This window comes from Lissotriton vulgaris, chromosome 1_2 (genome assembly GCF_964263255.1).
Source record: "Lissotriton vulgaris chromosome 1_2, aLisVul1.2, whole genome shotgun sequence".
Taxonomy (NCBI): Eukaryota; Metazoa; Chordata; class Amphibia; order Caudata; family Salamandridae; genus Lissotriton; species Lissotriton vulgaris.
This window is the reverse complement of record NC_141686.1, coordinates 211902670-211974758: the sequence shown is the minus strand read 5'-3', so window position 1 is coordinate 211974758 and position 72089 is coordinate 211902670. Positions and strand designations below refer to the sequence as shown.

The window sequence follows — 72089 nt, the reverse complement described above, 5'->3', positions numbered from 1 at the left end:
CCCCGGCAGTCGGTGCTCGTGCCGGGAGTATGGGGTCGAAGGAATCCCGGGGGCAAGGATAGTATCCTGAACCTTACTAAGGGGAGCCCCGGTAACCCAGGTCCCCGGCAGTCTATGCTCATGCAGGGGGTTTTGGGCCGTAGGTATCCCTGACTCAGGACCAGTATAAAGTGACCTAAAGTGCGTCTTCCAAACTATGGGAGCAATATTCGAGACCCCATCATCTCGCTTGCCGCCCGCTGGTGAGGTAGCAATAGCCCAGAAGGTCTTAGAGTTTTTTAGGAGCAGTGACTGTCTCATTTCAGCCCATCTAGCTTCCTCCCACTCACTTTTGGCCCTATTTAGTTCCTTCTTATAAAGCAATCTAGTGGCTTTGATTTTAGGGGAGTCCTTAGATTTAATTGCCGTGAGGAGGTCTTTCTTGGATTTCTTACAGGCATGGTCATACCAAGGATGTATTTTAGTCCTGCGCGGTTTCATCCTACTAAGAGGATAGAATACATCACCTAGGCTCAGTACTAACTTTCCATGTGACTCAATAATTTGCCCATGGGAAGTAGCACTCCCCATTTCGCTTATGAGTGGGGTAGCAATCTGATAGATTTCTGCAAGACGACTAGCTGAGTCCATACACGAAGGCCACTTGACCCTTCTCCTATTGTTAGATATAATATAGGAAGGTACTGCCATGTTATTACTAGGGGCGGGGTTGGTTAGTCCAAAAGATCCAGGTTTGAGCATCAGGACCAACGCATTGTGGTCACTGTCGTGCCTTGGGATGACCTCAAAATCTTTAATCCTGTCCCAATGTTTGGCTTCCAACATAAGGTAGTCAATGGTGGAAGTACGATTGGTCCGGTTGTATGTGAACAAACCCGAACTATCGTTATTAACCCTCCCATTACATGCCCGCAGGGACATTGCAAGGGTCAGGGATTTAATTTGCAATACTAACGGGGTCCAGGCCCTAACCGGAGCAATCCTTGGGGCGGGGATATGCCAAACCGAATCAACCTCGTCCTCAACGCACAACTCAGGTCCACCCAGGGGCTCGAACTGACAATTAAAATCGCCACCAAGAATTATTGAGGTCACCGGGTCAAGTGTTTGGAGAAAATGGGCGAGCACTTTAATAGCGCTTGATTCCTGCCCATTCGCGGTGGGCATCGAATAGATATTTATAATAGCCACACGCGATTTATCAATGGTCTTTAATACGACACATTGTATATCGGGTGATTTTGTGTCCACACGGGTGACCTGCGCACCAAGGTGTGTGCCCACCCATATGGATAGGCCACCAGAAGGACGGCCTTTCCCCCCAGATACTGCATTGGTGTGGTAGGTGGCAAAACCGGGACTAACATTCTCCTCTAAGCACCAGGTTTCTTGCATCAAACAAATGTCACAGGAAGCCATGAAAGAAAGCCACCCTGGGTCGAGTATCTTGCTCTTTAACCCGGCCACGTTCCAAGAAAGAATTCTTATGCTTTCTTCCATGTCCTCTCCTGTGCATTGTGCGCCCCCATGCTCCAAAAAGGACTCCGTGCCTGATCTCTGCTCTGCACCAGGCCCCTCCCCTATCACTACAATGTGGGAGGAATTCTCACCAGTAATCGTTGGTAAGGTCTTCTCCTTGGATCCTATCCCCTCCTCTAGATTTGTATTGATAGATTGCACTGGACGGGTGCCTTTAGAGGACAGTCAATCAACCTCCTCGAGGACACTAAACCTATTCCAGTGAGGTAGCAGTGGGTAAGTGGGAAATAGGGAAGGGATACCCTCCCCAAATGACTGCCAGTGGTTAGCCCTATTAGGAGGCGAGTAGCAATTTCTAATCAGTTGGGGTCTCCTGTGGGAAGTCGATTTGTAGTTAGGGGTGGGATAGAAGTAGGATAAGTGTAGGGGGGAAATTTGGGATTCTCTGTAGGAATGGGTTTTACAGATGTAATCCACAGCGGAAGGGTCCCTAAAATTAATGGTAACAACATCCCCTGCCACTGTTTTGGGACCTCTTCCAATCCAATCAATTCTTCTTACTGCTAGTATTTCCCCCGAGACATTTGGGGGCAGCGGTCTATTTAGGTCCAACTACTGTACACACTTGTTATATAAGTCTGCCTTGTGTTCTCTTTTCCGCCACTAAGAGCCGGGACACCTACAAGAGCAACTACATATGGTTGAGCTTCCGGGGGTAGATTTATTGATGGCAATTGCCTAGGTGCTGGTTTTGCCACAGGAGGTCTTGATAGATTTGCTGTGTTATTGATTCCCACATGTTTACCCTCTTTATGGTGGTGACTAGATTTCCCAACAGGTTCCCCTGCAGGGGGAATGGTGTGCCCTGATTTGTTAGTGATTGGCGGTGAGGGAGGTGCAGGGTTTGCAATGGTTACTGCGGACCCTGGGTTTTGGTTCAGTATAGCTGGAACAGTAGTGATAGATATAACTGGGTAGGATAGTTTTGTAGTAGCTACAGCAGATGCTGGAGGTGTCAGTTTGGCTTCGGGATTAACTAGCTTCATTGGCGCTGGCATTTTATTATTTAAAATAGAAGTTAGTCTATCCAGCTTAGAAACAAGGGGTTTAAAGTGTGAGGCGATCGTTTGCTCAAGGCTTGCCTGGAGGTCGGCCACCATATTGGTGACCCAACACGGTATCCCCGCAGGTGAGTGGAAAGTGTTTGCAGATGGGGTCACCAAATTATGATTGGCTAGCTTTTTTTCCCGTGTTTTTAGGGAAAGTATCCTTTTTTGGCTTAGTACCGGTTCTGCCAGATTTAGAAGTTATTACAGGGGAAGGGGAGGTCAGGGTACAGGGTTGGACGTCGTCGTTGTTAGTTGGGGGCCCAGTTAGGACCTGTACCAATTCGACATCAACTGAAGTCTCAGCAGGCACCTGCGCACAAGGCAGCTCAGCATAAGTAGATGTTAGATAGGAATCCAAGACCGTTGGATCGTTCATTATGACAGAGAGGTCCTCAGCGTGGTCTTTGGTACATGCTGAGGCTGGGAAGGATAATCTTCTTTCAGTGTGTTCTATTGCATTGGCCACCACCCCTATAGTTTGTTGCAGCATTTTATCAATAGCCGTCAATGTAGGCAAGGGCTGCGGTAGTGTGGCCTGGAGTCTGGTATTTGGGCGAGATGCAGGCAATTGAGACTTCTTCTTTGCTTTGCTCATTTTACTAGGGAAGTTATACTGTACTGACGACTATGGAATGTAACGGGTCCCAGAATGATTACAGTATACACTCTAGGTCTGACAATAGGCCAGTGTAACAAATGAGCAGTGGCTAGAGAAGAAGTGTTAAGAGTAACAGTACCTTAGATCAAGGGAGGTGGCCCGACCCGACCCTGGTCGGCCCCGGACGGCCACAGACGGCCCGCCCTCTGCCCGGGCTCAACCCGGCATTGCCCGCGCGCGTCCCGCGATGCGGGAGGAGCACCTCTCTCTTATGCGCCTCTGGGCGCGGCAGAGTGATGCTGCGTTCAGCGTCCAGGAAGCAGGGGACGCCCGGAGTTGTAGTTTAAGTTGGCCCCCAAGGCTCTCCTCACTCGGCGGCCGCGGTGTTCCCGGCGGCGGCTGGCGGGACCGGGAAACTGCCTCAGAAGATGAGGATGAGTGGCAGTTACTGTTGCTGAAGTTCCCCCGGTCAGCGTTTGTTCCCCGCTCTGCCGCAGGAGTGCCTCTCTCTTATGCGCCTCCGGGCGCGGCAGAGTGATGCGGCGTTCAGCATCCAGGAAGCAAGGGACGCCGGGAGTTGCAGTTCAAGTTGGCCCCCAAGGCTCTCCTCACTCGGCGGCCGCGGTGTTCCCTGCGGTGGCGGAGGATTGTACGGGTGCTGGCGGGACCGGGAAACTGCCTCAGAAGATGAGAATGAGTGGCAGTTACTGTTGCTGAAGTTCCCCTGGTCAGCGTTTTTATCTTTCCTTTCCAGCTTTAATATTCAATGCTGTAATGCTCCAATCCTTGAACCCAAAATCTGGCAGGTAGTAAAAAAAAAAAAAGAGAGAAGGTCGGGGCGGTTTGAAGGAGAGGTCACCACAGCAGAAATACAGCTTTCTATAGATAATTGTAAATTTCCCTACATTAACATGCAGAAACAATATCTTAAAAGAACTGCAAATACTGCGAAATTCCTAGGAATACCTAGGTTCAAGTCTGTTGCAGTCAAAATTCTGAAGCTGCACTGGCTTCTGATTAGATATTGCATTGCCTTTAAATTACTTTGTACTGCCTTTTAAATCCTCCACAATGCTTGCCCTCACCATATTAGTCAGAGCCTTAATCAATATTTACCAAAGAGAACACTTCACTCCACAAATGCAAAAACCTTTATGGTTCCAAAGTTCAAGAAAGTTAACTAGGATGGAAAAAGTTTCATTTTCTGCACAGTGTTCTCACCTTCATATAGGAACTGAGAACCTGGCTATTGAACAACTAGGGCCACTCAGGGATCATGCTGTTATGTCGAAGTGTCAGCACTGAGACACCTCTGGGTAGATAAATTCATTTAACATAACATAACAAGAGAGAGAATAATACTTGTGTAGTCCATAGTGCATAATATCTGAAACTCTAATCCCATTAAATTCGTATGGCCCAAGGATACCAGCAAATGCACTGCTACTGCGCCACTACATTATGTGTTTTGTTGAGAGCATTGTTTACAATTTGTCTTGATATCACTAATTCTGCTCATCCTAACAGTAGTAGCATGCTACTGCACTAAAAGTGAAGACATCAGAAAAGAAATCCCACTCCCTCCTAGGTGAACTCAAACTGTAGAATAAGGGCTATTCCTCGCAGGGAACTAACTAAATTGAAATTAGAGGGCTGTAGTTTTGCCGAGCAGCAAGATGGCCACTCAGTGAGAGCTCTCCGCTGGATGAAAAATTAATCCTTCTCAATCTGTTCATTACAAGGACTCCCATATTCTATTGCACATCAGCACCACACCAACAAGACCTGCTGGCACCTACCTGTGTAATTTGGGACCAGAGGCCCGCACCCTTTTGCTCCCAGACACAGTGGGCTTGAGGTCCACACCTGAGGCATTCCACAGCAGGAAGTTGGGGCCATGATGGCCACTGTGATGTGCAGGCACACCGTGGCATTAACTCACTGCCAGCAGATGTGACACAGGGAAAGGGTTGACTGAACCGGAGGTGCTGCTGAACCCCTGAATTGGACCCAGAGACTGGGAGCGGGTCGAGACCAAGTGCAGCCAATCGGGTGCTGCAGAGGGCTAGCAAGAAGGAGACAAGGTGAGCAGGGGGAGTGGTATATTTTAGCACCCATGGCTGTGCCCACTTCAATGCAGGCTCAGCCGCCTGATGGGCGGTGGTGCTCTGCCCCCTCTTTCTGATGGAAACACTGCTTGGGAACAGCTGACTCCTCTTAAAACATGGGCAGGCTGGATCCGTTCAGCCAAGTGGTGAGTGCCGGAACTGAACCACCAGTTCTGGCTAGGATGTCCCGGTGGGTGTGAGGCCCAATAAAGACCCTCACCCATCCCGAACTGCCTGAGGACTGGGCACTGAGTACTAAAGAGCAGCACTGGGGCTGGGGTTCAGAGGCCCAATTTATGCATGGGCCTGTCCATGCTTGGGTTCTCCTCTCTGGCACTGATGATGCCTGCTTCCTGGAAGTGGAAGTGAGCCCAACAGGTAAAGGTACCAGTGGCATCTGAGGTTCTGGGATTGGGCCACCCCCAGCACGCTAGACGCTACTTCTCCACAACCAGCCCATAGGGCACTCTGCAATGTGGAGCTCCGGCCCCACTGAACTTGGTTATCCTTGGGGGCTGATCATACTTAATCTAAACTGAAACTTCCAAAACACTATGACCAGCACTTGGTCTGCACATTGTTGTAATTGGGCCTAGCCCTAATGTGACTTACCCTCAGTCTTGATGGACATGAAGTCGAGCTGGAGCCTAGGCATGCTCATACCCCTCCTAAGCTGCTGACACAGGGAGGAGTGGCAGGTCCGGAAGACACACTAGCAGATAACCCCTCCTCTCCCGTGGCCATCCCAAAAGGAGGATTGAGCATCTTCATACTGGTGCCAGACAGTCTAAGGTGATCATACCCATTCAACACATAGCCATTGCCGCCTTGCTTATTAAATATAAAAATGGGCAAAAACGATGCAAAGTAAAAAAAAATATCCTTTGAAAACAGATCCATCCACCAAAATCGAACATATCCTAGACTTTGAGATGGACACGCTCGGTGGGAGGAGACCGGTGCATAGGACTCAGATCTCTGAGTGCTACTTATGAGGCAGCTTAAAATCTATAGACTACAAACTCGACTTGTTCACAAATTGCCTAGACCAGGTTGAACAAAGAGTGGACAAACTTGATGCCTGACTTGACCACTTGGAAAATCGTGTCTTGGATTCACATGTCTTATAAATAGAGTCCAACAAACACCTCCTGAGGATGAGCAAAGTTCCATAGCTACTTAAGGGCAAAACAAAGACCTTGAGGCCACTCCAGGTATAATAACCTCAGTATAGTAGGAATTCCAGATACCACTGCAATTTCTCAAATGGAGGCCTTCGTCAAGACCCTACTCCATGACATCTTTGGTGCAGCACTATCTCCAGTCTTCATAGTGGAGAGAGCCCACAGATTGCCAGATCCCAGGATGCTGTTGCCAATTGTTGCCTACCTGCTAAACTACGGGACCGCAACATGGCCATCAAGCTAGACTATGAACGAGGGGCAATACAACACCAAGGCAATAACATCTCCTTCCATCCTGATTTCACTATGGAGGTCCAGGCAGCCCACCAAGACTTTCTACCAGCCAAGAGGATCCCACAACAAGCTGGAATACCCATGTACTTGTGTACCCTGCCAAGCTGAGGGTCTCTTATGAAGGCAAAACGCATTACTTTATTGAAGCTAAATCTGCGCTAACATTCGCCAAACAAACCACCAAGTCGAATAGATCCCCAGTGACTTTGCCTCATTCTTCAAGAGGAGTGCAGCTAAGCGATTATGACTGACTCTTTCCTCAGCCCATCCTACATGGTCATCTCGTCAACTGACAGGGCCCAGGGTGAACCACACCCCTAATGAACCATCAATTTTGTTAGACTTGGCATCTTTTGGCGTGTTTCCCCTGAGTTTTTGCTTTCTGCCCTCCTGGTTTTTGCTGGTATAACCTTTCTGCGCATGTTTCACACTGCTGATCAGGGGTTAACCGTTGGTGCTCCTGTGGTAAATGGTGTAATGCTTGGATGTGTGAATTACTTAGCAGTCGCCCATAAAGGGCACTGCGGAAGCCGGGGCTTGTGAGTCAACCACCACTCGTGGGCCTTCAACATGGATTATGCCACCCACGTACGTAGCCTGAAAAAGGTATAAGTGAATGAAGTTTGGTATGCCTGAACTCAGCGTCTAAAGACGTAGCCTTTAGCGAGAGCCCCTTTCATTCTGAGTTCATAGAGGCCACTTTTAGAAAGTAGGTATTATTTTGCTCAGTTATCACGTGTGCCTCTTCTAGAAAGTAGATTGCCTGTCTAGTTTTTGGACAACAGATGGCTAGGAAGCAGGGTGGCTCCCGATAGTCTAGGTAGGTCAGGAAAGGGCTAAATAGACCTGGGTTACAATGGGGGAAGAGGGAGGAGATTTCCTTGCACCTCAAAGGGCCTGGTCTACCTCTGACAAAGCCTTCTCCACCTCCTGCCAGGAATTCACGCCAGAGAAAGCCGAACTATTTCTGGCCAGACACCCACACCCTCTGCCTGGAAGATCAAAGGATTTTTATGTACAAATACTGGGTCCCTGACGCCTGAACTTTAAAACTCATCTGTATCAAGAAGACTGCACAGAAGAAGAGCTGGAGAATCTGCTAAAAGGAACGACCACTTTGCTGCATGCTTTGCTGTGCTGACCTGCAGTAGCTGCTTCTGTCTTGGGCAGTGAAAGGCCTGGACTGGACTTTCTGCATCCGAACTGGTGAGACCCTCCCAGGGCTTGAGGTAGAGCTTGCCCCCTGTTCACAAAGTCTCAGGAACAGCAAAGACTTTAGGTTCTTCTACCCGCAGCACTGGGAACTGTGTGTTTTGTGCTGCAACCCAAAGAACGCCACTCAACGACATGTACGACGGCCCTGTCGGACCCACGTCCAGAAGGCACCACAGAGGGCACCGCCACAATTCAGCACCACGACCCTGGTCTCACCGACGATGCCTGCTGACGCAATCACCAGGCCGCTGCTCGTACCGCGACCTGAGGGCACCGCACTCCCCACTGCCTTGCTTCACGCTGAAGCTTTGGCACTGCAGATGGCACCGCTGCTACGCCGCACCACAACCCTGCTCTGACCGACGATGCCTGCTTGAACCATTGCTCTGACCGACGATGCCTGCTTGCACGATCACTGGGCCTCTGCTCGCACCGTAACCTGTGGGCCCGCACTCTGCACCACCTCACTACACGACAACGCCGTGGCCTTCCTGACACTGCCACTTCCTGCCGAAATTGACGCCGCTGCTTGCACCGTGGATCAGGGGCACTGCTCATAAGTTTACAGGACACAACCCCCTCATCCCACACCGCAGCCTTGGCCCACCGACGCCGGTGTCATAGACTCTAATTCATCAGCTGATGACACCGCTTCAGCAAAGACAACGCCGCTGCTTGCACCTTGACTTGCTAGAACCGTGATGAGCACCGCCTCATGCCATCTGACGCCATCACCGAGCTGCTGCTCGCACCGTGACCTGGGGGCACGGCACACCGCACCGCTGAGCTTCACACTGCAGCACCCGACGCCTGTTGGCGCCAGCGCTCCAAATCCCATCAGAAAGGAGCTCAACCTGCAACAAGAGTGACTTCAAGGGCCCCATCACCTTGCATCTCTGAAAGGTACTGTTAGCTAGTCTTTCCAACACCTTAGTTGGCCTGCGACCCCGTGGTCAGCCAGAACTGTTTTTGGATTTGTGTGCTCACCATGCCGTGGAAACCCAGACAGACCTATCCACACAAGGAACTCTTTTTAATCAACGTATTTTGGAACTGTGAACTCTTAAGTATAGTATTGTGGATTTTTATCGTTTTTGGTCTCATTTTAAATATATAAAAATATTGGATGAAGCAGAAAAATGGCCACTTTCTTAAAGTGTTATTTCAAAATCACCATTTAAAAAACAACTTCTCTAAAAGATGTATTTTTATGGAGCCCAATCTGCAAGGGCCAGATATATTAGTCTTGCGAGTAGCAAATTGCTGTGCTTTGCAACTCACAACATGCAATTTACCTTGCCTCATTAATGTTCACAAGGCAGGTGCTATATGCGACCCGATTGGGAATGGCTAACACTCCCAGGGATGGTGTCCTGCTGGGGTCAATAGACCACTCTGTCTGTGACTGCTTTTTTAATAATAAATACATCATTTTTTAAAAAATGCATCCTGTTTTCCTTAAAGGAAAACGAGATGCATTTAAAATAGAAAAATTTAACATTTCTGTTTAATTTTTTAAGGGCAGGTAATGGTCCCTGGGACCACTGCCTTCTCTTAAAAAATACTTTTGCACCCATACACAAAGGGGAAGGGGTCCCCTGTCTTAAGTCTGTCTCAAGTCTGTCTTAAGACAAACTTAAGACAAAATCCTAACTTCTGTGAATATCAAAAGTAGTAAGTTCATTCTGTGAATGCCAAAAGTAGTAAGTGCATTCTGTGACTACCAAAATAGTAGTAAGTTTAGGATTGAGTCTTAAGTTCATTCTGTGAATGAACTTAAAATTCACAGAATCCATAAAACCACCGCCGGCGGTAGATCCTTCTCTTACCTTGCCGCCAAGACCTGGAACACTCTCCCTACCAGCCTACGACATACCCAGGACCTGCTGGCATTCAGAAGACTTCTCAAGACTTGGCTCTTCGATGAGTAGCAGCCTAGAGTCTACTGTGTTCGTTCTGCGGCCTCCCCATCGAGTGTTTAGCACCAGCAGTATGTAGACTCTGATGATCTTAATGGATGCATTTTCCACAGATACCCTCACAGTTAGTCAGCTCAGTTCTTCTAACTTGCCGGGCCATGAAACTGATCCAAGGGATATGTATATCTGCAAAAAGGCAAAATCACTGGACAAAATAGGTCTCTGCTGTCACAGCTTATCTTCCCAGGCTATGCAGGGCAACCAAAAATGTTTTTTCTTTTTTCCAATTCACCCTATCTAGCTTCAGTGTAAATTTAATCGCATTTATGCAGTCTAGGTAGGTCAGTGCGGTGCCCTTAAGCTAGCATTTACAAGTAAGATTAGATATAACGACATCTTATTAACATCTTGGGACAATAAATCATAATTCTGGAAAATGCCCAAAAAAGCTAGGATAATGCTCACCTGAATTTCAAAATAGAACATGGCTTCCATACCTTCACACACCGCACCACAAAAAGTATGTAAAACAGGGCACCTTAAAAACATATGAATATCATCTGCTTTTTCCTGCTGGCACTTCGGACAGCAGGGCATAGAGCCCTTCGAAAATGTTGACAGCCTAGCTGGGGACCCACAGCCTCTGTGGAGAGATAAAAGATGATTTCTTTTTAAATTGGCAGCAGCTACTGTAGAATGTAGTATATCATAAGATACTTGCCATAATTCTTCTGTATTCTCATCTTGCAAGTAATCTCCCCAGAGCTCATTCAGTAAGGTGAAATCTCCATCAGCCATCGTCCAGTAAAGAGTCGCTGTCTCTTTCTTATTCCGCTTTATCTGTAGTGCCTTCTCCAGTTCATTTGTAACGCCTGCCGGTAAACCCGCTGCCTGTTTCCAGCTTGTGATTTGAAGATGTTTTGATTGTTTTTTACAGTAATGTTGTTTTTCTCGACCCATTATATGAACGAGCCCTCTGGCATTAGCTGAAACCAATGTTCTATCCGTGCATCTTTCAATGGCTTTGCGAGTGCATCCTTAGACCATTCTGGAGATACTGGCGAATCCCATATAGGAGCCAGGGCACTATTATAACCAATTTTCAAAGCTTTCCTTATTTTTGCCCAAATAGACACTATATCTTTCAGCAGCTTTAAGTGGACGTTTTTAAAGAAATGCATACCTCCAAACTTATACATAAAGCTTTCCTCCTTTAATGTCCCATAGCATTTTCTTAAACATTGACCCTGAGTCTGAGTCATCAGGCTGATTTAAGAGCATCTTTCCTGCCCTTAGCAAAAATACTCAGGCATACAGCTTCAAATCCGGTACACACAGCCCTCCTTTACTTATTTTCTCTGCAACTTTCTCCACAAAATCCTTATGCCCTTGGAGGCCCATACAAAAGAATTCAATCTGCCTCGTATTTTCATTAGCTTCTCTTCCTTAAATGCTAAAGGGATATTCTAAAATAGAAATATAAGTTTGGGAAAGAGCATCATTTTCAACATGTTAACTCTTACTATTAGTGTCAAAGGAAGAAACACCCAACTTTTTAAAGAAGCTGCAATTTCTTTATCTAGCCTAGCTAAATTTCTGTCAGTAATCTGATCAAAATCCTGTGTGATTCTGATACCCAGGTACCTTATCTCACTTTTCAATATGGGAAATTGAACATTTATATTCCAGACCATACATTCTGATTTTGACTGGTTGATCTTGTAACCAGAAATCTGCCCAAACTGCGAAGCTGTGTTGTATATTAATGGGATCGCCTCAGTTGGGTCAAAAGTATAGATCATCATATCGTCTGTATATAAAGATACTTTTTTTTCCAAGTTTCGGAATTTAAAGGGAGCTATGCTGGCCTCCTGCCTAGGTTTCTCCACCAATGGCTCGATATAGAGATAGAAGAATAGGGGTGACAAGGGACACCCCTGCCTCGTCCCTCTTTTGATTGTTACTGGTGCCGAAAGATTGCCATTTACCAATATTCTAGCTATGGGATTTTGATAGAAAGATAAGATAGTTCTGCAAAAGTTATCACCCAAGTTGCACCTTTTCAGAACTTGTGCTATATAAGCCCAATTCACTCGATCAAACGCCTTAGTGGCGTCTAGTCTCATGATGGCCAATGGCAATTTGTACAAAGTTGCTAAATCTATTGCACCTACCAAGCTGTGCGTCAAATCCTGAATGATCCGCACTTTAACAAACCCCTTCTGATCACTATGAAGCAATTTTACTACTACCCCATTTCATCTCTCTGCTAAAACCTTGGCAAACATCTTGTAGTCAAGATTCAGCAGAGACATTGGCCTATAAGAATCACATTGGGCTGGTGGTTTTGATGGTTTTAGGATCAAGACCACGGTTACCTCATTCCATGACGGGGTGCCTTCCCTATATCTTCTAAAATGTGTGTGAAAAGCCTTTGCAGGACAGGCACAAGGACTGACGCTAAAACTTCATATATTTCGGCTGGCAGCCCGTCTGGGCCCGGAGCTTTGCCTCTCTTACCCGTCTCAATTGCATTGGCTACCTTGTTTAGGCTAATATTTTTATTGAGATTATTAGACTCATCGTCATCAATTTTTGCTATAGCATATTGATCAAGCCGTAATTGAATCAGGTTATCTTGTGGGATTAAATCTTCATTGTAAACCTGTTCAAAATGCTTATAGAAGGCTTTTTCAATATCTTTGGTATTCTCCGATATTTTCCCGGAGGTCTCCCAAAAAAACTCCTTTAATCCTATTTCTACTTTGATCCTTTTTAGCTTTCCAGGCTAGGAGCTTCCCACTCGATTCTCCATATTCAAAATGTGCGAGATTGCTGGCCTTTCCTCACGTCCAGTACCCCCGCTAGTTCTAATTTACAAGCTGACAGCTCCTCCTGGATATGACCCTAAAAACACACACCTCTGGGCTAGGAGATCATGTTCTAAATTGCAAATGTTTGCCTCTATACCAGCTGTCTTAGCCCTGAACTTTCTTTGTCGAGCAATTTGAATGAATGTGATCAAGCCTCTTAAGTATGCCTTGTATGTATCCCAGACCATTTCAATTGAAGAAGTTTCTAAATTAATCTCGAAATACCTCTCAGCCTCTTGTATTAACTTTTGTACAACTTCAACCTCCAACAGAATAGTTCGGTCCAGGGTCTATCTTTTAGTGCCCTGTATAGTGGGCAATTTTAATACTAGCGAGACTGCCGAATGATCTGATAAGTGTCCTCCTAAATGTTTAGAATCTTTCTCCCATCCTAGAAGCTCCACACTGATCAAGAAGAAATCTAACCCGGATTTGTGGCCATATTTTTTATTGTGGAATGTATATCCTTTTTTACTCCCCATCCTTTTTTTCCATACATCTACCCAACCCATTTGAAGGATCGCACTTATTAGGAGTGATCTCATCTTACAATTGTCTGGTGATCTGTTCTTATAGGTTCTGTCCATTAGGGGATCAAGAACCAAATTAAAATCTCCTGCCAGAATTAAAATATCCTGATAAACTAGTAATTCTTCCAACATCTCCGCAGCAGAGCTGGGTCATCCAGGTTAGGTCCGTATGTGGAAAATTGTTACGTTTTGGTGAACATCATCTGCGCCATCTTGCCTTTTTCTGATGCCACACTTTTGTCATGTGTCCCCACCATTTTAGCTGCTCTGATCAGAACCACTCTCTGCGCGCCCCTGCACCCTCACCAACACCCCCACGCACTGATCACTCCCGCTCCCAGATGCCTTGAGCGTAAGCGGCAGCCATTTTAAGCACCATGGCCTCCCTGCCCCTTCCCTGATAGCCAGCGCGTCTCTCGCTCTCCTATCCTCGCAGGTATCCCCCGCACGCTGACAACCCCCTCGCTCTCACATGCCTTGGGCCATAAACCCCTCTTCAGCGCAGCTCTGCCACAGAATCCCATCCTGTTCCCAGCGCGACACCTCCCTTCATTCCTTTCATGGTCTTAGGTCCTTTGATACAAAACCCCTTTTCCTGTGTCCCCGTTTGTCTTCCTTGTTCCCAGGCCGCCACCTGGCCCTGCGGATACTGTTTATTACCCCGTACAGTAGGAAGCTTCCCCTGCCCATCAAAGGGCCCTCGAGTTGATCAAAGCCCCCACCCTATGAGATCCGATCAAACTCCACACATTCCGTGAATCGGCGGAATGTCCAGCTGCGCGATAATCATCACCTGTTGTGACCGGGGTGGGGAATTCAACTGCAAATATATGTGGGAACGGGCCCGAAGGGGAGATTCCGAGGATGTTCTTTCACATGCCAAAATGTTACAAGAATGTGTTACATGTAATAAAGATCCTAATCCTATGTATAAAAGGCCAGGCCTCCGAGATGCGAGCAGAGCACCTCGTGACGATACTTGCTGTCCGAATTGATGTGTTCTCCTCCGGAGAGAATAAAACCCCGTTTCCTGCCTTTCAGTCTCCAGCGCCTGCTTCTTCATTGAGTAATACTGGTGGGTCATAGAGGCGATACCGCCGGGCAACACAGAGAAGGGTCTTTGGTTACTGGTTGTCTTTGCACCCTTCTTACAATTGGCGTCCCAAGCGTGGGGCCCATCAGCGACTCGTGGATCCAGTGGGAGAGGTCCTGACGGCAGAGTGAACGACTGCAACGATCGGAAGGTACCCTGTCCGATAGACCCTCGTCTGACAGCCGATCATCCAAACTTCACTGGTTCCGAACAGACCTCTCTCGAGTGATCTACGGTCCTGACTGGGAACCATCAGGAGTGCCACGAGGAGTACGAAGAGAAGAGGACGATCGGTGGCTGGATTCGGAAGACAAGAAACTGTCCATGCGGTCCGGGTAAGGTCGTGTAAACACGACGAATTGCGAAAGTGATTGATAATTGATGAGAAAATACTAGTATTACTTTTTGTTAATTTATTGGAGATTCACTGTCGGCAAACGGAGAAACAACCGGCTCTCCCTTTGCAAACAGTGAAGGATAGGTAACGCACCCGTCGTGCCTATCTTTCTCCCCCACTGATCAATTGCCCCTCCCCATTGATTAACTGTTACGGATTGTTTTCTGGAGATTCTCTGTCTGCAAACAGGAAATAATAGGTTCCCTCTTTGCAGATAGTGAAAGGGTAGGTAACGCAGATCTTTGCGGGCCTACTTATTCTCCCCATTGACCATTTTATTGACCATTTTATTGACCATTTTATTGACCATTTTTTGATTGATATTGGTTCTTGAGGTATTCACTGCCTGCAAACAACGTAGAATAGAAATATTCTGTCTAGTCTTTGCACACAGTGATAAGATAGGTAGTGCTGACTATTATCCCCATTTGTGATCCGTCATGCCTGTCTTCTCCCCACTGATGGATAGCTGGTTCAGCCCGGACCGTTTATTAGAGGTGGACCATCTAGCCCCGCTGGAAGGCACCCCTAATAAAGACATGTTCACAAAGTATGGATTAATTACCATAGCCTATAGTAAGCTATGGCATAAGTATACCAAAGCAGACCAAGAGAAGCAGTGGCCACTAATAGGATCCTTCGATTTAGACAAAATAGAAACGGTAGAAATAGCCCTTCGTAATAATAAGACAACGCCTATTATGCTCGATAGTCTCGGTATGTGGCGCAAAGAAGCTACGCAACGAAAGGAAAGAGACGAAGTCAAAGTAGTTAAAGAAACGCGACAGGCAACCCTCCAAACGTCTAGTAGGCAAAAGGAAGGGCCAGCGACGACACAGTTCAGAGGATTAGACATAAAAAGGGGACGGTGTAAAGGGATGTGCCGACGGGACAACCCCGAGACACAACGACCCAAAAGTAATCCCCCAACACTATGCACAGGACGAACAGATTTAAGGCAAAACCAATGTGCTTTCTGTAAATGTCTCGGGCACTGGAAAGCCCAATGCCCGACTCTACAGAACATAAGTAAGAGCGGAGGGTCGACAGAAATAACAGGCCGGCAGGAAGGGAAAAGGCGTGAGACAAAAACAAATCAGACTAACACGGACAGGACGGATAGAACCACCACGTTCGATTATGCTCGATGGCACAAATTTCGTCAGACCAATTTTAACGACATGTTAGAGTTCTGGGACTGATTGCCCCCCTGTTGCCCCCCCACTCTGAAAAACAAAAGCAAATACAGGCCTGCGTAGACAACCTCCCGTTAGAAAAAGGACTCAGGCATCTGTTATATAATTTAGGATTTAATTACGATAAAGATAACACACAACCAACGATAAATAGAAAAACTAGTAAAACATTCTTTAGAGTAAACTGTACTAATAGGAACAATACAACACATATTACGCTCACTCCGGAAGTTCTCAAAATGTAACAGGTCGACAATCCCGCCCATCCGGAAGGTGAAACACGGCACGTGTGGGGCGGGGCCTGCCAACGACCATAGCCCAAACGAAATCGCCGGCGAGAAGGTACCGGAGGCTACACCAGCCGACTTGAAATGGTCTTCCCATGCTGTCCTTCCTGGGGTGACATCCCCTGGGCCACGAGTAGGGAGGGGGGGCGGCAGATGACCCCCTCCCTCGTATCCCCTGGTCCGGCCATCACGAATTCCTCCTTCGAACTGATGCAGGGTGGGCTGGGAGGGAGAGGCGACGCGGACGAACCTCTCCCACCTCCACAGGTAGGAGGTTTCCCAGCCCCGGCCCGGCGCCGAAATCCTCCAGCCAGGCCACAGATCTATTTGCGTAGCACAGGACGTACAATGTTCAACGGGCCTATTTTCGCAGCACAGAACATACAATGTCCGACGGGCATACTTGTGCAGCACCGGACATACAATGGTCCCCCAAGAGTCGGAGTCAGGGGTGTAGGGTGGTCATCATGTGCACCCCTGATTCAAAGGGACGGCGTGGGATGCGCCGGGAGAGGGAGGCGGCACGGACGAGCCTCCCTCACCTCCCCAGATGAAGGCTCCACAGCTGCACCCTGGCGCCCCGAATCAAATGTCCTGCTCCAACAGCATGATGCTCTGTCTTTGTCGCCACAAGAAGTTTTCTTCCACTCCTGAAAGACACGACGAAGGGCGGCGGCTGCAGGGTCTCAAAATGGTGTCTGGGCCCTCTGGAAGGCGGGTCTAGGCCGCTGGAGTAACTTTGTCCGGAATTGCAACTCGGGCACTTGCCCACCTGGGCACGAGCCCCCACCTCCGACAGCATCCCCACAGCTTTGAAGATTCTACCAGAGTCCCAGAAGCCCTCGGCCCCTACAGGCTTCCGGTAGGGAACAACTGGAACGACCACGACATAGCCGCAAGATGGTGGTGCTCTCGTGTCTGCACCAGCTTCAGCCTGAACCACCCAGGAACATTGTGGGCTAACAAATTCGAGTGAGTTCCGGCTGAACCTCAACGTGACCTGGTAGGGAAGATTCTACCTCCCTCCCCTCTTGATTGACGGTCCACATTACCAGCCCCTCTGTTAGCACAGGTTTTTGAACTGCCGAAAGGGATTCTGGTGCAACCAACCCGACCTCGCCCAAAATGGCGCCGGTATCAATAGGAACTTACGAACACCGCATGGTGTTCTTTAGCTAACAAGACTTGATGTTCTGAGATATGTATGTGAACCTTTGTACACTTGACGAAAAAGGGAGGAGGGTTCACTTGGCGAACATTTGAAAGGATCCCGTTAAAATGTTGATTTCAATGTATGATTTATAATGATATTTATTATGACCAATACCTAACGTCGCTTATGACGCACACCCACGGTAAACGTATAGGAAATGCGATTGCGATTAGTATGACTGTGTTTCCAATTATGAAATAAATGCCTCCTTTTTTCCTCAACTATTAATAGACATTTTTAGTTTCTCGCAAATAACTAAGTAGACCTTTTTAATGTTTTTAAATGTTGCAAAAATAGCCCCCCTACTATATGTGCTTCAGTCACCGCCATGTTCGGTCAAAATACGATTGCACTCGCACCTTTTACTTACTGAACGATTATGCAAATAAAGGTTTGCAAAACTATGAACAGTTATCGCATACTTTTGTAAAATGTGGGAGTTGGTGGGAGGGCTTTTCTGTGCGCAACCGTTCTGCTCTTTTTTTTAGGTTATGTGAGAAAAAAAAAAAAAAGGGTTGGTCGGCACCGGATGGATGATTGAATCTAAGGTATGATACGCTGCCTCCAAATGTGCGACTGAGCTCGGGAACTAACACATGAAGAAGGACCTCGACTTCTGAGAATGGGTAAAACGAAGCAGTGTAGATGGTAGAATGTTACAAAGGTACGATACTCGAAGGTACTCAGGAACGGGGTTGACCGAAGAACTAACGTGCCTTCAGCACCTTACAGGCGTTGAGAAGTGATTTGAGAAGCCCGATAGCCGGACTCATCCACAACCCAGACACCTCGCACTAGGCGCAGTATCTAGCGTTGTGCCTATTACGCATTTCCTCTTTTACTGACTCGTATGCATTTCATCCTGTGTTCTATGTTCCATGATGCAATCGCTGTGAGGACAGTTGCTCACTGTGTATGCTGACAGAAGATCTGTATGGATGCGCTCTTACTTGTGGAATAAACCTAACCTTACGTTACTTCGATTCATCTTTTAATTCATTCCTATGATGCTATACTAGACACCTCTGATTTCATTTTAGCGTTCTCCTACACCCTATCTATAATGCCACGCCCAGACCGTCTTACCCCTGTACAACCTATCGCTCGCCACCCTCACCACACTGCCCCCTCCCCCTCCTTCTTGGCTCTAGAAGCCAAGACCCCAGAGATTATATCCCGAGGAGATAAGACGAGTAAGTGGTAAGTAAAGGTCTTTTCGTGCCCATACGTTTGATATGCTTGAATGTTGCCCCCCCCTTCCTTTTTCCTCCTACCTTTCTCACCCTCTGCAGGTTACCTTGGAATCACGACCAGGAGATAGTAGAGATCTGGTACCACGCCATGTCCGATACCTGAAGCAGACCTACACTGCGAGATGGCTCCTAAAGATACCCAACTCAATGCATGTCCTTATGTCTAACGTTGGGTAATGCACTGAATAGCCTAAATAATACACAGTCATTCTCCATGTCACACGTGTACTAATTAGCCTATTGTTGCTCTCTCTCTCTGTCTCTCTCTCTCTCTCTCTCTCTCTCTGTCTCTCCCTCCTCCACACTTTTACTCTTCCTAGCGACTGGCACCTAATTGGCGAACCTGGTGCACCACCTAATTGGCCCCAAATACCACAAGTATTTGCACAAATTTGTCCTAAATAAAATTATATCGATACCACGTTACTACCTCTCCTTTTCTGCTAAAAATGGATGAAAATTAGATTGGCCAAAAAAAGAAAGGGACAGGTAAGACGACTAAAGTTCCCCACTCTGACCCGCAATAAGGGAACTACTTGTCAGTGGCTTCTATGATAAAAAATGTCTATGGTAATGCAACCTTCCCCGTCCCAAGTTGTCTCCGTACCCCAAGCAGTAAAAATGATCAAGACATCCCCGTCTTCCCAGAATGCCCCCAGTTTCGTATCAGCTGCCCGGAAGGAGAGTCCGAAGAATGTCCCTTGGCCCGATACGCTACGTTACTAATAGTCTCCCATAAGGCTCCTCTCACCCCACAGATAAGTTAAATAGTCATCGCAAACCCCGACGTTTTTGATGAAATAGCCATGTTGTAAGAGACTATGTAGAAATTAGAATGATGTGTGCAAAGTTAAAATCAGATCGGAAATACAAGAACTTGTTGCGATAAAACCTGTTGAAAATAAAATGTTTAGCAGAAAGATAAGGTGCAATGGTATAATGAAAAATCGTTTAGCCTGTGTTCATCCCTCAGAAAGATACCTATCAGATTATGGTGAATAGCACGTTGCACTTTTTCATAAAATGCAAAGCCCTGAAGACCGATCTAGTCTTGCAAAGGCTTGTACTAGGGAAATAGGTCTCTGCCAGAAGAACTGACATGACTGTAATAAACGAATGCAATAAATGGGTATCAGACCTCGTACCACGACAAATGAATGTAATGACCAACAAAACACCAAAGAAATAGCCACAAAGGAAAATTTTTGGGAATCCAGCGAACCTATCATCAATTGTTTGCAAACCTCGATGCAGCGGATGTATACCCCGGTTGCTTGGGGTTGGGAGAGAAATAGATTTATGTGATTACTTTCCTCTGCAAAATCTCTAAAGACTGTCTTTTCAAACTCATTCAAGGGTACCACTGTCGGAGGAGAAAGAGACCGGATGTGGGAGCGCGCGGCCTGTCCGAAGATCGTGGACCATCAGCGACGGTGACCAAGGCGAGACTGTAACAGTAAGGAGTCGCAGGACGAGGCATTATTTCCGACAAAACGAAAGGAAGGGGCTGACCTGAGGCCCCTGCTCTATGATCGACGTATGCCGAGAAGTCCCCGCTCTCCGAAACTGGTTATGGACCCGTCTGTCTAAAACTTTCCGTCCCCCTGGTCTGTTCCCGACTTGGCCCTGCTCCATCCCCTCCTCCTCCGACCTACCATAAGGACTACTCACACACACACCCCCCCCTTTTTCCACCTGAACTTTCAAAATCCTCCAAATCCTATTGAGCTATCCAGAATGAGGTATTTCCTGCGTCTAAAGGGAGGAAGCTCCGACTAAGTAGACCACGAACTATGTTAATCTCAGAACGGTGACCTAAACTCCACCAAGGGTCACCCCAAAGAGAAGATGAACGAAGTATGTGGTTCTACCCGCTGCTGAACGCCTCGAAGATGACGGAAACAACAGGAAGTACCCACCACAGAGACTCAAGAAACAAACAGACTCCACAACTCGAAGACCATTGCACTTTTTCATCACAATCCTTTTCTGTCTTCTAATAACTGTGCTCCGGGTTACGGAAGAAAATGCACCTGCCCCAAAACCGTAACGCATTTCTCCATGAGGTCTGGTGAAATGAAGCAAAGACGTACTCTCGCCCGCAGACCTCCAACGACTCAACCCACATGAACATTCCTGTTGAAAGAACAAATTGTAATACAGGTGCTTAACGGTGTCAACGGAAGACGGCAGAGACTGTTGAGAATTAGCTAATAATGGTTCACGACCATAAGACACTGGAGACCTTGATTATTTTTTGCTATGTCTCATTTCTCTCCCAACCACCATTGAATCTGACTATACTCCCACCGAGTACAAAAAAGACTTACTTACCAGTTCCTATTCCGAATGACTATAAGCATCTATGATCTGTACCCAACACCCCCGCTATGTAATTCCAGTCTGATATTGCATTACTATGACTTTTTCTGCAACGAGTTTAGCGAAGAACCCGCCTACTAGATGACAAGATTTTCAACTGTGATATCTATAATGTGATATTTATGTACAGTTCCTTTGCCTAGGTCTCCATCCCCTTACTTATGACCACCACAGTAGATATAGATAGGAAATAGGCCAGCAAGATGTCTTGGAAATGTTAAAGGGAGGACTGTGGAAAATTGTTACGTTTTGGTGAACATCATCTGCGCCATCTTGCCTTTTTCTGATGCCACACTTTTGTCATGTGTCCCCACCATTTTAGCTGCTCTGATCAGAACCACTCTCTGCGCGCCCCTGCACCCTCACCAACACCCCCACGCACTGATCACTCCCGCTCCCAGATGCCTTGAGCGTAAGCGGCAGCCATTTTAAGCACCATGGCCTCCCTGCCCCTTCCCTGATAGCCAGCGCGTCTCTCGCTCTCCTATCCTCGCAGGTATCCCCCGCACGCTGACAACCCCCTCGCTCTCACATGCCTTGGGCCATAAACCCCTCTTCAGCGCAGCTCTGCCACAGAATCCCATCCTGTTCCCAGCGCGACACCTCCCTTCATTCCTTTCATGGTCTTAGGTCCTTTGATACAAAACCCCTTTTCCTGTGTCCCCGTTTGTCTTCCTTGTTCCCAGGCCGCCACCTGGCCCTGCGGATACTGTTTATTACCCCGTACAGTAGGAAGCTTCCCCTGCCCATCAAAGGGCCCTCGAGTTGATCAAAGCCCCCACCCTATGAGATCCGATCAAACTCCACACATTCCGTGAATCGGCGGAATGTCCAGCTGCGCGATAATCATCACCTGTTGTGACCGGGGTGGGGAATTCAACTGCAAATATATGTGGGAACGGGCCCGAAGGGGAGATTCCGAGGATGTTCTTTCACATGCCAAAATGTTACAAGAATGTGTTACATGTAATAAAGATCCTAATCCTATGTATAAAAGGCCAGGCCTCCGAGATGCGAGCAGAGCACCTCGTGACGATACTTGCTGTCCGAATTGATGTGTTCTCCTCCGGAGAGAATAAAACCCCGTTTCCTGCCTTTCAGTCTCCAGCGCCTGCTTCTTCATTGATTAATACTGGTGGGTCATAGAGGCGATACCGCCGGGCAACACAGAGAAGGGTCTTTGGTTACTGGTTGTCTTTGCACCCTTCTTACACGTAGTAACCTGCAACAGTAAATTTATGCATGTGGCACTTAATTTTGGCTATGACCCATCTGCCCTTCTTAACCACCTTAGTCCCTTCCACTACAAGAGCTGCATTAGTTTTAATAAGGATAGCAACTTCCCTTGTGGTCAATTGCTGTGTGGTACATATTACTTCCTGAACCCATTTTTTTGTTTTACATAAGTCTCTCATCTCTTTTCCTCTTAATTTGGTCTTACTTAATGCATACATATACAGATAGACACATACATATATACATCCATATAGAGTCAAAACATCCGTCTAGGTCGTGAATTAATTAGGTTCAGAGGAATAATGCAATGCCAGAACATGTATGTTTTGGGGCAAGTCTTCCAATCTTCCAATCTTATTTGGAAAATAGACATATGCTGATGAGACTGCATCACACACAAATAAATATAACACAGTTATTTTCTGAATGCAAGAAACAGCATTTAGAGCAGACTTGGTAGGATCATTACTGCCATTTTGTACAGAGAAGGAAACAATATTGGTTTCTAAAATTTTTGAAATCATGAGAGGCATGTGTATTGTTATATGTTCTCAATATTCTCACGTAAATAGTGTGAAATACTTTGCCATAACATAGCAACATTGCCATTTAGGCTCAGATTTACAACAAGCAGTGCAGCAACTTCATGTGCATTCTGTAAGGAATTGTTTTTTATACAGGAAGGGGATTTTTCCAGTACAAAAACCATCCTTGATAAGTTTCCTGCATTGCATATGTCCAGTGTGTTAGACCTGGCATCTTTTGGCGTGGCTCCCCTGTCTTTTTGCTTTCTGACCTCCTAGTTTTGACTCTGTTTTGCTGATTTAATGTATCTGTGCAATTTCTCACTGCTGTTCAGTATTTAAAGTGCAAGTGCTCTTACTGTAAATTATGTTTATGGACTGGTGTCTCCATGATCGGCTTATTTGATTTACTCCTAATCCCTAGTACAGTGCACTTTGTGTGCCCAGGGCCGGTAAACAAATGCTGCTGGTGGACCTCCAGCACTGATTCTGCCACCCACACAAGCAGCTCTTCGAAAGGGTTCTCAAACCTGTCACTGCAGTGTCTTCCCGCAGACATGACTGCCATGACAACCTGGCAGGTGCACCCTTTTCCCAGGCCCAAACCTTCTCTTTTTTTCTATGTAAGGCATCCGTCAGGTAAGGTGCCCCACCCTCTCTAGGCTGTGTCCAATGTATGTGAAAGCTTGGAAATGCCCTGGCGTGTGTGACTTGTCCAAAAGTAAAATACTGCCAATTTTGTTTTTCATTATTGAAAGGCTACCTGTCCCCATAGGCTAACATGGGAGTTACTTCGTGATCACTTACAAACTTAACTCACCATTGGTACAATCTAGAGAAAAAGAGTTTAGTGTGCCTGAGCTCGGAATTTAGAAATACATATGTTTAATAAAGATGGATTTAAATTGTGTGTTTGAAAATGCCTCTTTTAGAAAGTAGGCCTGTCCTTGCTTACCATCCTCTGAGCCTAAAGCGCCTTGCGCCTCCCGCTTTGCGGGAGACGCTTTGTGGAGATTTGCCGCGATTTGCTCAGCAGACTACTGGTCCCAGGAGGCAGAGGGACACCAAGGGCGTGCTTGGCCCTCCCACCAACAACTGCAGCACCTCTAAAGCGCCTCATGCCTCCCTCTTAACGGGAGACGCTTTGTGGATATTTGCCGCAACTTGCCCAGCAGACTACTGGTCCCAGGAGGCAGAGGGACACAGAGGGCGTGCTTGGCCCTCCCACCAACACCTGCAGCGCCTCTAAAGCACCTCGCGCCTCCCGCTTCGCGGTACGAGTGTGGGTGCGCGCCGGGCGAAGCCCAGGCCAAGGGCGGGCCCGTCCTTGCCCGTCAGGGGCCAAAAGAGGCCGGGCTGGGCCAGCCCCCTTAATTTTACCCTTCTTTTTCTCTTCATACATTCCTTTAAATTTATTGGAGCCAAGAGGAAAATATATAAAAACTTAAAATTTTGGGTGGGTTGCAGCACACGGATACAGATTTACTTTGCAACATCAAAGGAGGTGGTGATATTGAGGGCGTGAAGAACTGTAACATAGCGCTCTCCACCTCAAGGTATTGAACTTTGTTCTCCCTTAATAGGAATTATTTGTGATACCTTTGCAGGCTGTGGTAATTGAAAGCAACATGAGTAATCGAAAAGAGACAAGTTTAGCTGTGGGGGGAGTTGTAAGGGGTATTCTGGATGCTTTTATAGTGAGGGTGGAGTCTCTTTTAAACCACGAAATACTAGCTGAAAAGAGGCTCTCACTGGACAAGCTAATCGAACAGAAGAGATCGTCCATGGGCCCTATCGCTAGATGCCCATCCCCCCTTACTGGGTTTGCCCTGGGATAAAGCACTATAGGAAATAGGGTCAATACCAAGGCTATAATACACTCTGCCTTACCAACAGTATGGGTGGTCCCATCACCACAAACCATCGAGCTAGTGGACAACGACTGCGATCAGTCGCACACATTCTGACAAGGGGGGGCACAATAGACCGCATCTCCTTGACACCTGACCTTCTAGGGCGAGGGGAGGTGGAAGACGTAACACCCACACAGGAGGTTCATTAAAATAAATACCCCGGGCAAGATCAAAGCCCCAGTTAGGAGCACAAGGAAAGGGGGACAACTCACTGTGAAAAAACCAAGACAGAGAGGAAGAGCGAAGGGGAAGGGGGCCATGAAAGAGGGGGCACCAACAACTCCCACACGGTGTCCGAACTGCAGTGTGGCATCAATGATTGAGGGAGGCAATAAAGAACTAAACTTAAAGTTGGAGTCCTTATTAAAATCTCTCTTGGGGCCCCTACAGGAGAGGCTAAACGTGATAGAAGGGCAACTCTTGCAGCTAATCACAAAAGGTAGCATAGAGGCCACAATAGAGATGGGGCCATGGCCCATGGGGAGGGGAGATGTTGAGACTCACACACAACCCAAGTCAGGACAGTTGAACGATGGTACTAGAGGGGCAAATAATAATGAAATTTCACAGGCCAAATCTAGACAAGAGGTAACCAAGAAGAACCCATTAGAGGAATGCATCAACAGCAAGGCAGGAGGCCATTTAAGTACAAGGGAAGATAATGGGCTGACAAGGGTGGAGAGGCCCATGGTTCAATTAAATATTGACACTACTATCCGAACACAGCGGGTTGGATATGCTAAGTCTGCTGAATTAGTGCCATCCGTAGCGGACGTGGCACCTGATACCCAGGACCCGCCAGTATTAGACCTACCCCCAGCTGTAAGTCCCTATATAGTGGTTTTGACAGTGATTCAAGCATGTATTGCCAGAAGGGAGGAAACCACACGTTCCTTGATTAATAAAGCTGCTCACTGGTTGGCTATTAACGCAGGTTTTCGTATTAGCAACCACAGGCACATACTAATGACCAGAAGAGTATTTTGGATCGGAAAAAGCAGGAAGGGATTCCCGGGAGATTGCGTAATACTAAATTTTAGATACACTGGTAAGAGAACTGTTGTGTCATCAAAAGAAGGGGATCCACCAGGAGGAGATCGCACCTGGGTTAGGTTGCTTTCACTGGGTTTCTTTTATAGTGATCCAACGCATGGCCAGAACAGGGAAGACAAAAGGCAATTAACGGCAAGATTAACCTGGGTGTCAGGGCCTGACGTACGTGCCTGCCGAATGTTATATCAGGGAAGACCACATCTCCCATAATGCCTAGCGTTAGGGGGGAGGACCAGGAAGGCATTTAGCCACGCGAGATACAGAGGTCCTCGCACATGATTTTGTCATGAGAGTTCTGCAGGTCAGCGGACGCCCTGTCCCGGCGGAGCTACTGTTGGATACTTTGTTGCTTCCACGTTGCCTGTTCCTACTTTGCAGCTGCGGAGTGGTGTTTGCGTACATGCTCGGCGGAGCATGAACGCCCGTGGCTTTAAGCAGTGAAAATTGCCGTGGGTTCTGGTGTGAGGCGTTAGGAGAGTCAGGATTGCCCCTCCATGCCCTCACTGGTAATTTAGCCTGATCTTTCACTCGGCTGAGTGAAAACGCCGTAAAGCCTTAGTTGTGGATATTACTGTTGCTTGAGATTAACGCTGGGAGACGCTAGATTTGCCCCCTCCTGGCCGCATCAGGTAATGGTGCCTGGAGGTTTAACATTGGGGTTTTGAGAATTGGAAGTCGCCGGATTGCCCCCTCATTGATTCCGTCCTTCCAATCTAAACGCCCAGATTTTGTTTAGGTCTTGCGGAGAAGCAGCAAGACATTCTTTTGAATTCCTTTATATGCCGGTAGGCTGCTTTTGTTTTCTCTTCATTGACTGAGTTGTTTTCAAACATTAGTGGGCAGTCCTCCACAGCCAGACATTGAGGTAGTGAAGACTGAGCACTGTAAACATTTACATTTGTTTTGGAGCCTAGTGGGGGAATTCTTATTCACCTCGGATAACTGAGATGCCAAAGGACCTGATATATTAAGGATCTTGTGAGAGTGTTTTGGTACGTATGGTATTGGGGTGGTTTAGAGAATACTGTGTTGAATGTATGATGCCCCAAGATTAAACTGGCTGTTGTTCTTACATTATAGGTCAACCGTGTTTCATGAGAGAAGTATCTCAGATGAGGGACGGGGTCATCTCCTGAATATTTACCAGGTACTGTTTAAGAGATGGGTAACAGTACAGGAGAGTAGAAAGAAGATTGTATGTATTAATGTGTGCCTTCTTTTGTTATAGGTGTCCCTTCCGCTGCTGCTCCTACCCTTACCTATCCCTCGCTTGACTGCTATTGTGATCTGTATGCTTATAGCTAGTCAAAGTGCAGGGACGTCAGGAGGTGGACCCCATTTGAGCATCGTTCCGACCAAGAGGAGCCAGCAGCTGTGACACTGGGGGGCATCCAGTGCCACTTTTTAATCAATATGCCCCCCTACAAAGCATTTCCACCCTAAGTGCTTTAGACTGACTGCCTGAGGGGCCAATCATAGAACAAGGGGGTGCTCTGGATGACGAGCATCATGTCAAGGAAACTGGAGGACTAGGTGGGGAACAGACCGCCATGTCATTACAGATCCTAACACAGTCTATAGCACGAATGAGACTGATTTTAGTCCCTCCAGAGGGCCCGTAACTCACATGGGGCAGATTGTCCCAAGGTCCAATTCCCCACTAGCAGGAGAGCAGGGAGCCATTAACATAATCGCCTGGAATATAGCGGGCCTGTCCAGCAAATTAAAAAAACAGGAATGGCTAGATCACATAAGGAGATTTAACATCATCTGCCTGCAGGAGACGTGGGAGGTAGATTCCTCCAACTTACCATTGGAAGGGTATAAAATATATTTTGTTCCAGCACGCAGATCCGCGGCAGGGCGAGCCATGGGAGGCCTAATTACTTATGTGAATCTGAGGTTAAGGGGAAAATGGGAGGACTTAGCTTGGGACTCCGTTTGCACCCAGGGCATACAGGGGACTGAAAGTAATTTTTATCAATTTTTATAATGCCATCAAGGGAGGACAAATACTGGCCAGTTTGGCAGAGCTGGACCACAGGTTGACAGGAATAGAATTAAATGGGGCAACTAGAGGTCAGTTGATGGTGATGGGAGACTTCAACTGCCATCTGTGTAATCATCTAATTAACAGCAAGGGGGAATGGGCTTCATGCCCAAGGGAAGAGGGACTACATATGGAGCACACTAGGGAGGGTTCGGAGTTAGGTAAGGTGGTGGGCACCCATACCCTCACACACACACTGGACTTGATAAGAGTAGTTGGGGACCAGGGCATCTCCCCAACTTTTAAAGGTAAGGGAAGGGGCTCCATCATTGACTTCATTTTTGTACCCACCTACTTAATAGGATGGATAGTGAGCTTTAATGTGGAACCAAGTACCTTTAATGATCATAACCCGTTGGTGCTGATGCTACTGGATCTTGACCTAGCCTATCACTCCCTCTGTAAACAGACTCGAGGCTCCTTTACAGCCACAGACCAGGGAAGGAGACCAAGATAGTCAAATACCAACTGTGACAAATTCTACAAGGCTTTACTGACGGAGAAAAACCACCAAGTATGGAAGTGCCTAGACTGCACTATTGAGGGGGCGGATTTAATCACCGCATTCAAGGGGATTGCCCACTGTATAGATGGGCTGCTTAGAAGTAGAACCAGAAAAGATGCAGAGGATACCCCTAGGTGGTTTATTCAGCAATACTCTAGCGCCCTGAGAGACCTGAAGATAGCATGTTAGATTGTTCCCAAACATACAGCCAGGGTGTCCATGTGCCCAGGGAGGTATAAACAGGCATTGAAACATCGTAAAAATGCATTGCAAAACCAGGCATGGGAGAATTTGAGGGAAGCGGCCGAATCCAGGGACATGACTGCTTTTTGGAACATTGTGAATGATCCATATTTCCAAGATAGGAATAAACCTAAACCTGTTTGTCATGTCCTGCCAGAGGCCTAGGTGGATCACTTTAACGGCCTCAACAATCCCGATTGCACGAGTTCTGTACCCCAACCTGCAGTGGCAGGAAATCTAATAGCTCTGGAAACCACTTTCACCTTAGGTGAGATGAAAGCGGGAATCAAGGGTTTAACCCGTAACAAGGGCCCAGGACCGGATGGGATCCCCCAGACCTCCTGCTTTCTCAGGTAGACTTGTGGGCTCTTATCCTGGTCTACCGCGACAATCGTCCCAATTTTTAAAAAGGGTAACAAAGACAACCCACAATGTTATAGGCCTATCTCACTTATTGACGTCACAGTGAAAGTTATGGGTAGAGCTAGTCTTAACCGGCTTTTGGAATGGGCAGAGGAGCATGACATCATCTCGGACATCCAGTACGGTTTTAGGCCGGGCCGTTCAACCTCTGACCAATGCCTTAACCTCTACCTTCTTGTCGCCAAGTACACTGCGGCCAGCAAGGAGACGGTGTACTTGGCTTTTATGGACCTGACAGTTGCATTTGACCAGGTCAACCGCAGGAAACTGTGGAATCTTTTGGGGGCCATGGGCGTGGACCCAGGACTGGTCAACATCTTAAGTACCCTACATCAGTACACCTCAGCCCAGGTCAGATATAACGACGAGGGTGATATCACGGACCCTTTTCCTTGCTCTAGGGGCGTGAGACAGGGTTGTATCCTGGCACCTTTTCTATTTACTTTATACATTAATGGTTTAGACAAGGCATTGGGAGCATTAGAGGCGGACAGCCTGAGGATAGGTAACAGAGAGATACCGGTCCTGCTGTACGCGGACAATGCGGTGCTCCTTTCACGCACTGTGCGGGGCCTCCAGCACCTGATTGATGTTTTTGTCATCTTCATGGAGAACCTGGAAATGTTCGCTAATCTTTCTAAATCTTACATCATGGAGATGGGAAAAAGATCAGGCAGGAATTTTACCTTCAGGATAGGCTCCCACTGTTTAGAAAAAGTGCAGGCATTTTCCTATTTGGGAATTTTGTTCGACACCCGCTCCAGGTTTAACAATTTGATAGATGAGAAATCTAGATCTCTCACTAGCTCCTCCGGGGCAATCATGAATCTTGCACACAGGCAGGGTTGTTGGGCTCCAGAACAAATTTTTAACCTGTATAGGGCCATCTGCAAGGCAAAAATGCTATATGATAGCGAGGTATTGGGATTCGTTGACCCTTCGGGATACAAGTGGAAGAAAACAAATTCCTCTAACTGCTACTCAGAGTGTCGTAATTTGACAGTGATCGGGTTAGCGTTAAGCTTTGCTACACGAATTTCCCCTTATCTTGACTATAGTGTTCGGAGGCCATTTTGAGAACACTGGCGTCCATTTTATATGAACGCGCTGCCCGTGGTCAGCATGCCCTTTTGTCCTTTCTCTGTACCACTGACCACCTAACTTGCCTAGCAACAGGCTATTTTAGTACTGGTCAAGCTTGCACATGCGTAGTCAACCCCTCTGTACTAGTGGACAGTCATCACTTAGGAATGTTCTCTCAAACTGACCAGTGGTGTTGTAACTCCTCCCTTGGGTTGGCTGTGTTCCAAAAATGACCTTATATGTACCTAAACTGAGCAACTGTGTTCCGTCTACTCTTTTTCTTACTGTAAAACTGTATAAAAGATGTCTCGCACCCATGTTCGGTGTGATACTTCTTGCATTAACGAAGGGTGCTGTAGGAATGTTCCACCACCCCATGGGGTCTTAATAAACTTGTCTTTTGCATTTTCCAGTTTCCGTGCCAACGTCTGTTTTATGGTGTAACGGGTTTTGCGGAATATGTAGGCCTGGAGAACCCAATACCACAAGAGTCCCACAGAGTACTCCCTCCTATTCAATCCATGAAGAACTGGTCTCACCTATATTAGAGATGAGATCCAACTGAAACCTCTTACCTGCTGGTTAAAAATATGGACCAACCCTGATGCAGCCCTAGGCAGGCAGATTATAATGGATTGCGTTAATAGGGAGTATGGGCATAATATCCCCTGGTTGAAATATGTAAGGGATACCCTATCTGGCCTCGGTTTTGCCGACTGTTTCAACAACCCGAAATCACTGGCAGCACGGGACAAGGAGATTGTCAAGTTGGCATTCTTAAAGCAGAAGGCCTCCTCTAGGGAAGATACTGAGATGGTCAAACCAACTGTTAGAGCCCACCTACTCGCAAAATCTAGCCCAGGCTTTGAACCATACCTGGTGTACCTTTACAATGCCCAGGACAGATTCTTGATGACTAGATTTAGGCTGAACCTACTTCATCACACACTGGGGTGCCCATCGGGGTTTTTATCATCGATCGAGTTGAGGGGCCCCTGCGGCTGCGACCATAAGTCTCCTCAGAATACGCGGCACTTTGTTTTATTGTGCCCTTTTCATGCTCACCCCACAAAGTTGTTTTTAAAGAGCATTTTGAAATCTGGTAGGTTTAAACACGCAAGGGTGGCACTGGTATTTCTGAAATTGTCTGAGGAGGCTCTTACACTTTTTTGCACTGTGAATTTTTTAAGGATGGCAGCAAGATAAAGAAATACCAGAGACCTAGGATGTTGACAAGGGTTATCAAATCTCCCTCCCGCCCCTCGGACCAACATGTATGATGCTCTGAAATGGTTTTTTAATTCAGATGAATTTTATGTTTGGGGGGAATCCCTTTTTTACTAGGTGGGGTCTATAGTTCCTCTGCTCCTAAAAAAATTCCGTTTTTCAACTCAATGTGCCGTGAACAGCTAGTTATTAAAATTTGTCAGTCCATTTTACCCTCATTCCCAAGATGATTTGTACTTATATTTGTTATATACTTTTAATTAATCACCTAAGCAGAATGTTTTATCGTTTGTTTTTTAAATATTTGTCTTGTACTTTTATGGTATTGTTGTATACCGAATAAAGTAAATTTGACTTGACTTGACTTGACTTGACTGGCTAGTTTTGGAGTGACAGGGGCTAGGGATGCGCATTCATTGCAGAGAGCCACTGGGGGTGGGTTGAAATGTGTCCTGACTTTCCTGGATGAGTAAGGGCTAGGCTGAATAGATCTGGGCTGCATTTAGAGTAGTAGGAGGAAATCTTCTTGCATCAAAATAGGCTGTGTCGACTTGGCACAGTGCTATCACTACCCTCCTGCCAGAATGCCAGACCAGAGAGGACAGAACTTGTTTGGACTAAGCACAGAGAGTCTCTGCCATGAGAGAACAAAATCAAATGTGGTATAAGCATTGGGGCCCAAAACCCAGACCTTTGAAATTCACTTGGATCAAGTAACCAGCTAAGAAGAAGAGCTGGAAGAGCTGTCAGGAGGAGTACTGCCCCTTTGCTGTTTTGTTGCTTTGCTATGTTGACCTGCAATTGCTGCTTTTGCCTTGGGCAGGGAAAGTACTGGAATGAACTTTCTTCACTTGATGCTGAGTATCTCCAAGGGTTTGCAGAAGTGCTTGCTCCCTGCTCACAAAGTCTACGGAATAGCAAAGACTTCTCTTACCTCTGGGTGGTACCGTCTCGGGAACCAGAAGTTTGAGTTTGCAAAGAAGGGCAAAGCAACCGTCATCGTCACACACACCACTGCAGGCTCTGTGTTCTGAGGGCATGACAGAGGACACCACTGCACTTCACATCACAACCCTGGTTTCACTGTCAATGATGAGCGCCACCGGGCTGGGACTTGCACCACGACATGTGGGCATAGCACTCCGCACTGCCTCTCTTCACTATGCTGCCCTAGTCTCATCGAGGACGACGCTGCAATCTGGCTTCGACACACGTGTCTGCACAGTGGTTTGGGGATACCGCTCGTAAGTCACACTACGCACTGCCGCTTCCCACACCCAGCCTGGGCCAACCGACAGAAGCTCCCAACTGCCAGCACCACAGCTTGCACCGTGACCTGTCAGCACTGCAATGAGCAACGCCACTCTTTGCTCTTCAGTCCTGGTCTCACCGATGCCTCTGGACGACCGTCATCGAGCCTCTGCCTGCACCATGATCAGAGGGCACCACCTACCACACCACTAAGCTACACATCGCAACTGGGACGTTTACCATGACAGGCCCACACAGACGTAGTCGGCTGGAACCAAAGGTTCTGACACCAACGCAAGTCCGCTCCTACGCGGTCGACCCGAACTGTTGGATTTTGTTGTTTCAGCACCGGAGTAGTGCTGGACAGAGCTACCGACCGATAGGAAATGCATTTGACAACTATTCTTGCAAAGTGAATAATTTTCATTACTGTATGGTTTATCTTATCGTTTTTGGACTTTTTACACAGATGAGATATTGGCTGTTTTCTAAGACTGGTGGTGTGTTATTTAGTAGTATTGTCACTGTATTACTGTATGTTACGTGCAATTCTTTGCACATTGCCTCTGAGATAAACCTCACGGCTTGTGCTAGGCTACCAAGGGGGTTAGCAGGGTTTATTTTAGAATTGTATCCCCCTTACCCTGACTAGAAAGACGGAGTCCCTACTTGGACAAAGGTGCAAGCCCTTCCTAACTAGAGACCCCATTTCAGACACTGTACAATGCAGTATTCATGCAAAATGGGACAAACAAGGAGAAATAATAATGCCTGTCTTGAGGAGGCATAGTATTTTGGTTCAAATCCTCGTTTGTGCATTTTTGTGACTAGGAAATTTCTTAAAAGGTCATGGGTGGTTACATAGGAATGCCCACATACCACCCATGACTCTGCCCTTGATGAAAAGTAATGCAATATGGTAACATAAATTACATTGGAATTTATGTTACCACATTGCACATATCTGTATTTTATTGCTGTTATTGTATTATATTTAACAAATGCTAATAAACAATTTCAACAACAAAAAAAAGTAATGCAGAGCAGCATATACCTTAGCGCAGCCTTTCTTTGGGAATTCATCGGATGCAAATCTTGTTGCATTGGATACTAAATCCCAGTCTAACAATTTCCATTAAGTTTGTGTTACAAAAGCAATGCAAATCTGGTGCAAAGAGGTACTGGTTCCAGGACTTAATGTAGGCCTTTCAGAAGAAAAGATTTATGGTGTAAATTCATGTAAATGTACCCTGTCACTGCCACTCAAAGATCAAGGCAGCGTAAATTTTAGAAATGGAAACTAGTTTTCATTGATCCTTTTAGAGAAGTGGTTACACTGTACTCAGTAAACTCCCTCATCACTAATGAGTAATCTTAGTGCAACCGATGTAAGAGGCACAAAGGGAATGCATCCCAAAGGACCAGTTTCACTATATATTAGGATACTGTCTTCACAAACGCAATACAGGATGGACAAGATTAACCCAGAGTCATTGTAAAGCCACACAGGTGAGTCCAGCTCCTCCCAGGCAGTCGGCCCACATTTGTTTTTTTTTTGTTTTTTTGTTACTGCATGTTAGGAAAATTGGTAGAGAGTAGAAGGAACATCAAAAAAAGACAAGATCTGTTGGAGAGGTAGCACAGCTCTGTGGCAGTGATGATAAGTGGGAAAGGTCAGAGACGAGAGTGGGGTAGAAGTGAGCAAGCCAATAAATCAACAGGGTGAGCCGAGCCAGAGCCGAGCCAAGGGTCTAGCTCTGCGAGATCGTGTAGGAGCCGAGCCCTGAAAATGTTCTTGAACAAATACATGTAAAACGATATTAAGTCTCTTCAAACTTCCCAAAAATATGTTTCTTTAACATATTGACATTAATTCATCACATTACAGCACCACATTGATAAGTATTTCATTAAAACTGACAGCTTTTAAACATGAACCATTAGTAGACAGAGAAGAAAGACAGCTGTCATGTAAAACCTGTACATGCCCTAGATTATTGAAGAGCAACATTGTAGGCTATTAAATGTACAACTGGCATTCTGAACTCGGTTGAAAGGTTTTTCATATGCGATAATGAAGAGAAAAGAGTTTAGGTGAAGCAAAATATTTGCTTAAGTTCCAACAATTTAAGCAGAAGGAGTCGCAATGTATGCATGTTTTCTTGTTTCATTTTGTATCTAATCATAATCGAAACGGGTGATATTAGTTTGGCCTTAGATTAAGTAAGGTTATGGGCATTTTTCGGCAGCTTTTATATTGCGCAAATTCGCACTGAAGTTACTGGACCTCTTTACATGTGTACCAGTTAACCTCACATGAAGTTACATTTGTTTTTTCATTGGCATGGGGAAATTACGCCCCTGATTACAAGTGACTACCAAATTCGCACTAGAGGTGCAGTTGCAGTCCGGGAACGCCGCTCCAGCTGCCCGACTGCCGTATTATGAGTACGGATGGCAGACCTCCATAGGACACCTCCCATTGGCACGGCAGTCTTGAGGCTGCAACATGCTTGGGGGTGCCATTGTGATCTCACGGCAGCTCTCATGCCATGAAACTGCTGGTGATGAGGAAACAAAGGGAGCCCCATTTGCACCTGGGCATGGTGTCGTATGCAGCAGGGCGCATGTTGTGCATGTTGTGCCCTATTTGTGCATACAACCCTGCTCCTGCAAGGCATGGACTGCACAGTCAATACCATGCAGGAACATGCATTGGCGTTCCTGCGACGGTGGATTCTAAGCCTCACATATGAGCCTTTGTACTGCGCCGCCACGGAACGGCCAGGTCGCCCACCAGCCAGACCACAAAAAAAACTCAGTTTATAAGTCAGCAGCTCTGGGACACCACAGAAGTGCAATGGTAGGCAGACAATTCATTAATGGTCAGTTTGTTATGGGCTCGAGGTTCCAACAGAACTTGAGGTGAACCCGAGCCAGGCTTCCGCTCGAGCCTGGTTCGAGCTTTCAGTGGCTTCCTCACCTCTCTTGTGGGATGAACAGAACAGCTGAATGGCACTGTAAAGACACGCCGAATGGGAATATGTGTTGTAGAGCATAATGTTTGGGCCATATGTGGGATAGGTAGCTTAGTATAATGGAGAACTGGGAGCCTCTTAGATGGTTGAACACTGAAAATTAGTACACCTTCAGTTGAGAGGTGGTTGGCACTTAGAGGGGGAGTATGTGTCCACAGTCCAAAATAGTTTTTGGTATGGCCTCTGAGGCAAATGTAGTGTCTCGTCAGTCTGTTGTTATAAAAAGAAAACATAATGTATACAATCCTGCCAAGTGTCACGCATCAAGCGTGCAACTATCTCACTTCAGTGTGATGGTCCGCATCACCGCACTGAAATGGAATGTCACGCATTATAGCATCTCCTCCAGGGTCAAAGCAGGAGTGCTTCTAATGCAGCTTAACTAGTGTGGAGGAACGCGGTAACTGCGCACAGCCGAAGAGTGCTCTGGCCAACTTGGTGCCTGGCTCAGCTGCTGTTACAATGTATCAACACATGGTCATGGCACACTGCACGCACCTCGGGATTTTGCATACAACTTTATTTAAGGCGGGTCGGGTTCCCCCTCCTGCCACCCGAGGCGCAGTCAGCGCAGTACCCAAGAAAAGTTTTGGCTCGCACCGTTGTGGGAAATTTAATAATCACAGAGTCGAACCCACACCGGCAGCCGAGTGAACCTGGCCGCTGGAGTGGTTCCTCAGCTGCAGCATTAGCCTCTACAGTGCACACCAGCAGCAAGGAAATCTTTAAATCATGCAAAGAAGCCGTGTTATCGTGGGCGGGGCCGCCTGGGAGAGTCCGAGTTGGGGGCACCGGGTACCAGAAGGTGTGTTACATACAGCTGTAGAAGTGGGCAGGGACGGAAGGGCACGGCGTGCCCCTACTTCTAAGAATTATTTCAGTCCGTTCCCCTACTTCTTTCTTTTAAAAAAGCCTCCCGGGATGGCAAGAATAGTCCTACTTAAAACGATAACTTTTTTTCCAGCTTCCAGGGGCTGCTCACACTTCTCTGTTGAACTCCAGAGGCTGCAGCAGCCCCTCCCTGAGCTAGCACAGACTGCGGGCCTGCCCATTGTCATTCCGATTGAGGCTGATTGAGGTTGATTATCTCCTTTGGAATGACAATGAGCCCGCCCGCTGCCTGCCGTTAGCATATGCCAGTGAGATCTGCATGAGGTGTCTCTGGTATCTGGGTGCAGGCCATGGTTCGTTGTGCAACAAATATACCAATGTACACTCAACTGTGATTGGAACCAAAACAAGGGCTGTTTTCCAGTACCTCTGTAAGCAGGCAAGAGATTGAGAGTGAAAAGGGGAATAAATCAACTCATAGCCAAGAACAAATATTGGGAATTTCTGCTGTGTGTATATGTGCTGTGGCGTGTATGCTGCTGCTGTGTGTGCTTGGTGTGTCTGTGTATGTGTGCTGTGTGCCTTTGTATGTGTGTGTGTTTTTATTTTGTGTAACTTGATTGCGTGTGTTGTGTTTATATGTGTGCACATTCTTGTTTTTATTGTGGGTGTATTTGTGTTGTTTATATTGTGCTTTGTGTGTGAGTGTGGATTGTGTGCATTTGTGTGTGTGCGTAGCACATTATACAGCGGTACAAAATGATATGGGCCTCCTTCTGCCCCCACCTTCCTCTTCACCAGCATCAAGCTATGAGTAATGAACTTCGACCAACTTTTGCTCATTCTGCTCCCAGGGCTCCACTGCTGCCCTCCCTTTTGTGTGGGCACAGCTCAACCTTAAATGCCCCTTTCACGCAGCATTAATGAACTTAATTTTCCCAAAAATAACTTTGTATTGATGGGGAGAAAAAAGGCACGTTGTTTGGCAAGGAAGGACAGATAAGTGGGACAAAATGAAGAGGTTTCTGTTTTCATTATGAGCATATCGCTCCTTGTTGGCCTAACGGCTAGGGCGCTCGACAGCGGATCTGGGTTCGAGTCTCGGTAACAACGCCAAACATCCTGTGATTCTGGGCAAATCACTTAATCTACCCGTGTCTAACAAAAATGAATGTGTGTCCACAGCAAATAAATAAATAAACTAAATTATTCTCAGTTGTTTATACATTCCCAGCACAATGATACCTCTTTGCAGTTACATGCTTTCCCTTTTACACTAGGAGCATTCTCATGCCCTCACATCATGACCATGGCAATAAAATACTAAATGTGGGTATAATGTCGATTTGTATTCGGCGAAAACGCTCAAGGTACACATATACAGGCAAAAAAAATATTCGGCTAATACGCATTTATCATTCGCATGAGGAAAACCAGAGTATACCTGTGAAAGGAAAAAGCGAGAAGCAGACGATAATAATGATGAAAGCAGGCGCAGCGCTAGCCCTAAACTATAAAGTGCAGTGCCCGTGCATTTTTTAGATATGTGCATGGCTGCCCATGAAGGGGGTGCCATGTTGATAGATAAAAAATAATAATAGCATGAAACCGGGTGCAGCGATTGGCGCTGTTGTGATAAAATCCTGCAAGCACAAAACAGAATAAATAATCCCAAACGAAAGACCTAGACACTGTACTGCGTAAAAAAACCATAGTTGGTCGGTGCTTCTTCCAATACAACGGAAGTGATGTATCTGAACAGCCAACCTATTCAGAGCCAAGAAAGAAGAGCATTGGAGGAGTTAGCCAACGGCAATCAGTAGGCGGGATTCCACGCTAGTATACTGCTTACTCCAGGTCTTGCATCAGCGCATGCGCTGTCTAGCCTCAACCTAAAAAAGTATCTGTACGCTGCCGAACATAAGTGGCAGCCCTCGCATATGTCTAACTTGAAGTCATCGCCATGGACTCAGTGCTGCTCCCAAGGCTGTTCCTGATAGAAGGTTACCTTTGGAAAGTCGAAAATGTAAAGTCCAAATGCAAAAACAATCCATGAAGTAGGACTCAACCCTACCACACCACTGTTCAAAGAGAAGGTACATGGGCGTCACAATGTCAAGTCAGTCTACCTTAATGACCTTGGTCGTCAAGCCGATTCCCCAGCTGATTCCGATGCGCCCCGAGTTTTCTGGGCTATCGATAATGCCTTAACAAATTGATGCCTTAAAGAAGGCCATGCTGCAGATTTTTGGCACCCTCTGTTTGGCATGCATTCAGACCCCAAGGAATATCAGGAGCCTCCAGTCGGGTTTCTGTCAGCAGATTTGTCTTCAGCAGCAACTGACATTTTGGGAGCCAAGTCAGGCCACGTACTAACTTTATTAAAAACATCAAATCCTTCTCCAAGACCTGCACAGAGCTATCATGAATGACTCTGGTGCCTTTGTGGCCAGCATCGGGAGAGAATCTGGTGCTATTTCTGGTGCTATATCAAACATTGTACTGATTCCAGATCGATTCAGCCGATGTCACAATTTAAGATTTCAAAAGAGCTCTTCATACAGCTTGACTCTGAACCAGTGTATGTACCAAGGCGGACGCAACAGCAGAGGCTTCATTATCTTTTTTGGCTCTCATTCCGTGCCCCAAGAGGGAGATGATGATGGGGATGTTTTTGATGGGCACTTGGTCAAAGCCCTGTTTCTGCTCACAGATAGATAGGGAGGTGTCCAGGTATCACAGACCAGTTTCTGAAAATCCTGATTTTATTTTCACTAAACATACTACTCCAGAGGAGAGGCTTCAGTCAGCAAGAAGAATCGTATTTCATTCCCTACAACTCCTCCGGACTGGATGAATTGGGAGTCTTAGATGAAAGCAGCTCTCCGAAAACATATGTTATCTTCTGCTAGCAAGGCATTGATATCAGTCAATGTTGTTTGTTTATAAGGTCGCTACACGCATGTTCTCTGGGACATGGCCATTGGAATCTTTCTGGGGGTCCTGGAAAACCTTAAGACTTCTCTTGCTCAGACGAATCATTGCTGACGAGACGCAGGCAAGTATGTGATTCATGCCGTCCTAGATACTTCTGATAACTGACGCTCTTGAAATGTTTTCTTGTAACTGATGTATTTTGTAACTGATGTAATTTTGTGGAACCTTATGTAAAGCGCTCTGATACCTCCGGGTCTAGCCGGCGCTATATAAAACTCAAAATAGTAAAATAAAAAATCCTAGTTAGTGATTACAGAGCTTTCCCCAAGCAGAGTACTGTGGGGAACTTGCCACCTTGTGTAATTTGTCAATGTTGTACACAGAGTGAACTGGGCAGGAGCAGTGATGGGAAAGAAGAGGTGACTGGGCAGGAGAGTTGACTGGGCAGGAGAGTTGACTGGGCAGGAGAGGTGACTGGGCAGGAGAGATGACTGGGCAGGAGAGGCAACAGGGCAGTATAGGCGACTGGGCAGGAGAGGCGACTTGGCAGGAGAGGTGACAGGGCAGGAGAGGTGACCGGGCAGCAGAAGTGACCGGGCAGGAGAGGTGACCGGGCAGGAGAAGTGACGGGTCAGGAGCAGTGTCGGGACAGGAGAGGCGACAGGAAAGGAGAGGTGAACAGGCAGGAGCAGTGAACGGGCAGGAGCAGTGAACGGGCAGGAGCTGAGAACGGGCAGGAGCAATGAAGGGGCTGGAGTAGTGACGGGGCAGGGAAAGTGACGGGGCAGGGGAAATGACGGGGCAGGAGAAATGACAGGGAAGGAGCGGTGACAGGGTAGGAGAAGTGACCGGGCAGGAGCAAGTGACAGGGCAGGAGAAGTGACTTGTATTTATGTTCCTTACCTATTTATTTATATACTATTGCATGACATCTACTGCAAAGCATACTTGTTGCCCCAAATTTGTGTCGTGAATTTTGACCCCTTGTCCTGAACTCTTACACTCACCATCCTGAATTTGCACCCACGCCAGTTGGCCACCCTAGTCTGGGTGCCCACAACCTCTTACCCCTTCCCTTCTATCTACAGGCACACAAACTAGTTTATTTTAACAAACTGACTACACTGAACTGAGTACCTGTCCGCCCTAAACTGGAAACACATTGAATAACACAAGAGACTTGGGATTAGATAGTGCCGCCAAATCTGGGACTAGTAGAAATGCCATGAAGAGGCAGAACACACGGCTCCTATTCTAAAGAGCTGGGTGATCCTCTGCCTTGACAAAGCACCGTGTGGGTCACACTGCTTTCAATCCACTTATGGCAAGCGTTTCTCTGAACCAGCAAGAGGAGAGCTTAGCCTCTGGCACAATACAGGAACCTCTGCCTCAGCAAGGGTTCGGCTGGGAGTTTCCCCGGCCTGGACCCAAACCCATCTCTACACAATACAATTTCTCTTCAAATCAAAATCACAGGACTGCAGATGCCATGAATGCATTCTTCCTTTACTTCTGTTCTGTTGGGCATGGCCCTAAAAAATTTACAAAATTAGCTACAAGTTAAAAAACATTATATTGCTTGTTAGAAAGATTATGTAAAAGGTGCAAACTTTAAAAGATCTGCCAAAAGATTATGCATAGTTAAGCACAGGCAGGAATTGTACAGGAAGATCAAAAGGGTAAGTGGTCCTGTGTGAGGGTCCTTATGAATAACAATAATGTGCTTACCTCAGAGGTCTACCCAGATACCTTCTTTTGTGTACCAAACAAGCTCATGGGTGTCATTCAGGCAGGAACCCAATTCAAAGGATATTCAGGAAGAATCTATATCTTACACTAACAGTGATCCATGACGTTTATATCTAGTAAGTATACATATCTGCAGTATTGCATTGAAAAAGGTAACTATGCCGGACTGGCCATTCCAGGCATCAGGCTTTTCACAGGGCTACTGGAAGGGTAGGGGCCAGTTTAGTTTGGGGGGACCGGTTTTGTACAAGTGCAGGAGTTTTAAAAACACAGCAAAGTTATTTGTATATTCAACAGGTTTTGGTCAACAATACAAGTGCCAAGATAACTTTGGTGAGCAATGTACCTGCTGGAGAGAGATGGGAGTGTGTTTTGTCTAGTGGCTGTTTTACTCATCTAAGGTAGCCCAGAGGGATAATATGCCTGCTGCAAAGAACATGTTCCATGCATATCAAAGAGCAATATTTTATGTGCATAGTTCAGTGGCTACTGCTTTGTGTTCACTTCTCGAATGAAAAGACACTGGAATACATATGACCTGGCAGTTTGGGCTGGACTGGTCCCATTGGGTGCAGGATCAAGACTGATTTGCATGTGGCTGGGTCCAAACTGGAATGGCATGGTGAGCAAAGAAACAATGGATTTAGGTCCAGATCTGCATCAGAGGATTTTTATATGCAGGAAGGTGCACCTTACTGCACAAAAACAATACTGCGCAGGCCCCCTTGCACCATGGTGCAAGGGGGCCTGCGTTGGTGCTAGGAAGCACATTGTGCACTAGCACAGGGGAAAGGACATGAATGCGTCACTTTGAAATAAATAGAGCCCATCCCTGCCCTTTTGCTGTTTTGCAGCGCAGTGCAGCAAGATGACTTTCTGCTCTGTGATGCGTTACTTTTACATAAATATGTCCCTAATGTAATGCAAAGCTGCACACGTCAATGCTCTGTGTTACACTGTGTGGTGAGGGCATTATATGGGTGGAGCATGGGTGTTCCCACGAATCCATCCAAAGCTAATAAAATAGTGCATTGACCTGAAGAGTTCAATACAAGGCAGGATTAATGAAATTCCTTTGCTACAGGAGGGTGATTGGCCAGAGTTGCTTTTGAGACATGGGAGGATATAAGTATATCAAATAGTAGATCATATATGGTCAAATATGGTCAACATTTGACCCTGCGGAAGGTAAATCCTTATAAAGTACACCAGAGAACAGCCCAATGACCTAACAAGATGACTGCCCAACTCCTATTTACCTGCGAACCATTCACCGTCAGTGCACATATTCTCAGATGGCTTGTGTCTTATGGTGTTGCTGGGGATGGTGAGGGTGGTTGGGGTAAGCAGTAGGATCTCATAACTGTCTGGTGATCTCTCTACACCAGGGGTCTCCAACCTTTGTGTAGTCAGGGCTACTTCTGTCCAGTGAAAATCGTTGTGAGCTACTGAACCCGATCCAACTCGCGCATTTTTTCAAGAGACCCCCATGCCCAGTTTTATTGACTTTAAGCCTAATTTCATCAGAGCCCATACGGTGCCTTTCTGCCCTCTGTTTCACTTGTTTTCACTTTGTTTTTTGTGCCTTTCTGCGCTCTGTTTCACTCGTTTTATCCGTGTTTTTTGTGCCCTTCTGCCCTCTGTTTCACTCGTTTTTGCCTCGTTTTTTGTGCCCTTCTTCCCTCCGTTCCACTCATTTTCCGCTCATTTTTTGTGCTTTTCTGCCCTGTTTCACTCATTTTCCCCTTGTTTTTTGTGCCCTTCTGCCCTCTGTTTCACTCATTTGCCCCTCATTTTTTGTGCCTTTCTGCCCTCTGTTCCACTCGTTTTTTGTGCCCTTCTGCCCTCTGTTTCACTCGTTTTCCCTTCATTTTTGGTGCCTTTTTGCACTCGGTTCCACTCGTTTATGCTTCATTTTTTGTGTCCTTCTGCCCTCTGTGCCACTCGTTTTTTGTGCCTTTCTGCCCTCTGTTTCACTCGTTTTCCCCTTGTTTTTTGTGCCCTCCTGCCCTCTGTTCCACTCATTTTCCCCTCATTTTTGTGGACTTTTGCCCTCTGTGCCACTCGTTTTTTGTGCCTTTCTTACCTCGGTTTCACTCGTTTTCCCCTCATTATTTGTGCCCTTCTGCACCATTTGTTTTTTGTGCCTTTCTGCCCTCTGTTTCGCTCATTTCCCCTTGTTTTTTGTGCCCTTCTGCCCTCTGTTTCACTCATTTTCCCCTTGCTTTTTGTGCCCTTCTGCCCTCTGTGCCACTCCTTTTCCCCTTGTTTTTGTGTCTTTCTGCCCTGTTTCACTCATTGTCCCCTAGTTTTTTGTGCCTTTCTACCCTCTGTTTCACTCGTTTCACTCGTTTTCCCCTTGTTTTTTGTGCTTTTCTGCCCTTTGTTCTACTAATTTTTTGTGCCCTTCTGCCCTCTGTTTCACTCGTTTTTCCCTCGTTTTTTGTGCTTTCTGCCCTCTGTTTCACTTGTTTTTTCCTTGGTTTTTGTGCCCTTCTGCCCTCTGTTCCACTCGTTATCCCCTCGTTTTTTGTGCCTTTCTGCCCTGTTTCACTCGTTTTCCCCTGCTTCTTTGTGCCCTTCTGCCCTCTGTTTCACTCGTTTTCCCCTCATTTTTTGTGCCTTTCTGCCCTCTGTTTCACTCGTTTTGTGTGCCTTTCTGCCCTCTGTTTAATTCGTTTTCCCCTTGTTTTTTGTGCCCCTCTGCCCTCTGTTCCACTTGTTTTTTCTCGTTTTTTGTGCCTTTCTGCCCTGTTTCACTCATTTTCCCCTCATTTTTTGTACCCTTTTGCCCTCTTTCATTCGTTTTCCCCTCGTTTTTTGTACCTTTCTGCCCTCTGTTTCACTCGTTTTTCCGTTGTTTTTTGTGCCCTTCTGCCCTCTGTTTCACTTGTTTTCCCCCTCGTTTTTTGTGCCTTTCTGCCCTCTGTTCCACTAGTTTTTGCTTCGTTTTTTGTGCCCTCTGTTCCACGCTTTTTTGTGCCTGTGCCTGGCGTGTCAGTGTAACACCGGGAATTATTCAACATTATTCAACATCACATTCATAAAAAAAACAGAATCCAACGTCACTAAACTATCTGCTCGTCCATTGAGCTTACCTGCGGTCGAAGTCACGTCTCTGCTCCGTACTGCTCTGCACTGGCACCCGTCGCACAATGGCAGACAGTGCGATGCCAGCGCATTTTCAGGTAACGATGACGTCACAGGAGTCAGACTCTTGCGAGAAGAGTCTGCAGCTCCAGGAGAGGAGCGTCATCCTCTTCACCCGCCCCCACCCCCAGCTTAGCTCCAATCCGAGCGGCTGGTTTGGGTGAGGGCGGAAAAATGGAGCCAGGAAAGCTAAAAGCCCATGAAGGGCTACACGAGCTACTCCTGGGGTCTCGCGATCGACTGGTTGGCGACCCCGGCTCTACACTACTAAAAGGATTACAATAATTAAGTCATTGAGATATATTGTTGATGTTTTTTATATTATATTACCACAACATTATCAGTATACATTACAATGCTATTTCTAGAGAGAAATTAATTGTATTCACATTTAGATTGACTATAACTAATGTTGCCCATTTGTTTTGCAACACATGAATATTTTATTTCTATACATGGTGGAATTTCAATTGTTGAGCAAACTGTTCTTTTTCCTCCTTTCTCATGTGAAGAAATGTTTTTTTTCCCTTGTGATAATTGAGGCATGTTGTTTTAAGGAATAGTGCATTCACAGACCCCTGCAGTGTGCCGACTAGTCAATGTATCTTACCTTGTTCCAGATAGCTTAAGTCTTAAGGTTGCACCTTGAGAAACTATAAACCATGTAATTGTATCTTTTTGCTTTAACCTGGATGGTCAGTATGTCTAAGGAACTGCATCCAGGTGTGTAAAATGAGTTTGTGTGTTTTAGATTAGTAGGGGAAAATTCATTTTAGAATAGAGCTGAGCAGATTTTGACTTTTTAGAGTGCACTGCTGTGAAGTTTACTTCAGGAGTATTGTAAGTATATCCAAGTAGAAGTTTATTAGGTAAGATCCATATACACCTCAGCCTGTCGACACAGCTCACAGCTCTGTATGCATCACCCAACAGTCTCCTTTGAATATCAACATTCTAGATATCAAGTGATCTGAAACCATGGAATTGCATTGTTCCACTTCCTACTTAGAGATACACTAAGTGCTGCATACTACACAACTTCCCTTAAGGAAGTTGGTGGAATCAATCTAGTACCTACAAGCAATATGCTATTCTGAAAAGATAATTCATCCTTTACTCGAAAGAACCCTGCTAAGACCTCACTTGTTTTATCCCTTTTGTTCCAGTTATTTTGGATGCAGTTAATGACTGACTGTAAAGTGATATCTTTGGAGAGTTTCAGTGCTCCAGACTTCTGCTTTAATCATGCTATTGTTGATGTGACACAACGCATACTCATCAAAATCATCAAAGAGTCCATCATCAGAAACTTCACTAGTTGAAGTATTGTCATCACTTCCGATGACAGTCAAGCTAGAAGCGCAATCTGCTATATTGTTTTTGCTCCTAGGACGTATTCAACACAAAAGTTGAATTCTTGAAGTCCTACTACCCATTTGCGTATTCTGGAGGAAACATTGTCTAACCCCTTTTCCCCAAATATTTCTCTAAGAGGCGTGTGGTCCGTTTTAATCACAAAATCATTTCCCCACAGGAACTTCCTGAGTTTTCTAACGGCCCAGAAAACCCCCAAGGCTTCTTTTTCGATTACTGAATAGTGACATTCTGCTCTTCTTAAACATCTGGATAAGAATAGAATAGTTACTTGACATGACAGCTCTTAAACCTATGCCACTAGCATCTGTCAGGATTGTTATTCAACTGTTGGGATCAAAGCTTTCAAGAGAGGATGCTTCAGATAACAGTTTCTTGATGAGCTGAAAGTCTTTCTCACACTCCAAGTTCCAGTCAAAATTGACACCCTCTTTTAACAACAGTCTCATGTTGTAGATCTTATCAGCAAAATTCCGAATGAATTTAGTATAGTCTAACCTTTGTCTCTGAGACTACTTAATACACTTTTGACTCTGCCATCATAGTCTTGTTTGGTGTTACCAAAAATGAATAAGTCAAGTCAAGACCAAACGGTATTCTTAAGAATTTACAAGTCCCAAACGGTGTTATGAATGCCGTTAGATCTTGAGATTTGGGGTGCAGTTTGATCTGGTGGTACGCTGATGCTAAGTCTATAGAGGAGAAAAAGTTGCACCCCCCAACAGTGACAACATTTCTGCAATGTTAGGTAAGTGGTAGTGATCAACAACAACACATTTGTTAAGCGTTTCAAATCAAAACAGAGCCTAGATTCTCCATTAGCTTTAAGTGTCATGACTACCGGAGCCAACCATTCAGTTCCCTCTACTTCAGCAATGGTTCCCCTTTTAACAATGTATCTAATTAAATTTTCATTTTGTCGAAAACTTAATGGGAACACTTCTTAATTTACCAATGACGGGTACAGAGTTTTCTCTAAGAATGATTTTATGTGAATAACTTACTAAACAACCCAAATGATCATTGAAAACCTCAGGATACTCACTTTCAAATAGACAGATAACATTTTGTGAATCACACAAACTTCCACTAAGACTTATGTTATTTGTTATTTAGGTTCATGTACATCTTCCTTCAATCGTATGGAAGGTGTTTCATTGGGATCAAGGTTTACTTTGAGATCTCTTTGGCGAGCCCAACTTACTAAGGAACACCCCTAAAAGAGACATAAATCTTTCCTGAAGTCACATTGGATTTTTAAGATATTTTACCAACAAAGAAACCAGAAAGATTAATGGGTTCACCTCCATACCCTCTACCTTTGATGTCCGGTTTTAATAGTGTCACTTTATCAACTAGATGTTCATCATAAACAATTTTGGGAATGAGTGTGATTTTTGCCCCAGAATAAAACCACATCTGAACAGGAATGTTTTCAATGAGAACAACATCAAATGGACCACTCTTTTCGCCATCACTGATAGCCATTATGATTTCTTCCGTGTCACAATCATTATCACAGTATATCTCATTAACTCCTTTCTTAACAGAACTACTACGACAACATTTTGATACGTGACCTTTCTTTCTGCATTTTTTGCAAGTGTCCTTCCAACCAATACAATATTTAAAATTTGCTGAATGCCCATATTCTCCACACCTATAGCAATAACCTTGGAATCTTTTAACGGTGGAATCATTTTTATAATTAATGTTACTCTTGTTTTCATTCCTATAGTTGCTGGGACCTTTGTATGTCCATGAACTAGTATTTTCTTCTTTGAGATGTTGGGAGAGTGGCTCTGATTCATGTTTGTCTTTGGATTTGTTCACTACTTGTATGCCACTTTCTTTTTATACATACCCCTTACTTTTTTTTAATTCTTCTACACAAGACTTGGTGTGCTCACATGATTTTGTCTTTGAAATCACTTCAGAGAGAGAGGGGTTGTCTTTAGCCCAACAAGATTTTATACATGTCGAATCTTGTTTTCTTAATTCTGTAATATAGTCTTCTTTCATTAGATCTTTGCATACATCTCCCAAAATGGTGTCTCTCTAAAACTGTGGAAACTTTAGGTAGAAAGTGTAAATCAAGTTTCTTTAAACAGACTTCATAATCATTTAGAGAGTCTTCAGGGAGTAACAATGTAATAAAAGGGACATTTTTCTTTCTGAGCGGAATGCCACATACATGAGAATAATGTGTGAATATATTTTTCTATTTTTTCCAAGGTATGGAAGGATCACCTGATGAAGAAAGAAAAAAACTTAAAGGGTTAACACCACTTTCAGCCCATCTGATTTATTTTCTGGGAACTTGCCAATAATAAAAGTGCTAATAATTAAGGGCCTGATACCCATAATGAACTTACTACTCTTTTGATATTCACAGAATGCACTTACTACTTTTGGCATTCACAGAATGAACTTAAGACTCAATCCTAAACTTACTACAATTTTGTTATTCACAGAATGCGCTTACTACTTTTGGTATTCACAGAAGGTAGGATTTTGTCTTAAGTTTGTCTTAAGACAAACTTAAGACAGACTTAAGCCAGACGTAAGCCAGGATTTTGTCTTTAGTCTGTCTTAAGTCTGTCAAGTCTGTCTTAAGTTTGTCTTAAGTCTGTCTTACGTCTGTCTTAAGTCTGTCTTAAGTCTGTCTTAAGTTTGTTTTAAGACAAAATTAAGACAAAATCCTAACTTCTGTGAATACCAAAAGTAGTAAGTTCATTCTGTGAATGCCAAAAGTAGTAAGTGCATTCTGTGAATACCAAAATAGTAGTAAGTTTAGGATTGAGTCTTAAGTTCATTCTATGAATCGGGCCCATAGTGAGCAAATAAAGCTCTCTACAATGCAGTTCTGATTCATTTCTCACCGCTCAATCTACTTACCTACCTAACTACCTACCCACCCACCTTCCTACCTATCCATCCATCCGACCGTCTGTCTGCCTGCCTACCTGCCTGCCTGCCTGTCTTTCTGTCTGTCTGTTTGTCCGTCTATCTATCTGTCTATTTATCTATCCATCTACCTAACAATCTATCTATCTAGCTCTGGGTACTTTTCTTTCTCGTTCATTCTCTGTCTTGCTGTAACTTAAATATTTGGCTTCATGAAGTCCCAATAGATGTATAAGTGGCCAGCGGGTGCCACCACTAACCTTAGCTTGACCTTTGGTACCTGAGATACAGTTCTTGCTAGCCCTGGTCCCAGACATCATAAGGATTGCATCCGAGAAAAAACAGAGGCTCCAAGTTCCTGTTTACCTTCAATATGTTCCACTCCCTGCACTTACATTAGCCACTAGGCAGAAGATCAAAAGCTGTAGAAGAGACTATTGAATGTAGGCCGTGATGTCATAGGAGGCCAAAGGGTTTATGATGGCACTTTTACAACCACTGCCATTGATTCACTAATGTTTTTTTCCTCCCGCAGGAATCACACTCATTGTAAAATGATCAGAGAGAATACAACTGAGACGAAGGAGTTCATCCTTGTTGGACTTACTGAAAATCAGCAGCTGCGGGTCCCACTGTTCATACTCTTTACCTTTGTCTATGTCATCACCATCCTGGGCAACAGTGGCATTGTGACCCTGATCAGTGTATCCCCCCTTCTTCAGACCCCCATGTATTTCCTGCTCAGCAACCTGTCCTTTGTTGATCTCTGCTACTCATCTGTTATCACCCCTAAAATGCTTGAGAACTTCTTATCAATAAGACAGTCAATTTCCTTCAATGCATGCGTGGCCCAGCTCTACCTGTTTGCAGTCTGTGCAACCTCAGAGTGCTTCTTGGTGACTGCCATGGCCTATGACCGCTTTGTGGCCATCTGCCACCCTTTGCTTTACACTACTATGATGAGTAATGATGTCTGCTCCAAGCTAGTGGCTGGGGCCTATGTAGGGGGCCTTGTGCCCTCTGTGGCCCATGCTCTGTGTGTCTTCCTCTTCCCTTTTTGCAAATCCAACAGGATAAACCATTTCTATTGTGATATCCCTCCTCTCCTCAAACTTTCATGCAACCCTTCCTACATCAGCAAGGCAATTGTGTTTGGATTGGCAATATCCCTGGGACTGGCCTCACTATCAGTAATACTTACTTCCTATGTGTACATTATATCTGCTGTAATGGGCATCAGCTCCACAGAAGGAAAGAGCAGAGCCTTTTCCACCTGCACGTCCCACCTCACTGTGGTCCTCCTCTTCTATGGCACAGTGTTCTTCATGTACATGAGGCCCGGTGCCGGCTCTTCCGAGGACTTGGACAAACTCTTCTCAGTATTTTACACTGTTGTATCCCCCATGCTAAACCCCATGATTTACAGCTTGAGGAATACTGATGTGAAAGCAGCACTAAGAAAAGTCATGACTTGCCTCATACAGAAATTCTGAGAGACTTGAGCTTCAGATTTCACATTCCTTTCAATGTATGGGTGTCTATCCCTCTACCTATAGAATTTCTTGATCTTCAGCTGCAAATCAAACATTGGGGAGACAATAGGATTCGTAATTGTCTTTTATGTGACTAAACATGTAACTCATCCTTTGGTAGTTCCTAATGTCAATAGAGTGTTCTTTCAGCACATTAACTATGATTTGTGGGAAGGGGTTAATTGTGGTTGGAGATTGAAGAGTTCATGTTTCCAGTTGATTACATACAAGGAGACTGCTTTCACAATAGGATGGACTGAAATGCCCCAACCATGCCCTCTTTCCCTTTTCCAGATGGGACTTCCTGCTGTGTAAAACTGGTTTGAACATGTTTGAAGCGGAAGATTTAGGGTTCCAGTCTGACCCTGGAATGGTGGTAATTTTTATTTGCATAGGTACTGAAAACCATTGCAATAGTATACAACCGGCAATATAACCAAGATTGTGCATGGATTAAAAACAGATAATAGCACCAGTTTACTTAAGTAGTTGTACCAGCTAGACGGATTTTAAATGGGTCACCGCATAAATGTAAATGTAATTCATTTTAATAATAATTCATATTTGTAAAGCACAAACATATCACACCCTTTAAGGCTTTCAAGGTGCTGGGCACCGTCAGGGAAAGTAAGAGAGCTTTTGCCCTGAGTCACATGATGCTGGGCTGAGCTGCCACTGGGATCAAACCATGAGCCCTGTGCTCCTGAGTCAGCCGATCTGGCCACTGCGCCACAAGTCTCCCTCAAAGGTGCCAATCAAATCAATAAAAGCAAGCTTGGCTGAGAATTGAAAACATGACCCTGCAAGCTGTATCTGTAATTTGAACAGAGTCATCTATTCAGACCAACTCCTATGTGAATGTTGCTGAAATGTAGCTGGTCCTTACAAAGGATGTAATTTGAAGACAGATTAGTTGATGACTCACAACACTACTGCAATCCCGACTGTAGGGAAAAGAAAGGCGAAGACAAGATTTGCAATCAAACATAGCTTGTGCATTGCACTGAGATTGGGCACTGACTCCTTTCTTTATTTTTATTAGTGTTCTTATGAAGTGTGCTCCCAAATGCTTGGATGATCTAGACAGATCATTTAGAATAACCTGTTCAACAAGCAGCGTCGTTTTGTAAGAAAAGCTGGGCGCAGTGGTGCAGATGGGAGTAGGGGGGGGACGACGTAAAACTTGCCATACATCTGGCAAGAGTAAGGAAGGAGGGGTTTTCCAAGGGGGGGGTCTAGGGTGGGTACAGGGGGGAAAGGGGAAAAACAATAAAAATCCTCAGGAGTCAGAACTCTCCAGTTTGAGTAATTTAGTTTGCCTTATAATTTTTTTTTCCTAATCATATAATCGGAACATACCAGTTGTTCGCAAAGCAGATTCTATGGTTAGTGGAAATCAGTTCATGGGGGCGGTTAAAAAGACTCATAGTTAGCTGACCTCTATAGGGTTCCTCTCCTGGAACGTCAATGGCCTGCGTGTAAGGAGTCGAAGGTATAAAATCTTACAATATTTGAGAGATTCCCCGGCGCAGGTCATTGTCATCCAGGAGACACATTTACTTAAAACGGAGGTCTGTGAGATACTAAAGAAACAGAGATGGGTAGGTGCGTCCCTATGTACAGACCAAACCGCTAACTTAAGAGGGATACTAATAATTTTCAAGAAGTCGGTAAAAGTTCAAATTTTGGAATGCAAGGAGGACCATAGTGGGAGATGGTTAATTTCGAGAATTGTATTAGAGGGTAATCCTTTAACGTTGGTGGAATACTACGGGCCTATCCAAGACGACCCCTCTCATTTGAAAGAAATTCAGAATCAACTTATATTGTTTCAGGATCCAGTTATCTGGGTCGGCAACTTTAATATTGTGCTTAACCCTTTACTAGACAAGTCGTCTAACTCAAGAGCTGTTACCCCATCAAAATCAAGGGCGGTCTTGCGGGAGATAATGGAGAATTTTGGTTTAGCCAATGTATGGAGGGAAAGGGCAGGAAATAAACTGTGGGTTTCTTTTCAAAACTTAAAGTACAAGCACAGGTCAAGAATTGACTACACCCTTTTTAGCTACACTTTAAAAGATTTTCTTGTTGGGTTAGCCTATCTTCCTTCACATTTGTCAGATCATATGGCCATCATTTTTTATCTCTAAAGGGCCATCTATAAGAAAGAATCTGCATGGTCTTTTGATCGCACGATCCTATTAGAGAAGGATGAGATTCATTTTCTGTTATTGGAGGTAAAGTTCTTTCTAGAATTAAACATGGACTCGGCAGGCCTTAATATTGTTTGGGATGCCATGAAGGCTTATGTGAGGGGCTGTATAACTAACAGAGCAACCCCACTGAAGGAGAATGTACCGAGAGAAAATTCAAACCATTGAGAGGGAGATGGCTAAATTAGATGGGCAGTTGGGATCCGCTATGGCATCCCCGAAGGTGGTAGAAAAACAGGTCAACTTAAAGGGTCAGCTTGAAATGATACTACAAGAACGAATAACAAAAAGATGGGAGGCGAGCAAAATTTCACATTTTGAATTTGGGGAAGCTGCAGGAAAGGTCCTCGCCTGGAAAGTCAAAGTAGATCAGGCAAGATAGTACATTAAAGAGATCAAACGAGAAGGAGAACCCACTGTCAGGACATCGGATCAGGAGATAGGGACCGCATTCCAAAAATTCTTCCAAGAAATATACAGTGAAGAGGTCAGGGACGACCCGGAGGCAAGGGGCAGGTGTTAGACAACATTGCATTACCATCCCTGCAAATACTACAGAGGGTTAATTTAGAGAGGGAGATCTCAGAGGAGGAGGTAGAAAAAGCTCTTGGTCGTCTGAACAGGGGGACAGCGGCGGGGCCGGATGGACTACCCGGAGAATTATATCGAGAGATATGTCCTGCCGTAGTTCTAACACTATTTAACATCAAGGGGTGGTGATGGACAGAGTTTCTGAATTAAGCAGAATACTCTCACCCAGTCAAGAGATCAGGGCTAGATCCAACACCGTTTTTTAGCTCACTGCACCATCCCAGCTCAGAACCTGGCTATATGCAAATTAGTCTGTTCCTGTCCCAGTGCATGATGGGAACAGGGCAAACCAAACTACCAAGCCAATTCTTACACTGGGAAGGAAACAAGCTTCCGGGGACCGGTTTCTGGCATTTCAGACGTCGTCGGCCCGGCTTGCTTGAATCCTGATGGTGCAATGAGCAAGGGACTCACATCTGAGTATACCCTTCCACGCTTAGGGTGGACAAAATATTTAACATCAAGGGGTGGTGATGGACAGAGTTTCTGAATTAAGCAGAATACTCTCACCCAGTCAAGAGATCAGGGCTAGATCCAACACCGTTTTTTAGCTCACTGCACCATCCCAGCTCAGAACCTGGCTATATGCAAATTAGTCTGTTCCTGTCCCAGTGCATGATGGGAACAGGGCAAACCAAACTACCAAGCCAATTCTTACACTGGGAAGGAAACAAGCTTCCGGGGACCGGTTTCTGGCATTTCAGCCGTCGTCGGCCCGGCTTGCTTGAATCCTGATGGTGCAATGAGCAAGGGACTCACATCTGAGTATACCCTTCCACGCTTAGGGTGGACAAAATATTTAACATCAAGGGGTGGTGATGGACAGAGTTTCTGAATTAAGCAGAATACTCTCACCCAGTCAAGAGATCAGGGCTAGATCCAACACCGTTTTTTAGCTCACTGCACCATCCCAGCTCAGAACCTGGCTATATGCAAATTAGTCTGTTCCTGTCCCAGTGCATGATGGGAACAGGGCAAACCAAACTACCAAGCCAATTCTTACACTGGGAAGGAAACAAGCTTCCGGGGACCGGTTTCTGGCATTTCAGCCGTCGTCGGCCCGGCTTGCTTGAATCCTGATGGTGCAATGAGCAAGGGACTCACATCTGAGTATACCCTTCCACGCTTAGGGTGGACAAAATATTTAACATCAAGGGGTGGTGATGGACAGAGTTTCTGAATTAAGCAGAATACTCTCACCCAGTCAAGAGATCAGGGCTAGATCCAACACCGTTTTTTAGCTCACTGCACCATCCCAGCTCAGAACCTGGCTCTATGCAAATTAGTCTGTTCCTGTCCCAGTGCATGATGGGAACAGGGCAAACCAAACTACCAAGCCAATTCTTACACTGGGAAGGAAACAAGCTTCCGGGGACCGGTTTCTGGCATTTCAGCCGTCGTCGGCCCGGCTTGCTTGAATCCTGATGGTGCAATGAGCAAGGGACTCACATCTGAGTATACCCTTCCACGCTTAGGGTGGACAAAATATTTAACATCAAGGGGTGGTGATGGACAGAGTTTCTGAATTAAGCAGAATACTCTCACCCAGTCAAGAGATCAGGGCTAGATCCAACACCGTTTTTTAGCTCACTGCACCATCCCAGCTCAGAACCTGGCTATATGCAAATTAGTCTGTTCCTGTCCCAGTGCATGATGGGAACAGGGCAAACCAAACTACCAAGCCAATTCTTACACTGGGAAGGAAACAAGCTTCCGGGGACCGGTTTCTGGCATTTCAGCCATCGTCGGCCCGGCTTGCTTGAATCCTGATGGTGCAATGAGCAAGGGACTCACATCTGAGTATACCCTTCCACGCTTAGGGTGGACAAAATATTTAACATCAAGGGGTGGTGATGGACAGAGTTTCTGAATTAAGCAGAATACTCTCACCCAGTCAAGAGATCAGGGCTAGATCCAACACCGTTTTTTAGCTCACTGCACCATCCCAGCTCAGAACCTGGCTATATGCAAATTAGTCTGTTCCTGTCCCAGTGCATGATGGAAACAGGGCAAACCAAACTACCAAGCCAATTCTTACACTGGGAAGGAAACAAGCTTCCGGGGACCGGTTTCTGGCATTTCAGCCGTCGTCGGCCCGGCTTGCTTGAATCCTGATGGTGCAATGAGCAAGGGACTCACATCTGAGTATACCCTTCCACGCTTAGGGTGGACAAAATATTTAACATCAAGGGGTGGTGATGGACAGAGTTTCTGAATTAAGCAGAATACTCTCACCCAGTCAAGAGATCAGGGCTAGATCCAACACCGTTTTTTAGCTCACTGCACCATCCCAGCTCAGAACCTGGCTATATGCAAATTAGTCTGTTCCTGTCCCAGTGCATGATGGGAACAGGGCAAACCAAACTACCAAGCCAATTCTTACACTGGGAAGGAAACAAGCTTCCGGGGACCGGTTTCTGGCATTTCAGCCGTCGTCGGCCCGGCTTGCTTGAATCCTGATGGTGCAATGAGCAAGGGACTCACATCTGAGTATACCCTTCCACGCTTAGGGTGGACAAAATATTTAACATCAAGGGGTGGTGATGGACAGAGTTTCTGAATTAAGCAGAATACTCTCACCCAGTCAAGAGATCAGGGCTAGATCCAACACCGTTTTTTAGCTCACTGCACCATCCCAGCTCAGAACCTGGCTATATGCAAATTAGTCTGTTCCTGTCCCAGTGCATGATGGGAACAGGGCAAACCAAACTACCAAGCCAATTCTTACACTGGGAAGGAAACAAGCTTCCGGGGACCGGTTTCTGGCATTTCAGCCGTCGTCGGCCCGGCTTGCTTGAATCCTGATGGTGCAATGAGCAAGGGACTCACATCTGAGTATACCCTTCCACGCTTAGGGTGGACAAAATATTTAACATCAAGGGGTGGTGATGGACAGAGTTTCTGAATTAAGCAGAATACTCTCACCCAGTCAAGAGATCAGGGCTAGATCCAACACCGTTTTTTAGCTCACTGCACCATCCCAGCTCAGAACCTGGCTATATGCAAATTAGTCTGTTCCTGTCCCAGTGCATGATGGGAACAGGGCAAACCAAACTACCAAGCCAATTCTTACACTGGGAAGGAAACAAGCTTCCGGGGACCGGTTTCTGGCATTTCAGCCGTCGTCGGCCCGGCTTGCTTGAATCCTGATGGTGCAATGAGCAAGGGACTCACATCTGAGTATACCCTTCCACGCTTAGGGTGGACAAAATATTTAACATCAAGGGGTGGTGATGGACAGAGTTTCTGAATTAAGCAGAATACTCTCACCCAGTCAAGAGATCAGGGCTAGATCCAACACCGTTTTTTAGCTCACTGCACCATCCCAGCTCAGAACCTGGCTATATGCAAATTAGTCTGTTCCTGTCCCAGTGCATGATGGGAACAGGGCAAACCAAACTACCAAGCCAATTCTTACACTGGGAAGGAAACAAGCTTCCGGGGACCGGTTTCTGGCATTTCAGCCGTCGTCGGCCCGGCTTGCTTGAATCCTGATGGTGCAATGAGCAAGGGACTCACATCTGAGTATACCCTTCCACGCTTAGGGTGGACAAAATATTTAACATCAAGGGGTGGTGATGGACAGAGTTTCTGAATTAAGCAGAATACTCTCACCCAGTCAAGAGATCAGGGCTAGATCCAACACCGTTTTTTAGCTCACTGCACCATCCCAGCTCAGAACCTGGCTATATGCAAATTAGTCTGTTCCTGTCCCAGTGCATGATGGGAACAGGGCAAACCAAACTACCAAGCCAATTCTTACACTGGGAAGGAAACAAGCTTCCGGGGACCGGTTTCTGGCATTTCAGCCGTCGTCGGCCCGGCTTGCTTGAATCCTGATGGTGCAATGAGCAAGGGACTCACATCTGAGTATACCCTTCCACGCTTAGGGTGGACAAAATATTTAACATCAAGGGGTGGTGATGGACAGAGTTTCTGAATTAAGCAGAATACTCTCACCCAGTCAAGAGATCAGGGCTAGATCCAACACCGTTTTTTAGCTCACTGCACCATCCCAGCTCAGAACCTGGCTATATGCAAATTAGTCTGTTCCTGTCCCAGTGCATGATGGGAACAGGGCAAACCAAACTACCAAGCCAATTCTTACACTGGGAAGGAAACAAGCTTCCGGGGACCGGTTTCTGGCATTTCAGCCGTCGTCGGCCCAGCTTGCTTGAATCCTGATGGTGCAATGAGCAAGGGACTCACATCTGAGTATACCCTTCCACGCTTAGGGTGGACAAAATATTTAACATCAAGGGGTGGTGATGGACAGAGTTTCTGAATTAAGCAGAATACTCTCACCCAGTCAAGAGATCAGGGCTAGATCCAACACCGTTTTTTAGCTGTGGCAGGGTATACTCAGACATGAGTCCCTTTCTCACTGCTCCATCAGGATTCAAGCAAGCCGGGCCGAAGAGGCTGAAATGCCAGAAACCGGTCCCCGGTAGCTTGTCTCCTTTCTGGTAAAGAATTGGCTTGGTAGTTTAGTCTGCCCTGTTCCCATGATGCACTGGGCCAGGGACAGACTGATTTGCATATAGCCAGGTTCTGAGCTGGGATGGGGCAGTGAGATAAATAACGGTGATGGATCAAGCCCTGATCTTTGGACTGGGTAAGAGTGGTCTGCTCAATTCAGACACTCTGTTCATCACCACCCCCTTTTGTAAATCGATTTTGGCCACTATAGGTGTGGCAGGGTATACTCAGACATGAGTCCCTTTCTCACTGCTCCATCAGGATTCAAGCAAGCCGGGCCGAAGAGGCTGAAATGCCAGAAACCGGTCCCCGGTAGCTTGTCTCCTTTCTGGTAAAGAATTGGCTTGGTAGTTTAGTCTGCCCTGTTCCCATGATGCACTGGGCCAGGGACAGACTGATTTGCATATAGCCAGGTTCTGAGCTGGGATGGGGCAGTGAGATAAATAACGGTGATGGATCAAGCCCTGATCTTTGGACTGGGTAAGAGTGGTCTGCTCAATTCAGACACTCTGTTCATCACCACCCCCTTTTGTAAATCGATTTTGGCCACTATAGGTGTGGCAGGGTATACTCAGACATGAGTCCCTTTCTCACTGCTCCATCAGGATTCAAGCAAGCCGGGCCGAAGAGGCTGAAATGCCAGAAACTGGTCCCCGGTAGCTTGTCTCCTTTCTGGTAAAGAATTGGCTTGGTAGTTTAGTCTGCCCTGTTCCCATGATGCACTGGGCCAGGGACAGACTGATTTGCATATAGCCAGGTTCTGAGCTGGGATGGGGCAGTGAGATAAATAACGGTGATGGATCAAGCCCTGATCTTTGGACTGGGTAAGAGTGGTCTGCTCAATTCAGACACTCTGTTCATCACCACCCCCTTTTGTAAATCGATTTTGGCCACTATAGGTGTGGCAGGGTATACTCAGACATGAGTCCCTTTCTCACTGCTCCATCAGGATTCAAGCAAGCCGGGCCGAAGAGGCTGAAATGCCAGAAACCGGTCCCCGGTAGCTTGTCTCCTTTCTGGTAAAGAATTGGCTTGGTAGTTTAGTCTGCCCTGTTCCCATGATGCACTGGGCCAGGGACAGACTGATTTGCATATAGCCAGGTTCTGAGCTGGGATAGGGCAGTGAGATAAATAACGGTGATGGATCAAGCCCTGATCTTTGGACTGGGTAAGAGTGGTCTGCTCAATTCAGACACTCTGTTCATCACCACCCCCTTTTGTAAATCGATTTTGGCCACTATAGGTGTGGCAGGGTATACTCAGACATGAGTCCCTTTCTCACTGCTCCATCAGGATTCAAGCAAGCCGGGCCGAAGAGGCTGAAATGCCAGAAACCGGTCCCCGGTAGCTTGTCTCCTTTCTGGTAAAGAATTGGCTTGGTAGTTTAGTCTGCCCTGTTCCCATGATGCACTGGGCCAGGGACAGACTGATTTGCATATAGCCAGGTTCTGATCTGGGATGGGGCAGTGAGATAAATAACGGTGATGGATCAAGCCCTGATCTTTGGACTGGGTAAGAGTGGTCTGCTCAATTCAGACACTCTGTTCATCACCACCCCCTTTTGTAAATCGATTTTGGCCACTATAGGTGTGGCAGGGTATACTCAGACATGAGTCCCTTTCTCACTGCTCCATCAGGATTCAAGCAAGCCGGGCCGAAGAGGCTGAAATGCCAGAAACCGGTCCCCGGTAGCTTGTCTCCTTTCTGGTAAAGAATTGGCTTGGTAGTTTAGTCTGCCCTGTTCCCATGATGCACTGGGCCAGGGACAGACTGATTTGCATATAGCCAGGTTCTGAGCTGGGATGGGGCAGTGAGATAAATAACGGTGATGGATCAAGCCCTGATCTTTGGACTGGGTAAGAGTGGTCTGCTCAATTCAGACACTCTGTTCATCACCACCCCCTTTTGTAAATCGTAGTTCTAACACTGACAGTTCTCCTAAATGGCATTCTTCTTAGAAGAGAAAACCCCCCCTGATTCTTGGAATGAAGCCACGATTGTTCTCATACCTAAGCCAGGTAAAATTCCTTTAGATTGTGGATCCTATAGGCCAATTTCCCTTTTAAATAATGATTACAAAATTTTTACATCTATCTTGGCATCTAGACTGGGGAGGTAATTGGCTCGATAATTCACTCCGATCAAATGGGTTTTATAAAGGGGCGGCAGTTGGCTGATCATACACAAGATTTGGTGGGAGCAATCGATATTGCAACTACATTTTCCCTTCCACTGGCCACCCTGACATTAGACGCCACCAAAGCTTTTGACAAGGTCAACTGGCCCTATCTGGTGGAGGTGATGAGAAGGTTTGGGTTGGGGGAAGTCTTATGTAAGGTCATCATGAAACTGTATAGGGCCCCACGGCAAGATTACTAGTTAATGGCACCCTTACAGACCCAATAAAAATTACCAGAGGAACCAGGCAGGGATGTCCGCTCTCCCCTCTCCTATTCAATCTCTATATTGAGGCATTTGCCCAAGTTTTGAGAGAGGAAGCGGACATCCCCCCCTTTTGTATTTGGTGAGTGGGAGAAGCGGATATCTCTCTACGCGGACAACATTTTGGTCTACACAGCATATCCCCAAAGAGCTTTCCCGGTGGTAATCAAAAAGGCGGAGGAGTTTGGACAGATCTCAGGCTATGACATCAACCCCAGCAAAACTGAGATTATGTGTTGGAATATTCCTAATATACAATTAAAAGTTGCAACATCTATGAGATACCTGGGAATACGTATCACCCAAGAAATAGGAAGATTGGCACAGACAAACTTGGATCGGGTTGCCAAGGAGTGTAGGAATCTTTTGAAAACTTGGTCATTTTTGCCACTCTCCCGTTTTGGGAGAACAACTTTAATTAAAATGACCATTCTTCCAAAGTTACGTTTATGTTTGATAAAAAAAAAATGGAAAAAAGTCAGCGAGAGATAAATTCTTTTATTTGGAATTATAAAACAGCTAGGTTGACCTTGAAGAAGCTGAGAAGGAGGAGGGAGAAGGGAGGGTTGGCATTGCCAGATTTGATGTATTTCGCTTGGGCATTTCAGCTGACCTACTCCAGGATGCTTCTTAAAACCCCCGTAACATCATCTTTGGGGGCCATGTTTAGGGCTATAATTGGGGGAGTGGAAATTCCACTAGACGGATTCTTATTTAAGTTTGGCGACATGAAGTACTTTAAAAAGGTCAGATTAAAGACTCTACAGTCTGTTATAAAAAGTAAGGTGCAGATCAAAAAGAAAATCGGGCTACATTATTACTCCAACTTTGCCCCGGTGTGGGATTCCCCTGGGCTGCCGCCCTGTATGCAGGACAGTTTGGCAACCCCGATAAGGGAGGCTGGGATATTTAGATGGGGAGAGTTATTGGTGGATGGAAGGGTTCATGACTGGGAGGTGCCCAGCTCTTTCCAGGTTTAAATATATACAGATGGACAGTTGGGCAAGAGCAGAAAGCAGGAAGGGCCCTCAATTGGGGAAATCTAGCCAGTTCGAACAACAACTGGTGGAAAAGCCAGAAGGGGGCAAGGATGTGGCAATTTGGTATTGGAATATGGTCGAAAAGGCGGATGGGGACTTTGTTTTGCCAGAAAAGTTATGGGGAAATATCTTGACCATTCAGTGCGAAGACATATGGACGAGCTCTTTCAATCTCCTCTATAAAATAGTGAAGTCAGCCTGGTTAAGACATAATCATTTGTTTACTCTACATCGTGCCCACCTCTCACCTCTTAGGCTCCCAAAGTTTCTTCCAGGGAAGAAGTGTAACAAGTGCAATTTGCTGGCAGCTCCAGATACACATATGTTCATGGAATGTCCTATAATTATGCAGTTCTGTGGAGAAGTGAAGGTCACCTTGGATTCGATTCTAAATATATCTTTGAATATCACCCTCCCCTTAATTATTTTTGGACTGGAGGAAAATGGAACCGGTCAGGCATAGCCCCTTCTTTTTTACTCAATTATTTTGGCTAGGCGACAAATATGTAGATTTTGGGTGGGTGCTATACCTCCATCCCACGCAGCTTGGTTAACGCCCCTGTATGAAACCCCAAAAACAGACTTGGCCAGTTCATGTAGCAAAAGAAATCTGTCCTTTTGGGATTTGTTGATTAACTGGAGATAGGATTCCTGGGGTTTTTTCTTTTTTTTTCCTTTCCCCGGGTCCAATGATTATGCTGATTAGTCTCCAGAGACCCCAGGATGTGGCCTTTCCCGTACGTAAATCCTGGGTTCGTCAGATTTGAATACCGATGGCTGGAGTTTCTCCATTTTTCCATTTAAGAGGCTGGTCTCCCACCCATTAAAACATCGGGTCTGGAAAAGGTCAGGGCGGAGGATAGATCGCTAAAGTACCTTAAGGCAGACATGTGTGGTGGTTGGTGAGTTTTCGTGGTCGGAGGTTATGGCAAATGAGGACAAAAAAAATAAATAAAAAAATAAAAAATAGGAGCGTCGTTTTATGGCATGGGCAAAGTTGGCTATAGCCCAGGGTCCCACACTGCATGGGCCCACTGAGAAAGTGATCCTTCACTGTCTCTCTTACCTCTGTCTAATCCAATATGTCATCCTCTCTCCTTCTCTCTTCCTATCTTTACTTCCCACTCTTTACCAACTGTCATCTTAAAGTATTTTTGTTTCCTATTATATTTTTTATTTAGCAACACAAACTTGAAATTGTACAAAAAAACTAAGAAGACATATTCATATTCATATTCGTACACAAAAGTTGTATATATATCAACATGTAAGATATCTTGTTTTGAATACATAACATGCTAGCTACACAAAAAAAAGAAAATAAGTGGAAATAAAAATAAAAATGTTGTTGATTTCTTATCCTAATTACCTAGTTCTATTATTCTAACCCTCAATTGGCTACCATATTCTTTCCCCTTGCATCCTAGCTTTTTTCCCTCTACATGCGTATTTTGCCTTTTCTTGATTATAAATCCCTAAGTATCCTGTCAACCATACTTGAACATTAGGGGGATCTGCCTCTTTCCATCGTGCAGCTGGGATTATTCTATAAACTGCCGACCCTAGAAAAAGGCAAGTTTCCTCCTCCTTGCTGTGCATAAGGGTATTGTCATATCCTAGCAGATATAATGTCGGCGATTCAACAACAGCATGACCGAATACTTCCAGCCAGAATTCCGCTATCATTTGTCTAAAAGATGTTAGTTTGTCACATTCATAAAACATGTGTATCAAATGTGCCGGACCAATACCACAGAGAGGACATTCAGCATTTTCTCTCTTCCCCCAGGAAAAGAGTTTGGCAGGTGTATAATATAAATTATATATTGTCTTATACAACTGAGCTTTTAAGTTTGAAGAGATAAATAAATCGGATAAGAGCTGGAGTGACATGTCTATGTCGATATTGGGATTGTTCAGCTTAATTGCCCATGAAGATTCAATCCGCTCTACGTCGTCTCTCTTGCTTTCCAATAACATATCTTAAAATGTACCTATCCTAGATACAGATTTCCCTAAACAATCTAATACTGGGATGTTTAACAAAGAGATTTTAGGTAATTTTCTATTCAGAATAGTATTATTTTGAATGTATTAAACATATCTGTACTAGGAATTAAACATTGGTCTTGTAAATACTGGGACCTGGTTTCTGAAGTTCCCTGAAGGAAGTCTCCCACTGTAAATAACCCCAAGTTTTCCCAACGTCTTGAGATATCGTCAGTTGCCTGTCTTGGTAGCACAGAAGAATTCCATAATGGTGTGTACTTGGTAAATTTTGGGATTTCGAGTTGCCTCGTTGTTTTCCCCCATTTTCTCCAAACACTCTTAATAATTTTAAACTTAGTCTTTTTATAGTACGAGGGTTCTAAATGTTTTAACAACAAACCTTTTGCCTTGTTTCCGAAGGCTAATTCATATATTGATGGTATAGCACTTTCTGCAAGAGTTGGAACTGCTGTATAAAAATTAAACAGGGGTGACATTTGTTGTAACATAGAGGCCCATAAGTAAAGCATTATAATAGGAATTGCCAGCCCACCTCTATGTATCGGGAGAGATAAGTAATTTATGGACCTTCTGATTTTACTGTAGTTCCAAATAAATTTACTAATTTGACTTTCTATCATTTTAATAGTTTTATCTTCTACTATAAAGGAATTGCACGAAACAAATAAAGAAACCTTGATAGAATATTCATTTTAAAAAAATGTCCTCTCACAACAATTGAGAGGTGAAGACTGTCAACTTGTTTTAGATCTTTTTTAGTGTTTTTTAGTGGGGTTCATAATTCAAATCATTAATGCTCTCTATATTCGGTGATATACGTATACCTAGATATACCGCGTTCTCTACCTTCTTTGGGTCGTCAAACTGGACATTATCCGTGCATATTACCATGGTTTTATCTCGGTTAAGAGAATATCCTGAAATCAACCCAAAGGCTTGTGTAATAATCTCAATTTCAGCTATAGCCTCCGTGGGATAAGGTGTTAATACCGCCACATCATCAGCGTATGCAGAACCTTAGTTTCGTACGGTCCTACTATGATAGGTCTAGTTAAGTTGCTTGCTATTAGTTTGAGAATTAATGGATTAATGTACAAAGTGAATAGGATTGGAGAACATGGACATCCCTGCCTTGTACCGCTCGATATTTCAAACAACCTAGATTCCTGTCCCTTCACCAGAAACCTGGCCTTTGGTGCGTCGTACATTGCCCTAATTGATTTAGATAGGCATGGACCAAAGTTGTTTTTCTCCAGCACTGCCAATAAAAAACCCCAAGAAACGCGATCAAATGCCTTCTCGGCATCGAGAAGAATCATCAACATTCTGCCCCCGTTGCTTTCATAATATCAAATGATGATATAGCTCTACGAGTATGGTCTGTGGTGGACTTGCCGGTAATAAAACCGCATTGCCATGGGGAGACAAGATTTTCGATAACCCTCCTTAGCCGATTAGCTAAGATTTTAGAATACAGCTTAGAAACCGAATTTATCAGGGAGATTGGACGATAAGATAAAGGTGAATTTAGTGGCTTTCCCTTTTTAGGAAAAATAAGGATATTTTGTTGCCTTCCACGTGTCAGGAGGGGTGCCATTTACTTGAATCCCTATAAATAAATCTAATAAATATGGTATTATACAATCACCTAGAATTTTATAGAGTTCAACTGTGATTTTATCCGGGCTTGCTGCTTTTCCCGAGGATAATTCTGCCAGGGCCAGCTCCAGCTCTATGTGTGTATCATCTTTTTGGAAATTTTCCCTATTGTCTCCATCTAAAATTTTACTTGCTCCATTCTCGGCCAGCCATTTATCAAGCGTATCCCTTACTGCTTCCTCATCTGCCTTGTCCTCATTTTGATATAATTTCTGATAATACTGCCTAAAAAATCTCTAGAATATCTTCAGGTGTTGCATATCCCTTTCCATCAACTTCTATACTAGAAATTATGTTTTGTGATTGTTTCTGGCGGGTATGTAGAGCTAGCTGTTTCCCTACTCTCTCCCCATCCTCATACATTTTGTTGCGATTGGCCTGGTAAATCTCAGCTGCTTTCTGAGTAAGTCTATCATTTAGTGCAGTTTTTTAGATCAGCATTTTCCGCAGGGTGTGTCCTCCGTCCTCTCCCCTCCCTATTGACTCAATGTGATCATCCTAAATATTGGCTAGCTCTTGCAGCTGGCATTTGTTGTTGTTGTCAGCCTCCTTCCTACGTTTAGCTACAAAGCTAATTGTTTCTCCTCTTAAGGCTGCATTAAAGCAGTCCCAGATGGTCCCCCCTAGAGGCACTATATCTGTTGCAGTCCAAAAAAAAAAGTAGTCCATACTTTTATATATTCAATATAATCTTTATTTACCAGGAGTTTTCTATCAAACGTCCAGGTTGAGCGTGGTCTATTCAGATTTGTAACATCAAGTATTAAGGCTAGCGGATTGTGATCCCAGATCATTTTAGGGAGTTTAGTTATTTGTACTTTACCATCTTAAAGATTTCTGAGGGCCTCAAATTGATAAATTCCAGTGTTTTCTGTAACATCCCACTGGTGCAAGTTAGCTTAATGCATGCTTGGATTAGCAGAAAGTGGATAATAAAATTTAAAGCTGTTCCGATCAGTGGCACCCAAAACATGTCTTGCCCAGTCCCCCGAGTGTCTTAAGATGACACTGGTAGCAAGTCTTTTGCAGTCAATCAGGAAATCAAATATATTTAGAATGTTCTAGAATCTCCGTAATTTTCCATTAAATCACAGATGAGTGGGGGTGCATGTTCAACTGAATGACCCTTAGGAAAGGAGTGATCTTTCTCTGAAGTGGTTCTCTTGGCTGGTTCATTGAGACCGACTGTAGGTGTTTGGTCTATGGCCTGAAAAAGCACCTACAGTAACCTGTACTTTGTTGTCAATCTAGCCGCCAATGAGTTCACAGAAAATGCTCAGGAAAATACACTTCATTCCACTAGAATTCAGAAATATCAGTTTCACAACGTCATAAACAAATGAACATTTGGAGCTAATCTACTAAAACCTTACTGTACTTATAGAGGAAGCAGGAATGTTCTTCTTGGACTTTCCATACTTACCAGTGCACCACTCCTGGGGCACATTTGTTAACCTTTGGAACAACGAAGTGCAGCAACCAAAGTTACCCCTCTATGTTGCATCAAAGGGAGAGATAAAAACAGTGCCATATCTTGTAAGTTAAAGCACTGTTTTTCTATCTCCTTGCTCCGGCACACATTAAGCTGCTTTACATCAATGTACACACCCTGGCACTATATTGTCTGCCTTCTGTGAAGCATAGGTTTTGTACAAAAATTATGCTTTAATACCTTTCCCACTTTGGGGAGTTAGAAAAATGTAGTGGGTTTTAGAATTTGTTCTTGCATTGGAGGCATGCGCTATTATGCAAATTCCTGTCTCGTTACTAAATAAATATTTCCATCAAACCACATGCGTGGCTGCCCGAGAAACACACATGAAACACCCCATTGGGCTACTTTGCATTGTTTTTGCCAACTTTCCAATGTAAATAATGATTTCCTTGGAAAGGAAATACAACCACCACACTTTGAGGCAGGTTTGTGTTACAAAAGTTGTGCAAATCTAGTGCAAAGTGTTAGTACATCAAGTCCCTATTCCAAGACATGGGCACAGTGGCGGTTCTACCATGGGGGCGTTTGGGTGCCGCCCCCCCTGCTTTCTCGCCGTGCGAGAAGAAGGCAGAAACAAATGGTTGTTATTTATTTATAACTTCCATTTGTTTCTGCCTGCCCTTCTCGCACAGTGAGAAAGTAGTCAGCAGAACAGAACTTCCTTGTTACTCGAGCCTCAGGGCAGGGGGGAGTGGCTTGTGGGAGTGGCTTGCCCACTGTTGTTAATACTGACTGTTTAGACAGCCTGAGTGGCTGTCCAAACAGACAGTATTAGCAACAGTGGGCAAGCCACTCCCCCAAGCCACCTCCCACTCTCCGTTCTGCAGGATGCAGACTAGGAGCAATGACGCAGTTAGGGCAGCCAGCCGAACCAATCAGCGCCGGCTGCCATGAAGGGGAGGGAGGCTGCCTGCAGCCTTCAGTGACGAGAGCCCACACAACCACGTCAGACACAGCGGCGGCATTCTAAATCCAGGACGCCGGTAGTCTGCAGTCTCGGGACTCGAGACGGGAGTCAGCGCGGGAAGCCAAGGTAAGGAAATCATTTGAATTCTGGCTTTTTAATTAGTTCATTTCCCTTTCTTTTTTCAACATTCTATGGAGAGACCCTTTAGTTCCATTAACCTACAGGTTCTCCTCAAGACACCAGGAGGCTCTGGGACCTCGGGAGAATGTTGCAGGGAGGGTGTTCTGCTGGCTGGTCTGCACAAAATGACTACACAAGCAGGTAAAGAGCACCATGAGCCAGGCAGAGGCTTTCCAGGCAAAGGGAGCCACAAAGTACAGGTTTCCGCAAAATTAAGCCTTTTCAGAGGCATGAAGAAAATGTTGCTGATGGGTATGACTCCCCACCAGGAACAATATAAGCCAAGCACTTGGTAAATCAGCTTTATAAGGCCAAAGTTATGCCCCCTTAAAGGTAAGACCTCCGGGGAACAGAGCAGAGATTGAAATGATTGGCTTTTCCTCCTTTCAAGGAAATGCCCACAAGGAGGGCCAAGCCCCCAGGGTTTGACGCAGCAACTTTTGAAAAGACTATGTCCCCCTTTCTGGGGTAGGAGGCCTGCATTTGGCTCCCTAGCCTGAAACATTATTTCCCCTGAAGGCTCCCACTTCCCAGAGGACTGACACACATATTTTCCAGCTTCTGGGCAGGGCCTTGAATTTACATTTAGTGCTTTGGGGTGGCCCAAGAAGGTTGAGGCCACTACCAATGTTGTTCAAGTGAATATGTGTGGAATGAAAAGAGTGCAGCAGCTCTCCCCAGAAGAATAGTTTAAGTATTAAGGGCCTCATTTATGAAAAGTGACGCATCGCTGCGTGAAAACAGCGATGCGTCACTTTTCACTACGCTCTCCCTGCGACACTAAGGATGCGTCATATTTACAGAATGACGCATCATGTCGCAAAGAGCTACAGATACGTCATTATTTCTGACGTATCTGTAGGCGCAAAAGTGACGCATTGAAGGAGTGTGTCACAAAAGTGACGCAACTCCAGCAATGTGTACTTTCACATGGGCAGGTTTCATGTTGTTAGTGCCTGCATCAGTCTTACGCCTGCCATGAAGCAGGCGTATGATTTTGATGCATTAGCGGCCAAGAAATGCCGCAGTGAAATTTTATAGATTTCACTGCGTCACTTCCATGACCCTTTCTTGCATCAAACGCCCCCCTTGCATACATTATACCTGGAGTAGGTATAATGTGGCGCAGGAGTTTACAAAGTGACACATCTACCTAGATAGGTCACTTTGTAAATATGGCACAACATGGCGCATTTTTTACACCACTGGTGCGTCACAAAAAGTGATGCACCAGTGGCATAAAAGTGACGTACAGCCTCATAAATGAGGCCCTGATTTTTTTTCTCCCACGGAATTGGTTCACATGACCCCAGCAGAGGATTTGCTTTGTTTTAAGTTTTCCCAGACCTGTAGCTTTTGTTCTTGGGCTCTGGATTGTGAGGACCTCTTTTGGTGGCTCTTGTGACGGCAATAGCAATAACAGTACAAAATAGTAAAAAAACAGCATTAGAGAGAGATGTTTTCGTTATTAAATGCCTAATTTGAAATGTTGAAGGTTAACAATGCCATACTTGTCGTTATGACAAATGCGTTTGACTATTGGCACTGTGCCATTAGTTTTAATGGTGGTTTAGTGTTGAAAAATGACTTGTAACTGCTTTTAATTATATTATGACACCCTGACAAAACCAGTAGGCTTGCCCTATTTAAAATGACAACTCATTATATTGTGCATCTGGTGTGGAGTGTATTGTGATTGTAAGGTTCAGGACCCATCTACTTGATGTACATATTTGTAATTGAATGCATAATATTGGGTAGTGTGTGTATTGTACTTTTCCTTTTTGAAAGAAAGAAGCACTAACGGGACAATAATTTATTGAATGTTGTTATGTACTAGCGGACTGGTGTTAATATTCCACACCCACCCCTTTGAATAGGCTTTGGGCTGCTCTGTTCTACTACCTTGAGAGACTCAAGTACTGCAATGGGAGTGCGGGTCCCAATTCACTATGCATTTGCATAATACTTGTGAAAGACTAACATCCTTCGCAACTAATACCCCAATTTCTTACAATGATTGTCACCGCTGGGATCAGTAGTATCCAGTTCCAGGATGCAGTGATAGCATTCCTATTTTGCAGCACATTATCTGAGTTTTAATGCACAAATATGGGGAGTGCAAGGCGGCTCTGTTCAGTGCTTTGGTTGTGTGAGCTGAAGAGTTTGGAAAGGAAAGCACCAGCACATATATTTAAAGGGAACATACTGATTAACTGGGTTTAGTGTGGCCGAATAAAATGTTTCAATTCATGTGTTAGTGGGGTAGGCTTTCACAAATGGTTTCCAGGCCATAGAATCCTTTGAACCGCAACACTACACACAGTAGCTCAATAGGAGGAGAGTGATTCTCTATAGGTTTAGCAGTTGTGACATATACCCACACCACAGGTTGGGAGAAAGAGGAGACCCTGTTTCCTTGGGTGTAGGAGCTGATTTGCAGATCTTAACCGCATCGATGTGGCGTCTTTTCCCGCTGTGTGCGGCAATTTACGAAAAGCTGCGTTACATGACGAGCTCAGCTCATCATCCGCACATGACTACCGTGGCTGATGACGAGCTGAGCTGTTAAAACAGTAGTCCAAGCACTTGTGATGTCCAAATTAGACTATGGCAGTGCTACCCTTGTGGACCTTCCCAACACCAAAACCGTTTCGGTGAAGGCTACTTTGAACATGGTTGCTAGTCTCATCACCGGCTCAAAAGAAAATGCTCATCGCCGCTGACATCCAATCTCTGAAATGGTTAACCTATGATGCCAGCATCCAACTCAAAATAGCCTGTAAGATCCATAAAGCGCTGCATCACAACACCTCTTCTTACTGGTCCCAGAAACTGAACCTATCTGGCAGAAACAGAACTTCCAGAAGCACAAGTTCCTCCCTAACTACACCACAAAAATTTAACAAAAAGAAAACCTCTGGCAAATTGTTTTCTGGAAAGTCCTGTGAAATTTACAAATATTTTTATCCGAAGACCAGGTGTAATCCTGCCTCTTACTTATTTAGATAAGAAGTAAAACCTCTACTAGCCACAGATTTCTCCCACATTAAGGCCATACCTCGTTCTCCTAAAACACAATATTTACTGGCGTGTGTGAAGCTCCTTATATCACACCCTTACACATCTCCAGATCTGGGCTGTTTGCCAGTTGCCCTACCATCTACTCGCCACCCCGACCCACGTGAGCACTTTGAATGACTGTGTGCCGGCTCTGTTCTTATGTTAGTTTGAAGGTTAATCAAGTGGAAAAATGGACACTTGTGACAATTCTAGACCATTGGTTAGAAAAACTATGGTATCCTCAAAAGACCCAATGTGTACAGGTTTTGCGGTATATATCGTTCATCCGCCCCTACATTGTGGTTTGTCGGCAGTTATCATTGGATATTTTTTCTAACCAATGGTCTAGAATTGTCACAAGTGTCCATTTTTCCACTTGATTAACCTTGATACTACCTGGGGAAATAAATGGACATGTATTCCTCCTCCCCCTTCTGATTACCCTTATGTTAGTTTGACCTTAAATATTGGCATATGTAAAATTTTTACTGCATGACCTACTCCGCTTATACGTACATAGCATATCTTTTTTGATAGACAACTTTATTCGCTAATATGGTAACGTGCTTTGTCACCAGAAAGGTTCATGTTCGAGCTATATAAATCTTTAAATAAAATAAAAAAGAAAATGAAAAATTGGCATCTCCATGAAATTTACACGCTCCTCATGGGCGTGGCAAATTTCACATGAGAGAGCACATATTGAGTGAATCATTTTGCAGAGATTTTCCTGCTATTGGTGGAGGACAAAACCACTGACAAGGTAAGGTAGATGAGTATCCAGTATTAGTGATACCTCTAGGATTTTTTGCCAGCAGGGTGGAGTGGTCCCGAGAAATATTCCCAAAGTAGGTGTCCGTAAAAAAAATACTTGGTCGTGAGGTCAAGGCAGGTTATCTTTTAGAAAAGGGAGCTATACAAGGGTGGCAAATGGTGGCTGGTTGCTGTGGACGTTGATGGTTATTGAGGTAGAGTCAGAGTCAAAGTCACTTTATTCGATTATTTAAAATCATAAAAGTATACTATATCTATACATAAAAGTTTTCAAGTTTATATAAAATAGTTAAAAAGGATTTGATAAAAATAATACAGTACATGAATGTAAAAGACAACGGCCTATATAAATGATTCTATGGAAAAAAAAATTACATAAGTAAACATCATCTCATATCAGTTATTACTACGTTATTAATTCAATATTTCATTATGTACATAGTAAAGTTGAGGGTTGTGGCAATTAAACATTATGCAATATCAATGATGTAGTGTCCCTTTCTCTATTCCGCCTAACACGGATTGAAGCTATTAGAAAGTTCGCAACCCCAAACATCACTACTGGGGTCTCCATAAGCTGTACAAATAGCAATGCAGGTTTTACCTGCATAAACCCCTTATCCCTAGCTTCTAGCTTCAGGCCTGGCAATATGGTAGGGCGTCGCCTTTCTTATAGCGCTTCCTCTCTGTATGCTTTACGACCCACTGCTAACCCGCTTTGTTTAAACTCGATCCTTCCAAACACCATAAATGCTGGTTGTAAAATATGCGACTGGTGTTTATTTCCTCCGATTTCAGGCAAACATCCTTCTATACATAAAAAGAAAATGTTTCTCCTTAACTGTCTGTCCCTGCCAAAGCACCACACCGAACTAGCGTTACTGATTGAGGAGCTTAACCCTGAAGCCCTCTTTTTAAACGAGACATGGCTTCAGTTACAAAATGATCCTGCATCAGTATGGGCCACTCCTCAAGGTTACACTCTTAAGCGACTGGATCGCCAGTCAGGTAGAGGTGGAGGACTGGCCATCATATATAGAGATATTTATAGATGTCGCATCACCTCCTCTACCACACCAG

The 72089-nt window shown here is 45.2% G+C and overlaps 1 protein-coding gene across 1 annotated transcript; it reads left to right on the top strand.

Moving 5' to 3' along the window:
• The first annotated feature begins 49178 nt into the window (after positions 1 to 49178).
• Positions 49179 to 50117, top strand: LOC147735012 (olfactory receptor 8U9-like). Its single transcript, XM_086952563.1, has one exon. It carries the CDS (start codon positions 49179 to 49181, stop codon positions 50115 to 50117), a length of 939 nt encoding a protein of 312 aa, XP_086808689.1.
• The last annotated feature ends 21972 nt before the right edge of the window (positions 50118 to 72089 follow it).

Excerpts from the sequence above, each read along its gene's own strand:
- LOC147735012 (XM_086952563.1), top strand. The coding sequence starts at position 49,179 with ATGATCAGAGAGAATACAACTGAGACGAAGGAGTTCATCCTTGTTGGA.